Source organism: Pezoporus flaviventris, unplaced genomic scaffold (assembly GCF_033815535.1).
Source record: "Pezoporus flaviventris isolate CSIRO_AGI_PZ_B2104156 unplaced genomic scaffold, CSIRO_AGI_Pfla_v1 ptg000054l, whole genome shotgun sequence".
Taxonomy (NCBI): Eukaryota; Metazoa; Chordata; class Aves; order Psittaciformes; family Psittacidae; genus Pezoporus; species Pezoporus flaviventris.
In genome coordinates, this window is record NW_026892602.1 from 2,721,015 (window position 1) to 2,782,619 (window position 61,605).

Genomic DNA, 61,605 nt, shown 5'->3' on the forward strand with positions numbered 1-61,605 from the left:
CTGTTAGTATTAGAACAAATTCTTGATAATATAGTATGGCCTTCTTGATAATATAGTATGGCCTCCGAAGGATGTTTTCTCTATATGTCTTAGTATGAAAAATAAATAAATGCTCAAAGTCTTTTAGCAGTGCTCCGAGGCATTTAGTCAAGGTGTCAGTACAGTATTCAACTGAGTTTAAGAGCCTCAAATGATCTGACTTCCAATATATCCCTTAAATAATAAGACACGTCCATGACTCTTGAGGTTTTTTCTACAATCTGAATTTGAGTTCTCGGGCTGTCTCAGTCAGCTGAAACACCACCACGTTTATATTGTCTTTCAACAACTTAAGTGGTCTTTGGTTGCAGAAATTCAGTCTTGCTGGCCCCTTGCCCAGTCTGTGATTACCTGAGGCCTGTGGTAGGAGGGAGCTGTTGGAAAGCATGGCTACACTTAGCTGACTTATTTTGATAGTATCTTGCTTGTAACAACCTTCACAATTCACCTCCACCCTCTCCTCACCACTGATGTCTGCTGGGGTAGAGTTGTCCTTGAGCACAGCAGCAATTCTCTTGCATTACTGGCAACTGTAAAGCAAGCAGGAGCATGACTGGGCAACAGGCAGAGCTTGGAAGAGATAGATACTTTATTTTGGAGGAGAAAAGCTTTTTCTGGCTTACTCTGTTTAAGTGCAATTTGATTCTGCCTCATTCCTTTGCTAGTCACCTGGTGACTATGGCTACTTTGCTGGTTTTGATAAACTGAAAGCTGTGGGTCTTGCCACTGTCAGTTCCTCCATTGGGAGCTCCACTTTAAACACAAGCTCCTGCACAGAGATTTCCTTGGTATAGTCAGACATTTTGTCTGTTTTAGTGAAGACCAAAATTATACAACAACCCCATGTGATTGTGTCTGTTGGTTTTACCATCAGCTTTCCTACAGACAGCAGCAGAGTTCTGTTCATGAATGAGTTCCTAACTTGTTTGGCAGATGTAGCCCTGGTTCTGCTATGCGTCCCAGGGTATGAAAGTCTTAATAGGGCAAATTCAATTGTAAACATGATATGGTAATGTATAACTTATGTGTTTCCAGCTAAGGAAAACAAACCCTCCTAACCACAACTATGTGCCCTCCAAAACTCCATCCATATGTCAGAAAGATACTTGAGTCATATTTTTTGTGGTATTATTTAAAGTTTTAAGAACACCACAATAGTAAGAGAGCAAATATGCAGACAGGCTAATTCTTTTTATATATTTGTAATAATAATAATGAGTTGAGAACAGAAAAACGAGAGCAAATGATGCATTTCCAATGAACGCACTAACTGTGACCCAGCTTAATGTATCTGAGGAAGGACAGACATTGGTAGGTATAATGAAGAGGGGGGAGGAAGGCATCCAATAAGCCTCTTATCTAGTGCCTGTAGAAAGATGTCCTTCAATTTTAGATTATTTTGTTGAAGTCTATGGATTTCTCACAATGGATAGAAGAAGAAAATCATCAAGTACTTGCTTTAGCAGTAGAAAGCTGAAGATAAAGTGGTATCACTGACTGAACAAAAACGGTGGGACTCCTAGGGCGCAGCAGGGGTTGTATCAGATCATGGAGTTCATTTTATGTTGTGTGCTGATGTAAGTCTGGACATGGCCACGGATTGTCCATTCTGTAGTGTTAACAGCTGCTTTGCTCAAACAAGTTTCTGCATTCCTTTTTAAGTGCTAAACACTGAAACCATCCTAATGCCATTAAGAAGGCAGGTGTGTCTGCAAGATTGTAAGGAGAACAGCAACATCCAGATATGTGAGTGCAGTTAATGCTAATGTAACCTGCCCTGAACCACACTGTCTTTCTTGTCAGGTGCTGCAGATTTGTTGCTGATGGTGGGAATGCTATGTAATTTAAAGACTGATTGACAGTCAGGGCCCATGAACACTGCAGCAGTATCTCTTCTACATAGGTACTCACAGATAAGGTTGATATGATATAGGGTCCAGACTAGACTTTTGCTATGAAGCATATAGCAGAGGTGTATTATGAGCATTGGATTTCAGGTTAGAAGTAGTACTTTTTTTTCCTCTTTTAGAGGAAAGAGGCAGGAACATGGAACCAACGACAGTCTTACAAAAAGGAATGAAGGCTAAGGAAATGGCTTGATATAAGCTGGTGGTTTTCAGGGACCTGCTGCTAGTTGTGAGTAAAGAATAAATACTCTGCTTTTTCTGCTGACTGTAGCCAAAGTTGGTGGCAAGCCAAAAGGCAGGGGAAGCTCTGAGGAAATGCATTTATGTAACAGGGAAATTTCAGATGCTGATTACAGGTGCTTTGCCCAAGCGCTGGAATGCTTTATTTCAAAGAAGGTTTGAGTCTGCAAATGTTCTTTAGGATTAGAAACACTGCCAAAGCTTTACTCCGCTGGGTTGCAGAAGCTTTTGGACACTGATACGTGAGGCAGGCTCAACAGACGGATTGAACCTTGAACAGTAAAACATAACCTCTTTTTTCTTCTGTGGAATCAGATCACAGATGCGCATGTTAACAAAGGATTATGGAGCTGTAGCTCAGTTCTCATGAAGAGAAATGGTGATTAGTTACAGAGACTTGCGAGCTTACTTCTTCCCAGCAGCAGAGGCACATGGACCCGCAGGGGCAGAGCTTTGAAATTTCAGCCATGCTTCACTGGGCAAACGACTTTGTGCTGGTTTTCCAGTCTGTAGTATGATGTGGTTATCTTACTGAAAGGATTGGAAAGCATAATCAATTGTAAAATGCATTGAAACAGAAAGTGCTGTCTCTGTGCAAAGTGGTTTTATCTTCTACTGCACACCCAAAGGATTTAATTTTGAGGTAGAAACACATTTCTTAATACCTGTGATTTGCACCCAAAACAATTGGAAATAATAAAGCCTTGGGTTAGTGGTGTTGGAACCTTGTTCTTATTGAGGTCAGTGGCAATTCTGTCACTGATTTCAGCAGGAAGAGGATCAGGCTGCTTTATCAGGAAGCATTAGGTACATATAAAAGTTTCCAAAACTAAGGATCTGGGATTTTTGGAAGGCTAGATTATATGGTGCCAGTCCTCACTCTAATAGTCCAGTGGTTCAATATAGACTTTTTATGTCAGCTAATTACTTAAGGATTTATTAACCTGATGGAAGTGTTTAAGGCCAGGTTGGACGAGGCTTTGAGGAACCTGGTCTAATGGAATATGTTCCTGCCTGTGGCAGAGGTTGGAATTAGGTGAGCTTTAAGCTCCCAACCCAAAGAATTATGTGATTCTGTGAAACTGCTAGCTTCATTGCTGTCTACAAACAAAACATGCGGAGTGAAGAATATTTGACCAGCCTAGGGATTTTGGCAGAAAGTGAATGTAAGGTAGAATATGTTAATATAACAAAGGAAGGTAATTTGAAAGGATGTGTGACATAACAGTGGATTGTATGAGCCATGAAAGAAGTCAGAAATAAATACAGGGTATCACTGTTGTGGAAATGGAAGAGTGGCAGTAAAAATTGGAGAAATAGAAAGAACGATAGAATGAAAGAACTCCACAAAAACAAACAATAAAAGACCTTGTGGAGATTTGTGGAGATTTACCCGAACGTAAATCTAGTTTAAAATGTATTGATATTTGGGAGATGCCTCTGACAGTTATGAAGTCAAACAAGAAGCATGGCTTTTGCTCTGAAGAATTTCTAAGTGTATAGATCTGCTAAGAATTCATATATCAAAGCAGTCACCAAATGGACTGGTGAGGCAGAGAAACAAATCATTTCCAGAATTTGCCATTATCAGTATTTGAAAGTAATGTTAATCTTGGTGTTGCCACAAAAGTGAATATTAAGGTCTGTATTTTAAATAAAATCTGATTTTGATTTTGGTGTGGGGACTTAGAACTCCTTGGAATTGGTCTTGGAAACCTATGCTCTAGCCATGTCAGTCTTTCAACATATAAATGACAGGAATCCGGGAAGTTTTCTAACTATATGTACTATCTTGTTAAATCACTGTGCAGTGTTTCATCTGACCACTGAAGACCTCTACAGTAAGTAGAGCTAACAGACAGGTGCACAGGTGACTTTCTTATTAAAAATCAGAATACCCCTCATTTATTTCTGATGTATTTTCTAAAGGATTTGTGCTTCCAGATGGTATTATGCCTTTGCATTCATTTCTTATTTTGGAAAGGAAGATCTTTTAATAATGTTTAGCATCAACTTCTCCCAGCCTTGCAATTTGCTGCTCTGGTAAAAGTGCTGTACTTCTGCAAAAGCTCATAACATGCTATATGAAATTTCAAGAATGATAAAGCAAAACAAAGAACCTCTCAAGGAAAATATGCTGCCATGAATATCTGAAATCTACTGAACCATTGCTTTATTATCCTTAAATTTCAGTAAACACTCTTCTTAAGAGCTTGTGTTTCAGTAGGCAGGGAAATGTGTTTTCTATGTAAATAGCAGTGTTTGCCTTTTCTTTAAAAACAGCATTCTCACCCCAGTGGTAAATCCTACAAACAAGCTAAAACACAGTTTAGGCCGTGAGGTTTGGAATCAAATCTCTGAAACCTCACTCTGTGCTTGCTGAACTGCCTTTTGTGGCCATAGAGCAAGAATGCCTCAGAGAACTGATTTTCATAATGTCTTTAGCGTGTTAAAGTTTTGAAAGTGAGAGGAAGGAAACAGCCCAAACCTTCCAAATGGTGGTAATATGCACATTTTGTCTCTTCCTTGTTTTATTTCTTGCTCCAGATTTTATAGCTTCAGTCTTTACAGGTATGGTGTGGCACAAGATTTATTTCTAAGTGCTTATCACTCCTTAGTAGAAAGAATGTTTTTCCATAAGAATGCTTTCTGTTCACCTCTTGCTTGGTAGCGTTTTTATCCACTTTACCCTGAAGTATCACTTAGAACACAGCTTAGAGTTTGGAAAGGGTTAGTGTAACTATTAATGCGTCAAAGTTGGATGCTGGAGGTGTTAATGCTTTACTGCCAGTTGCATTTCAGAGCTAGCCGTCTCTGGTATCAAAGGGCTTCCTTTCCTAAATGCAAGGCTGGCATTACCCTGTCCTTGTCTGAAGGCTTCAGTAACTCTACTAACTCTCCAGGTCATCTGTTTTAATTTCCCAAGAAATCAGGCTGAGCCTTGAAAGTTTGAAAATGTATCTGAGATTGTTTTTACAGATATTTACAAATATAACTGCTTTTCCCTGGTGGTCAGTTCAACGTGCTTTGTTTGCAAGTCTTAAGTGCCAATTTAGGAACCAAGCAAGGAAGCAAGTAGAAAGGGTAGAGTATAACAGGCCCAGTTTGTGACTCTGTCCTTCACAGAAATATTGCTTGATATAATATTTTCAAAATGAGAGGCAGAGTCTCCACTTCAGTTTTATATTCTACTTTATGCTTTTGTTCTACTCTTGTGCATGTAACATCTGAGAGCTTTTGTGTAGTTTTTCAGGTGGCACAGCTGTTAACCTGTCATGCAGAGCTTTCTTTTTTTCCCCTCCTTCTTTCCAAAAAGGAGCATTGTAGGGGATGATGATGATAATGATAATGATGCTACCTGTATTGAGTGCTGTGGTGATTGCTTAGTTTTGCATGGACTAGAAGAAGGCAATAGTTGCAGTGTTCTTAAGTCTGCTGGTATTTTATTCAGTAAGGTTGGATAGGTTCTCAAGCTGGTTAAGGAGATTTGATTCACTGTGGCTAAAACTGAAAGTCATGACACTTATCCATGAAAGCAAAGTTGCTTGCTTTTACAGGGACATAAGGCACATCTTCCTTGGAGATAGTGTTATAGAAAGAAAGTAGTTTAATGAAGGAAGAATAGAAACATTAGAAAATTTTTTAGTTTTTTTTTCTTGAGATTTTGTCTTCTGTTCTCTATCTCGAACATTCTGTCTTCACATGAGTAAGTTGAATTGTATGTCAATATGATTGGATAGCTTAAACTGAAGATGCTCTGTCAGCATAGCTAATCATAAAGTTTGTGCCAAGTTTAAGTGCTTCTGAGGGGAGAATAAACATATTTAAGGAACTTTGAGATAAAAGGCTGTTTATTTTAGCATGTGCAGTTGTGTAACAACATTTCAGCTTGTTATACTTCACCAAAGATTAAAAACCACGCAAGGAATTACCAGTGTCCTGTGACACAGTGGTCTAATCACATGCCACTGAGCAGATCCTTAGTACAGCTGGGTTGAAGTTTTACTGAAATAAGGAAAAGCTAATTGCTATGTTGGGCCACAGTGTTGCATGCTGGGTTGATTGTCTTATCCAATTGTGTCTCCTGTAATAAGGTAGAACATAATGCTGCATGTGTGGTAGTTCCCGTCATGTTTTCTAGAGGGAAGTTCAATAAATAATTGTGCAATTTCTATCAGTAATGCTGAATGCTGAGTACTTGATCTTCTCTTTCTGAAAGAGAGACTGTATTTTCTTGTTCCCACACACTCTGCAAAGGCAGTCATGGTATCAGGAAGATTCTTTAGTGCTGCTGAACTGGGAGGCTGATGGCTTTTGGGCTAGCACTTGTAGTCTACCACTAGTTGCCCATAATTGCACCAAAATTAAGAAGCACCATAATTATGAGGAGTATGGCCATGCTTTCTTTCACTCTGCCCTGCTTGTTGCTCATCGTATGAGTCTGATGTGGATGGATTAGCAGATGCCTGTGATTGTTCTGACGTTCCTCAGAGAAGGTAGTGTTTTGGACCTGGTGCCTCTTCCTGTAGCAGCCCAGACTACTCAGTCCCCAGAGGTGCCACATAGATGAATTAGCTCGTGTTTATAATGCACCTTAATATAGAAAGTGGTGTTGTTGTTCCTTAACGCTTTTGAACTACTCCTTAGTATAGAGATGCAAGACTAATAGGTTTTATTACAAAAGTATGTGAGCTGAGAAACATGATGCTATTGTCTGAATTCCAATGAGTTTTCCCCTGTGGTTTCCTGTTGCCATCCAGCTGACTTTCAAACACATGTGACTTTTCTATTTTTTTAAATTTTTTTTTTTTTTTTTGAATGGTGGTTGCCTGATGTTAAAATATTTAGTTTTATTCTCATTTTTAATTGCATACAGAATGGCTTTGATTGAAAATATTTAGACTGATGAAACCCATGCCAGTAGGCTGTATTTGTATTTTGCTCAGCTCTTCAGGAAATTGCTTTTTTGTCTCTGTTGCTTGGCTATAGTGCACTCAATGAAAACAGCTTTCTGTTGTTGTTTTTTCCAGTAAATCTTGTGTAAAGACTTTGAAAAAAAAATATGCTTCCCAAATAATTATAAGGAGAAGAAGTGTAAATCAATTTTTTTGTAAGCTGTCTTATTTTTCATGCATTGTATTGCTTTGTGTCAGAAGCCTTGGAAGGTTAGAAGTAGGTTTTGCTCTTGGAAAATGATGTAGATGATACAATGAACATGTATTAATATGGAATAATTGACAGTGCATCTTTAAAGTTATTTTATTCCACTACTTGTTGATTGCATGCCATACTGTCAGTTGATGAAAGCAAGAGGCTCGTATGACTTCTTCCTGTAATGAGGAATCATTTCCTTTACTCTGAGTTTGCTGGAGGCTGGCAAGTCCAGACCTCATATGAGTATTTGAGTCTTTGCCTGAGAAGATGGACACAGTAATATGGTGGAAACACTTAAAAAAAAAATAGTTCCCATATTTACCTTATTCTAATTTAACCTGTAAAAATGTGTAGTTAATCTTCTTGGATGCTTAGATTCAAGGAAGACCAAGTAGTTCTAGCTTCTGCTTAAGGCACCAGTGCTAGCCTGTGTTAGTGAGCATTGTAAAACAAAGTTTCCATCAACAAATTAATGTGAAGCAGATCTTAAGAAACACATCCATAATCTTGAAGACAAAAGACTGTTATGGACAAATTTGGTGAAAGCATATTCTGTATTGGATATGAAATTCTGGTGGACATGTATGTATAAACAGCATAATTCTCAAGGCTCTGGAGGTCTGATACAGGGCTTTGGACAGACCCTCAGCTACCAGGGTTTGTGTGTTTGCACACAGTTCATAAACAGCATGATTTGGAACCCAGTCATGTCCTGTGGTTTCCTCATATCCTTAATGTTGGATGAAAAATAAGCTGCCATTCATGGCACTGTGGAAACAAAACTACTTAAAAAGACAGTCATTGGATATGGTAAATTTTCTGTTGGTTATAGCCTTAAATCAAGGTTTGTTGCCCATCTAAAAGGGGCTATGATAGATGTAATAATCAGTGGCTGAAATTTGAGGGGACATTTAAGGAGATCAGGCTAAATTATCGCAGTGTTCCTTCAAAAGTAAGAGCTACAAAAGCAATGCTGAGCATATGCACAATCGGAATTTTATGTACCACATTTATGTTGAAATTGGTATCTGCTATTCTGCAGCAGTTGTGGAGGGAGGGGGGGGCCTTTGCTTTAACTCTTCCTTCCCCGAAGTCAGCATGAAGACTGAGTTATTTTAAAGTGCCATGCAAATAGGAAGGAAGAAAAGAACATTCCTCCTTTATCCATAATGCAGTGCTGTTGTGTTTAATTCTAGGTAAATGTTTTTTGCAGTAATAAACAAGAGACCTTTGCATTTTGATAAACTAAAAGTGTGTTTGTGAATAGCCTTGAGGAGTGTGATACAGATAAAACCTGTTCATGCTAATAGTATGTACCCATCTCATCAGGGAAATGGATAGGTCTTGCAAGTATAGATTAGATTGTGATGGATATTAGACAGTAAGGGAGAACAGAATCTATATAGATGTGAAGTATTTAGTGGTATTCTTCAGCTCCAGATAATGAAATGCCATCGAGGCACAGTTAAATTTCTGTTTATTGACAAACATCTGCTGCAGTGAAGAGCCTGCCAGGACCATGGTCTATTTCTTGAATTGATTTTATATCCTGATAACTCTCCATAATTGTGTGAAACATGCCCAAGTGCTGGAATGGAATTCAGTAGTTCAGTCTATAGTAATAATTTATCTATAATTATTCCTCTTCTGGTGATTCCCCCTCCCTGCCCCTTGGAAATAATAGCAGCAGGAAGTCCTCTACTATGCCTCTCTACTGACAAGGTAGTTCATCTCCATTTTGAGCTGTCTGAATATTTATTTTATGCTGTCAATATGTTGTTAATATTTCCATGATGTGTGAAGCTTTGGTATCTGCCTAAGTGAGGTAGCATCTGTGAAAGCTGGTTGGTCAAGATTAATTTTTGTACTTGGAGAGTAGCTTTATGTTGCTGCCCCTCAGGATCTGACAGTGAGTGCTGAGTGATGCACCAGGTGGAATGACATGGGGGAGATGAGACCTGTGGTGGCATCCCAAGGGTGAAACTAAGCCATAATCTGTATGGGAATGAACAGCATGGCTACTTATATTGGTTTACTCGATTTTTCTATGATCATCCTCACTTATGGCCTCTACATATTTTGGTGAATCCTGTGAAGTTATTGGCACGTAGCTCTGCAGTTTCATTGTTAGTCTGAGACTGGGTTACACAGCCATTCTTCCTCAGGCATTCTCCAAAGACATATTAGGGGTGTCGGTGTGCAGCAGTCATCATTCCAGGATTTCTTACGGTTTCTACTTTATTCTCAAGTACAAAAAGGTATTTCAGACTATATTTTTGCTGTGATGCTGTAGTTGTGCCATACCTTTTATTCATAGAGGCTGGGCCTGCCCAATTTTCTGTTCTCCAGGCTGCGAAGTCGGCATGCTAGTCAAATGCTAAAATCTCTTAAAAATGACTTTGTGAAGGGAATTCTAGAGTTCAGTAACAGTTTCCTGTGTTGAATTTCAGTAAGGTATCAATTTAAAGAACAAAGAATTTAACAGTGTGCATTTCTGGAAAAAAATACAGATAATGGGTTGGAATACTCCTAGTGCGTGGCTGAGATCCTGCTGAGATGTGGGCCAGAGCAGAGCTTGCTTTACTGGCAGCACACTGTGCTGCTTTAAAGACTATCTTTGCTCGTCAGACTGGCAAGAATTGCTGTGGGAGACTAACCTCCTACAATGAGTAAATGCCTTGGTAAATACCTTTAACCAATCTCAATCACTCCCACCCTCTCCTGGCTGCAGGCTATGTGGCTTTGGATGAGCCTGAGGGGTGCGGGGAGGAGGCAGGCACAGACAAACTCAAAGTAAAATTTTCTAATGGCTGCAGAGTGTATATATATATATATATATATATATATATCAGGGTGTATATGAGAGTCGGGGAAGGTGGTACAACACTTCTCCCTCTCTTTAAAGAAATTACTTTGAAAATGCATTTTCACACTTATTCCCTGCAAAATATGGTTTCCTTTTGATGTTTAAATATGCTTTATCACTTTGAATAGGCTGACACAAAGAGAAGAAAATGCTGCAAGTCTCCTGCGTGGCAGACTCTTGCTCTGCGTTGAGGATTCAGAGGGATACAGATATTTTCTGGGCCTTCGGCACACAGGCTTGTTCTGGGACCATGATTTTTCTGAGGGGGAGTAATGGGTTTGGGCTTGATGAAGGAACTTCTCATTAGGTCTTGCTGAAGGAGCTCCATAAGGTGGCTTGCTGCAGTGATTCATTTTAGCCTGCAAGTGGCATTGTTTGTCTGGTTACTGGACTTGATAGTCTAGTTTATCTGAAAACCTTACATGAAGTCAAGTATTTCAGAATAACTCTTTCTTTTCAAATGTTTTTTTATGACAGCCTGTTTGCTGACTCTGGAAGTGAAGTCAAACTAGAAGCAGTGCTGTGTCAACTGCAATAACTCTCCCTCGGTTTGCTCTAAACCCATCAATTGTTTTAAAGCCTCATCTTGGCGCTGAAGAGGCTTTTCTCTCCTTGAACTTTGGGAACACTTCTGGTTTCCATCCACGTTTCATAAATGCCCTTCTGAGAAAGCTGTCTGCCTTAGGATTGTATGTCGGAGTCTAATGAGGGTGCCAGCTAATTTCCAAACTTAGGACTCTGTAAGTCTCATTGGTTATGTTAATTCCACCATATTTTCTGCAGAGGCTCATTTGGCATTTTCACAGTGTGCCATGTGATGTCTACAGCAGCTCAGCTCATGTCACAGTTATTCAGGTCATATTCTGTTATATAAATGTAATTCTTAAGAATTTTAGGATTGGCAAGCAAGGGAGCTACATCTTCTATGAAAATATAGGTATTAAAACAGCATCTTTGTTTCTAGGAGCTTCTTTACCTGCTGCTGTTCATTTTACTCATATCTCATCAATGAGAAAATGGAATAGAAACTCTGAATACTTTGCTAAGTATGGCATTCCAGACACACCTGCAAACAGCAGTGCATTTCCATTGGTCCATTTTGTGTCATTTTTCACTGTTTAAAAACTCGAATGTATTCCTACAAAGACTGAGAAGCCCAAGAGAGCCTCTTTTCTCATAAAATTTTAATTAGGAAATGTGGGAAGGTGATTCTTCTGTGGGGCTGTATCATGCTGAGGAGGTGATATGGAGCTGGGAGTCTGGATTATTTTATATCTTTGAGAGATCTTTGCAGTGCTATAACAAACAATTTAGTTAGGATTCATGGTGCACTTACAAAGTGTGAATTGTTATCTTTAATTTTTTATATAAACTAGGGCCAGTTCAGCACATGAAGAAAAACTGAAGTTAATTTCAAAAATGAGCACCTAAATGGATGTAATATGTGTGTTCTTAAGACCTTTGGGTTCCATATAGCATAGCTTTTGCCAGCAGTGATTAAAATCCTAATGAGAAGGAATGAGATATTCCAAAGAGATGAGGAAGGAGAATTCAGCTTGGTGTTTACCTGTAAAGTTTAAAAGGGTGAGAAAGAATGTTTCCTTGGCTCTAGAGCACTTCAACTTCATACAAGGAAAATTCCCCATGGATCTGAGACTTTGCTGTCTGTGTGTAACAACCTTTGAATAGACAAGAGTTTTCTCAGGAACACTATAAGTTGCCAGTATGCTCTAGAAACATAATATTTAGCAATATTTATTACGGTAGTTTTAATTTTCAGAGACCACATCCAGTTTTGCATGGTTGGAATTTATGGAGTAGAACTTTTCAAGGACTAATATTATTTAAAAAGAAATATTTTCATTTTTCAGGCACAGAGGCCCTGTGAGGCTTCAGAATCCACACAGCTTTCAGTTTAGGAGTATTCTTTCCTCTGCTTTCAGGAACATTTCACATTCCTGAATCTAGTTATGGGATTTCCCCCCCTAATTGAATCCAGGCTTAAATGCTGGAGTCATGCGTTCTGTCAATTCGTGCAAATAAGTTCTCTGAACTCATTTAATGGGTGCAAATAGTATTTATTCAGTGCTGTCTGGAGCGCTGTGTCTCTAGTGTATTTTGTCACATTTTTGTCGCCAGTGTATTTTATTACATTTGTGTCTCCAGTTTATTTTATCACATTTGTGCAAAGGATGCTGGAATGTTCATATTTTTAAGCTTTCCAAAAGGGTCACAGGAGAAAAGCTATCCTTTGAGAAAGTGATTGGCATAGTACCAGTCACCAGTGATGCTCAGCTGGCATTCAAGGTGCTTTTCTGATGGTGGTCAAGCAGCAGAATTAGCTACGCTGTGTTTCTTTCTTGGGATCACATTATGGGGATCCCTCTAGTCAATGTAGTGCTGGTGGAGGCTGTGGCTGGACCAAGGCAGTCTCAGGTACTAGGTATAACATAACTCTGGGTCTGCTTGCAGACATCTGTGTCGCTTTGAAGGGTGTTGGAGCAGAGCATTTTCTTTGGGGGGAGTTAAGTACAAGTGTATGGAGTCCTTTTCTCAAAAAATGGTGTGTTTCTTTCTTCTCTGAAAGTAGCAGAGCTACAAATCTGGAGTCCTTGCTTATGTGCAGCCTGGGGAATCCACAATGCTCAGGCTGTTGACATCACCAGCTTATGGAGGCTTCCTTGCCAAGTTTCTGGGGCACCTTTGCACCCAGTGTTGTGTTTGTTTTTTTTTTTCCTTTTTCTGTCCAGAAAACTGAACTTCAAACATGCAGTCCCAAATGCAGGGGTCTGGCTTGGTGAAAAGCTTAATCTCAGTGAGGGGAAAAAACAAGCAAGTTTCTTCTGTGTTGTGGAGGTTCGTACTGCACAACTGGGAAAAAAAAGGTCACCCAAGCTTCTTTTATTACGGCCTTTACTGAAGGCTGCCGGCTAAGGAGCTAGCAGTGAAAAAATAATGGCATACGAAGACCACAAAGGGATGTCAGATTGGCCAGGCAAGCTTTCCACTCTGTGTGGAAAAGAATTGACTGCAGCAACTCTGCAGCAGTTTTCTCCTGCTGACTAGTTGTGTTTCCTGTCATAACACCTTATGAAAACTGATGAAGTGCTTTTGCATTGGATTATTACCTCCAGCATGATGAAAGAATACAACAGGTTAAAATCCACTGTGTTAAAATCCAAGTATCTGTTTCATGGGAGACAAAAGATCTCATAGCATTATAAGCAATCCATATTTAATAGCTTTCTGGATATATTGGTGAGTGTGGCTTTCAGTAATTTAATGTGAAGAATTGCTAACACAGTGGAAAAATCAATTATGTTTATTGTACTGAAGGTAACCTGATCAGAATGCATCTGCAAGTGGCTTTCAAATTGGAGTGGTGTACGAGTGCACAGTTACAATGTCCCTGACAGGAGAGAGACAAGGTCAGCAGCTTATTAGTGTGAAATCATAGAATAGTTAGGGTTGGAAAGGACCTTAAGATCATCTAGTTCCAAGTGCCCTGCCATGGGCAGGGACACCTCACACTAAACCATGTCACCCAAGGCTTCATCCAACTTGGCCTTGAACACTTCCAGGGATGGAGCATTCACAACCTCCCTGGGCAACCCATTCCAGTGCCTCACCACCCTAACAGGAAAGAAATTCCTCCTTATATCCAATCTAAACTTCCCCTGTTTAAGTTTCAACCCGTTACCCCTTGTCCTGTCACTGCAGTCCCTAATGAAGAGTCCCTCCCCAGCATCCCTATAGGCCCCCTTCAGATACTGGAAGGCTGCTATGAGGTCCCCACACAGCCTTCTCCAGGCTGAACAGCCCCAACTTTCTCAGCCTGTCTTCATAGGGGAGGTGCTCCAGTCCCCTGATCATCCTCGTGGCCCTCCTCTGGACTTGATCCAACAGTTCCATGTCCTTTTTATGCTGAGGACACCAGAACTGTACACAATACTCCAGGTGAGATCTGTTAAAATACTGCTTTTTTGTTCATTCCCTGCCAAAATCTGCTTGTGCCTAATGTTACCTTTGTTTGGAAGTGTGCACACATTGATCTGAAATACTGGGAACAGTGAATTGGCTCTTTGCTACATTTTTACCCATAAAGGTCACTGGGGATTCCTGTCTGAAGAAGAAATACAGACTGAGATTCTGAATAGGAAATTTGAAGATCCAGAATTGTTGCTTCTTTAACAACTTCATTTGTTTGCCGTTTTCACATGAGAACTTTGTAAATTTTTAGAGTTTATCTTTTTATTTAATGCTTATTTATCTTTCAAAGCATGTTTGCAACATGGCAAGATGGGCTGTGTAGTAGACAAGGTGAAGAGTATTTGCTGAGAGCATGAGCCTATTGTGATAAGCCTCAGTTTACCCTGAAGGATAAATTAGTTTCTAAAAAGACATAAAATAACCTAGTTTTGAAGTGTTTAGATTACTGCAACCTCAGTTTGTGTGATTATGTCTAAAACGTGCCAAAACCAAGGCAAAATTATGTGGATGGACACTTGCTGGGCCACCTTAAAAACGCTGTATGAGGTTGAGCAGGAGGCAATTACCTCAGTTTAGTTCAGGCACATCTGTAATTTTTTGACTCCTAAATATTTTAGAAAATATGACCTAAATTGTGATGTGCTATTGATTTCCTTTGCCTGTGCTGGATTTTCCATGAGATTAAGATTGAATAAATATTTTACCCTATTCTAGCTCATTTCTTCAGTTTCTGCCACACTTAGGACCTTTGACATACAGACCTGTGTTGCTGCCTGTTTGCCATGCATTGCATACCAAATGTCCACCCTCAACTGTGAATTTCTGCTTAATGCAGGTATACAATATTTTATGTAAATATAAATATGCATAAATATCAACACCTATTTATTAGGATAAATATATCATAAAATAGTTGGCATTAAAATTCTTATGTGCCTTTCTAGCTTGAATGCATACAGATGAAACTCCTTTATTCTGAACTTGAAATCAAAAGTAGAAATAAAGAGTCCGTGTAGCAGATGTATAAGCAGCCAAGGGGGTGCTGAGATTTAAATAGAAAAGCTCTATTTAAGCTCATGGTTTCACTGAAAAAAAAAAAAAATTAGCACGGAACCTGCTTGCAGCTTCTGCTGTTATTTCCCAGTATTTTGTTCATAGTACAGAATTTGCATGCAAAACAGAGTGTATATAGACAAAAATACTTGAAGGTCTTGTTTCCTAGGGTAGGTTTGAACTGATCATTTACAGGTATTGGCTAACTCCTCCCTGCCAATTTCTTTTTTTGGTCCTAGTGTCTAGTTGTTTATGTAAGAAACAAAGCTGAAAGAACAAAAGAGTAAAGAGGTGATAAAAGTGGAGTGAAACCAAAATAAAATCTATACAGGTCCTGAGTGCTTTGATATATTATCCATTTCCTCAGTGGACTTGAGGCAAAAGGAAAAGCCAAACAAAACCTAAAAGTTGAAGATCAGTTAGGCAGGTACCCTACCTCTTTGGGTTGGACACTTACTCCCTTTTAGCTCAAAATTGTTCTTAGATTCAAAAATACTACATGAAAGTGAGAGGAACTGGAATTAACCTATTGGAGCATAGAATCAAGCCATAATTGTGCACACATAATCAGTGAGAATTGAGGACTGAGACAGTGCTACACAGTACTATGTAGGAAGGCATCTAAATGTAAGAATGGATGAATAGCATTATTCACAAAGAAGAGAGTCCTACAAATGAGGAAAAAGGGCATAAATAGAAGCCTCCTTGACCATGCAGGAAACAACAGAAAATGGTTTTTAAGGGTAGGTCCTCTTACTTTATTCTTTTGAGCTGTTGAACAAGAGAATTTTCAGTGGCCTTGGAAAGTACATGTTTCTTAATGGAAAAGAGAAGCATGAAAATGCAAGAATGAAATGAGCCTTGCAAGACTTCAAGTAATGAGAAATCATTCTCTTCTTTTAGAAGACTAGGTTCAGCTGGGTTCAGTTAGAGCATTGACCACATAGAGAAAGCAGACTGATCATCTTCCTTTTGCATGCAAGACTTGCCCCTCAGTGAATTGCTTCAGCTTGGTTTGCCTAATAGGATAGTCAGCTTGCCATCCCATGGCAGTGAGCTACGCTGCGGTGGGATTCCATGTAATTCAAATCAAAGGACTGGAAAAGGAGAGCAATGGAGAGAGGCAGTAGCCAGAACTCTCTATTATAAAGTGCAACCACAGAAGAAATGACGTCTCCATGGTTTAACTAACTGTATGATATGATGCTGGATGAGAGACCTGTGGCTGAATTTCCTAATTCCTTAGCTAGTGATGATTAGAAACTTTGTGCAGTAGAGGTGCTGGGTCTTCATCATTGCCTGGCTCCTAGCTGCAGAATGTGAAGCTGCTTTCTAGCTTCAGCCTTTTTGGCAGCAGTATTAGTGCTGCTGTAATAGGCAGAGGAAAGACAAACTAAATCTATGAAGCAGTCCAAGGTTAAAGCAGTGGTTTTAAAGACACAAAAAACAAGCCCACTTGGGTATTTAATATTGCCAGTTCCTAAAAGAGGAAGGGGAGACCACCTCCAAATGGGTTTGTCTAGGGACAAACTGCCAGCCTCCAGACTAATCTAAATTAAAACAATTATACTCTTACAATTTTGAGTTTATTTTGGCAATGCTAGAAAATTCTTAACAGCAAAGTGAGTTAGTCATTCGGGAGTAGTTCTGAGAAGTCCCAGAGGAAAGCACTGGGCAGTAACAGCTGAAAGCTCAACTGTTTTCTGTTTGGTCATCCTCTGGCTCACTGCGCAGAGTTTGCAGCAGGGTTAGCAAGGGCAATGCAGACCTGTACCGATGCAAGGCCTTTCATTCTTATCTCCATTTTTCCGAGTGGCTTGTTGCTTGTATAGTAGAGTCTGAGCATGCACATGATAAAGCTGGCTGAAGCTGAACTTTAGAAGCATACTGGGATTTTGGGGATTTGCAAGAGGAAGTGGAAGTGATCCAGATGTTATCTGTGGGCAGTGTGGATACAGCCCTCCAGTGCTGGTTAGGCTAACCAGCCTGGTGTTGTGGGTAGAAGCTGCTGTGGCTTGTTGAATGGTCACCCATAGTGTGGAGAAGTTGCTTATTGTTGAAGCAATAAAACTAATAAACTACTTATACTGTTATCTCCACTGGTGCTACCAAGGAAGTACACCTGTGCAGATTGAATACTGTATTGTCCTTTGATCAAAATGTGGTGTATTTTATGGAGAAGGGAAAAGTGGTGTGATGTGCTAAGCAAGGTAAGGTTGATTAGTATTCAGGCAGTTGGACTAGATGATTGTTGTAGGTCACTTCAAACTGGAATACTCTAACAGTCATATTAAATCTTTAATATTAAATAAGATACTGTAATAAAACCAGGAATTATTTCTTTGTGTGTGTGTATGCATGTACACATGCAGTCATATATTTAATACAGAATGTTAAAAAGCTATTGTACATACTTCTTAAAATTATATAAATTAATTTCATATCCTAAAGCAGTTCAAGGCTGGAAGAGGCCATTGGTTCACTTAATCTAATTCCCACTTGCTCCAGGCCAGATTATTTTTCTCAAATGTGCTGTATTAACACCACAAATAGTACGTATGACTACATATATTCTCCAAATAGGAATGGGGTCTTGATCTGAAGACATAAGAAACCCTAAAACGAACAAAACCACCAAAAGAAAAGAAACCTGCCTCTTACTTATTTTGGTAGCGTGGTACACAGGTTTATTGTTTTTACCACTAATGAAGTGTGATTTTTTTTTTTTTTTCAGCTCCTGTTATTTTCTAGGCAGTGATTTGTGCTGTGGCTTTCTCTGTTAAATTAAAGAGTTCTAAGATAGTAACAGGTTTCTTAATATTTGTCTCAATTAAGAGAAGACTAATTGGAGATCTTATTTAAAAACATTTTAAAAATAGAGGAACAGATGAATGTTGTTGAATTGTCTTGTTTGCATGGAGTATCACATACCTGGAAAATCTGAGCCCTTTTATTTCTGTGGGTAAAGACTTGCTTTGTAGTCAGGGTGGGAGAGGCCATGCACTCAGCTTCCTGGCTAGTTGTGTGTGAAATCATGGCTGTTTGTGTGCAAGTTTAAATCTTGCAACTGGACAATGTACCTGAAGATGCCGTTTTGCTCTCACTCTGTTTTAAGAGGAAATGCCAGAAGGAGATGTATTTCAAATAATAGCATGTGACTGACAGGCTTGGTATGCAGAAACCTTGATGGGAGCTTTTGAGACGCTTCCATTTCTGCCTGACAGTCTCGGAAATGTGGGTTCTGTTGTTTTGGAGGGTTTGTTCTGGTTTTGTGGTTTTGTCCTTGCTACAGTTCCTTACATTGAAATACCTTAGTACTTATGAGGATTTTACATAAGTGGTCTGGAACAAGTCTCTTTCCGCTTGCAGATGTAAATCTGTGCATTTGCAGTGCTCCCATAGAGCCCAGTTCCTCCTCATTTGTTGGCTTTATCTTTTCCAAAAGCAGCCTTTGCTGGTAAAAATGTGCATGTCTGAGTTTGTAAATAGAAATAACTTGTCCCAAATAGGCCCAAAGGACCTACTTCCTCCTGATTTAAAGAGCAGCACAGTTACAGTCAATTGTTTAAATTTATGGGTAGCTGCTGCTTTGTAAAATCATGACAGAATAGCAGGAAGAAAATGTGTTTTTAACAAACACAAACTGTTAGTGAGACACAAACTGTTAAGCATGATTCACAGTTCAGACTGCTGTGTCTATTAAGTATTTAAACCATGGCATTTCATTATAGCCTTGGCTGCCTTCTATGTATTGTGGCATAGAGGTACTAAACCCCTGCCCTTTACTCTGTTGGGTTGGAGCTGCTCTGCTGAGTGCGTACAGGCAGTCCTGCTCTGAACTGGTAGAAAATAGCCTTCTGCTCAAGGAGCAAGTGTATGAGCTCTGTCCATGTTGCAACAAGCCCTTGTGCAACTCTATCATGAACCCCAAAAGTCCCAAGTGAATCTGACTTCAATTTAATAAGACTGTAGAACAACTTAGGTAAAGACTTGACAGAGATTTATGATGGGTTTTATATGGCTTTGAAATGAAGACTTATGCTTTTGGCCTTTGTTTCTTCCTCTGTAAAGATGATAAGTCTTGATTTACTTGTGAAAATCTCTTAGGAGAAACATGTTACAAGCAGGAAAGGCAAGGGCAGCGGCCTTGCTGACCAGGTGCAGTTTCACTGTGCCCAAGAGAGGTGAAAAGAGCAGATGTGGGGAGAGTAATCTGCTTCAGCCGAGAGTCCAGGGGTCACCAGACAAGTTCACAGTGTTGAGTAAGGTTCAAAGTCAAACAGGGAAGCAAGTCAGTGGGACCAATTAGCATGGGACGTGGCCAGGTACAGGCAGAGCTGCAATGCTGCTCAGGGAAAGACCTTCCATCTTACGGTTAACTCTGCAAACAGGAAAGAAGAGGTATGAAATCATTGAGAAAGCGTACCATTTCTTCAGTTTTGCCCATAGGAAAAAGAAAGGCATCCCTAACTGCAGAAGATGCATTGAAGTAACTTTAAAACTTCTTCTCAGTTACCATGATTAGCTGATATCCTGGAGATGGAGAGGGTTGTTTCTGGGTTCCAACAGTGAGGTTTTAAGAGAGGCTATCAGCAAGTGGAATTAGAACCAAAGATCTTTTCAGACCACATTTGTGACTTCTGGCATTTCACAGGTCAAATGTGAAAGGCTACTGAGAAGGGTCAGTATTCTCCAGCTTGTCAGATATATGTAGGTAATAACCTGCAAATGTTACAGTTCATGAGCATAAACAGATGTTTACAAATGGCCTATGATAAGTTTAAGGTTGCCAGTCTGAAACTGAACCCATAAAAGAGTGAGTTGGTTTAAGGATAGAAAATTTATTTCTGTTTTTCTGCCAGTGATGTAGTCATTTGGATTTACATGGGCAAGAACAAAACAAGAACCTGAACAGAACTCCTTAAACCCACCAGATGTGCAGGTTTTGTGGGATTATGGTCTTACTATGGCAGAAAGTAAGATGGTAGATTTGCCAGTGTTGCAAAACAAATACATAAATTGTAGAAAAAAGAGACTAGTTCAGTCATTAGTAGAAATGTGATTTAGGGAGTTCAGAGCTGAAAAGGCCTATTGCAAATGTTCCTCCAGTATATCTGTTTTTGAAACCTCTTCCATATTAAATACAGATGCTAGACTGCATGGTTTGGGGCAGCATTGACTCAAGAACATAAAAAATCTTCAGGGAATGGTTATTGAGGATGCTTAAAACAGAGCTTAAATTCTCTAGGGAGAAATTACTGCAAAACTCAAAAGGAACTCCTGACAGTCATTAAAGCTAGAGAGTATTTTCAACACTAGCATAGGAAGATGTTTATGGTCAGAACAGATCATACGTCCTTACAGTGGCTCACTAGATCCTGGAATCCTGAGAAGGTTGCCAGTTTTATGTAGAAATTGCAGCAGTGATTTTACAGCATTTTACAATTACAGCTACTTTGTTTTGTGCCTTGTTTTGTTGACGCTGGTGCAGGACTAAGTGGGAAGGTGGTTAATGGTTTCTGTAGAGAATGAGCATGCTGAGAAGGAGGTGAGCCACCTTTTCTTTTGGCATAGGTGAAAATAGGACTGTTCATCTAGGTGAGAATTGTGTGTAGTAATCAGTAGCTTCCCAAAGTGGGCGCTGTGTCTGGATAATGTGCAATGGAAAAATGTTTTGGCCACGCAGCCACTTTAGAAGTGGTATCATTTCAGATACCATAGTAAAAACCACTGCTTAGAACAAGAAGGCACTTCATGTCAGCATGAAGAGGACATGAGAAGAAACCAACTGATCACTGACTCAGGTATTAGTGGGTTACTAGCCAGTTCTGTGAGTCATGGACTCATTGTAAGAGGTGTGTTAAGGAGGATCTGGTTTGACCATTTGCGTGATGTAGTGCAGTGTCTCACAAAGCATTTCATGTGCATGGAGCTGGATAAGATCCTTGGCCAAATGGTGTCTGATCTCTTGGGCAGGGGTGAGGTTTTACATCTGTTTTTCTCAAGCTTACAATCCATGTAGGATACATATACCATGTCTATGTTGATGCTTCCTGACTGGGTTGTGGTGAAGTAGCTGCTGGTAAGGAAAAAGAGCATGGATAAGAAACAGGTGTGTAAACTGGTGTGAGAAGGCAGCGGGCTTTGTGGAGCATGGGACCATATCATCTGTTTAATGTAAATTGCTACAGTTACATCTTAGAAAGAACAGAGAAGATAGAGTAAAATAAATCCAGTAAGCAGTTATATACTGGAGTAATATTGTCTTTCCTTTGACAGGTCTTTCACTGTTACATGCTACTGAATTTCTAATTTGAAGTGATACAAGAAAGCCTGGCCATTAGAAGTGTTGACAGTGTAATTTGATTTTATTTGTGTCATTGGCACTTCATATGGACATTCTTTTCTGGTTTATATTTTAATGAGAAACATTGCATTACATTGTGAAAAGAATATTTTCTGTTGCCCAATGCATAAGCAAAAAACCTAACCAAACAAACCCCAATATTATAAACAGAAAAATAAAACAAGTTAAACAATAATACATGACTTCTATGTATAACGCATTGACTTAAAAAATCTGAGTCATTCCATCCATATAAACAAGTTATATAGTAGTAACAAAGTGCATGAAGCAAATTGCTAAATTCAACTAAGATATTAAAATAAAAAGTACTTTAAAACAATACTTTACAGTTTCTTGCCATGATTCCATCATGCATCATCAACACAAATCAAATCCTAAGGCAACCTGTGCCTTTGACAGTCTTTCTGTATTATTATGTAAGTAAAATGGAAGTAATGATCAGACTCGCAAGAGGGTGAAAAACATCAAGACAAACCATCTATTTATAAAAGAGTTGTATTAAAAAAAAAATCAAAGTGCACTGCTGGTACATCTCATTTGAGCCTATATTGGGATATGTATAATGCAGGGGCGTGATCCAGTCTCCAATGGCTTCAATGCTTTGTTTAAGCACCCAGGAAATAAAGAATGATGGATATTCTGTTACTAGCATTACTATGAATGAAAAATTGTACCAGAATATATACGTAAACATCTTTTGTATACTGAGGAGGCAAACACTTAAATTATCTGATGTGTACAGTACTGGTACTTAACGTTTAGGTGCCAGTACCAGACTGGTCCAGTATTTAGCATTCAGATCTATTTCTAATTACAGATAAGGCATATAACAAAAAAAGTAAATAAAATGGTTATTAATAGCTCATACAGTTCAGCAACCCAACCAGTCAGAATTTATCTTGCCAATTTTAACAATCTTCAAACTCTTGTCTTCCATTTGTAGATAGTACTGATCTTTGAAAAAGTAGGTGTATCCTGTGAAGGTAAATGAAAAAGGATACTCAGATTATAGAGCACATAATTCTTGATCAAAACCTTTTGTCTATTTGACTTCATGAAGCTCAATGTACTGGAAAACTTATTTTCCAAAATATTGGTACACAATAAAAAAGATTTATTTTAAAAACAAATGAAAGTTCCCACTCCAGAGAAGACAGGTCTTGTTCAATTGGAGCCTGAAGCCAGGTCACCATTTTGTGAGCCAGAATTTTCTGGGAAGAAGTGTTTGCTGGCAAAATAAATGTTGAAAATGTAATTGAGTTGAGACTCGTGATATCAGTGGTGCTTCCAGACATTTATGCATATCTGTGCAACATAGAAGGCCACTTAAAACCATGGGCCAGGCTCTCAGCTGCAGCTGATAGAAGGTTAAAAAAAAAAAAGGAACAAAATACAACCCATTTATGATAATCAAGGAGATTATCATACTTGAGTTCTGGTTGTCCTAGAGCAGGAAGATCCTGAAATAGTGCTATGAGTGCACGCTGGTACTGAGGAAACTATGGAGCTGTCAGGAAGTCAGGAAATTTCCAAGCTGTACGGACTGGTCTGATCATGCCTTCTGGTGTTAGGACATCCTGGGCGGCAGGAGTCACTTTACTCTCTGTTTCAAACTACATTAGAGAGTTCTCCACAGAGCTAGTTTTCCCCATGCCCAGATTGGAAAGTCAGCATGAATCCAGGTCTGAGCCTTGGGAACATGTTGACAAAAAAGTGACTGCATCAGGTTTCACTTTTCTGCATCTCCAGTCTACATTTATGCAGCAGATTTCTAGACCTGCACAGCATAGCAGTGGAAAACAGTAAGATGCTTCAAAACACATAAGACATACCTTTATTTTTTTTTTTTTTAAGACTAAGTGAGTAAATTATAAAGAACAGTAGCAGATTGAAATTAAATGGCCTTCCCTTAAATGAAAAGGAAATTATCATATTTGCTTGATAAAAACGTTCAAAAAAGGTCATATTCTCTTGTTGTGGTTTAACCCCAGCCAGAAGCTAAGTACCTTGCAGCTGCTTGGTTACTGGTACTTACACACGCACCCTCCCTAATGAGGTGGGGAGGAGAATTGGAAAAGGGTAAAAACCCCCAAGGGTTGAGAGAAGAACAGTTTGACAATTGACATAAAGTGTAATAATAACAATAGGTAAAAGGGGAGATGAATAAACCCCATGAAACCCAAGTGATGCACAGTACAACTGCTCACCACTCACTGATTGATGCCCAGCCAGTCCTGGAGCAGTGATTGATCCCTTCCAGCCAATGCCCCCCACTTTCTATACTAGGCATGATGTGCTGTGGTGTGGAATACTGCTTTGGCTAGTTTTGCCAGGCATCATGTCTCTGCTTTGTCATAGCTTCTCATGCCCTTCCTCACTGGCAGAACGTGACAGACTAAGAGGTCCTTGATTAGGGTAGACACTACTGAGCAACATCTAGAACATCAGTGTCTTATCAGCATTATTCTCATACTCAATCCAAAGCACAGCACTGTAGCAGCTTCTACTACGAAAAAACCACAAAACTCTATTCTAGCTGAACCAAAGACATCCCATAATGTTTCCCTTTAAAAAGTCTAAACTGTGATTAGTAGGGTATTTATCAACTGGTGTTTAATAGAAAATAGAGACAATAAAAGTTTACTTGAACCAATAGTTTGAAAAGCTGAATGGGAATTTGGCTCCATTTGGCTTCTGCTCAGTAAGAAGTTAAATTCTCCAATAAGTTTCACAGCAGATGAATAACAGCTTGTTAGTGACTTGAATCAGAATTACAGCTTACCACTGTCACCAAGACCCAGGACAGCATCGAGGTTATCTGGAATGCCATTCCAAGAGTCTGCAATGAATTTAGGGGATGCAAGCTCCATTTTCTTCTTTTCTTCATTGTACCTTAAGAAAATCATATCACTGCATTATGAGTCTGTAATTAATGTTAAATTTTAACATAATTTTTCAGGGAGTCCTCAGCAAATGTGACTATATATAACAATCGAACAGAAATATAATAACTAAGATTGTAACATTTTCTATTTCATTATAATTGCATTATAATTATTCCTAACACCTTTAAAACACCCTCAGATTTTAAGTTTTTCCTTTTGGAAATGCAATTCTTGCTGAATAGAAAACACATTTTCTAAGCAAAACCCTTTTCAGAAATGTAGCTTTAAAATTCCAGATATAATTCTAGGAAAGGTAACTTTTTTCTGGCAGCTGCCAGCGTCTGAAGATAGCAGATTTTAATGTGAAATGGTTATCTTTTCAAAATTGTGTTTGAAATATTCTTGTAGTCCATGTAATTGATGGAATGCTATTAAATTACTAATTGCTTTCCCTAACATTTCATTAAAAACCTGTATGATTTTCACACAGTCTCTGTCTCCGATGATGAACAGATAAATGCCAAGTTAAAAATAGATGTTTTTCTGTTTGAGGAGGAACCAAAACCACAATGGCTTTCACAATCTATGCTTTCAAGAGGAAAACTCAGCTGATATAAATACACCTAACATGGAAGTTGGATCTAGTCTGCAGTGCCATTCAGGAGTGAGTGAATCTACTGGTGTCCACACCCGCAGATCATGAGTTGTTTCATTTGCTCATTTACTCCAGTGTGATTTCCACTGTACAATGCAAACATAGATTTCTGCAAAGCCAGTTTTGCACTCCCACATCCAAGTAATCTGGGATCTCCCTTTCCATGTATAGGAAATAAATGTCCCAGACATGCAAGGTGCTTGAAAGGAAAGAAGGTGGAAAACTGTGGCCTGTTTTCCCCATTTATTTGATCCATAGATGGGAGTCAGTGCTGAACAGAAGCAGAGATGTCCTGTGGAGCAGTGACATGCGATATAGTTTGAAACAGGCTTCCAATGAATGTGAGGCCTCAGTCACCCTCGCAGTACCTCTTCAGGAGCAATGGGCTTCAAAGAGGTCATCTTTCACTAGTACTGGAGGGAGGGTTTATGTTCTTTATTTCTATTTATCCATATCTGTATGTATCTCGGGTTACCCTTCCCTCATTACTGTATAGACCTGGATTCTATCCAAAGTTACCTCAATACTAATGAACAGTAAGTTGGCCAAAATAAATTCAAATGATTAATTTAAATTACTTGCTATTTTTCCTAGGATATTTAAAGAAAATCTAATACCTTAGAATCATAGAATCATAGAATAGTTAGGGTTGGAAAGGACCTTAAGATCATCTAGTTCCACCCCCCCTGCATGGGCAGGGACATGTGACACTAAACCATCTCACCGTAGGCTCTGTCCAACCTGGCCTTGACCACTGCCAGGGATGGAGCATTCACAATCTCCCTGGGCAACCCATTCCAGTGCCTCACCACCCTAACAGGAAAGAATTTCCTCCTTATATCCAATCTAAACTTCCCCTGTTTAAGTTTTAACCTGTTACCCCTTGTCCTGTCACTACAGTCCCTAATGAAGAGTCCCTCCCCAGCATCCCTACAGCCTCCCTTCAGATACTGGAAGGCTGCTATGAAGCCTCCATGCAGCCTTCCCTTCTCCAAGCTGAAGAGCCCCAACTTTCTCAGCCTGTCTTCATAGGGGAGGTGCTCCAGTCCCCTGATCATCCTCATAGCCCTCCTCTGGACTTGTTCTAACAGTTCCATGTCCTTTTTATGCTGAGGACACCATACCTGTACCTTGTTGGGTAGCTTTAAAACTTCAGCTGTGGAATCTGAGCCAGCTTCTCTTCCTCTCTCTCACAAAACTTTGCTTAACAGTCTAGTTATAATGACACTAAAATAGCTTGCAGCTGGAAGAAGAGAGAGAAGAAAGCTTCCAAAAAATCCATTTAAAGCAAGTGTGATAATGGCACAGGAAGGACTATTGTATATAACTGTTTTGCTCCCATGTGGCAGAGTCCTTGTATAAAACAAAACATACTTTAGGGTAACAGCATCTGTGTTAAACAGAGATGCATTTTTTTCTGAAGTATTTGTCAACTGATTTTTTCTTTACGCAGATAGGAATCATTTAAGCTTATTTTGGTTCCTTAAAAATAAATTATGCTTTCTGCAGTGACTGCAGTTGACAAGGTACTTTGATAGAATTACTGTCTGTGATTAGACTGATGAATTAGTTAGAGGCCCTGGAGTACAGTTAATCAAAACAGTAGTTGGTACAGAGGAGACCTGCAGCTTTGCTGACTCACAGTCTGTAGGTTTTGATAGGAATATGGAGTATTACAAATGGCTGTGTTAGAACTACTTGCAAATGTGTAAAATGATCTCTACATTATGACATTAAAAAATGAATAATACCCTAGTTTTTAAAGTTTAGCCTTTGGGTTTTTTTCTCTTTAAATAATGGAGAAGTGTACTGTCATCAAAGTAATTGGAAGTTAGGAGCAAGTGGCAATTGTGAAAGGGTATTTACTTACAGGAATCCACAGCCATTAGGATACAATAAAGACACTTATCCAGTTTGATCATAATGTGAAATTAATGTTCACATAAAATGGACTCAGTATAACTGAGACTGCCTTTGATATTTTATAGAGCATCTCTCAGGAGGAATCTTTATAGCTTGGCGAATTTTTTAGATTTCTGGTGGGTGTTTCTGATGCTATAATAATGAAATTCTATTAAATACAATTAGTAGACTTTTCATCAGGTGTAGGGTAGGATATTTATTTCTTCCACAGTAATGGCCTTACACATTTTAAGGACATCCCTTCCTAATCTAAAAGCCCAAGATCTTTTCTGGATAGAGCATGGTAGCAGGTCACCTGAGTTTGATTCCTTATGTTGTGTCATATTTTATTTGTCATACAGTCTTTCAAACAGAAACCTTAATGCAAGTACAGTTACATGCATTTGTGGAATACCACATTTGTGGTGTTTTTTTCAACAAAAACGTCCCTGAGCATGTACTGTAAACACAAAAAAGATTGTAGAGACTCTCAAAATGAATAAAAGCTAAGATTAGATTGAGCTAAGGATGGATTGGGAGCAGCTTTGAGGAGAAAGACTTGGGGCTGTTGGTTGACTAGAAGCTCAATGTGACCCGACAGTCTACGCTTGCAGCCCAGAAAGCCAACCATGTCCTGGGCTGCATCAAAAGGAGCATGACCAGCAAGTCAAGGGAGGTGATTCTCCTCCTTCACTCCACTATGAAGATGGTGAGACACTGGAACAGGTTTCCTGGAGAAGTTGTAGATGCCCCATCCCTGGCAGTGTTCAAGGCCAGGTTGGATGAGGTTTGAAACAACCTGGTCTAGTGGGAGGCCTGTAGCAGAGGGGGGTTGGAACAAGATGGTCTTTAAGGTCTCTTCCAACCCAAACTATTCTGTGATTTTCCCAGAGTACTAACATTCACTTCTTGTGGTTTGTTGAGATCTCCTCAGTGCCAACTCTATTAGTACAGCAGATGTGTTAATGACTGGTATATCAGGTGCTGGAGGCTTTTCAGTCATCCCCAGCATGCTCTGCTAGTCACACTGCTGTTTCTTTTACATCCAGTGCCTCCAAAGCTGATGGCTTACTGAAAGAATTTCTAAGGTAATTTGGTCAGTCTTTGGCTTGAAGTGATGTGGGGTCAGCCCAATTTTAATGGATTCCTGTCAGGCTTTTCTCCCAGCAGCTGTAATCTGACAGTAGGTAAGCTTGCCCCTCTTAAGAGCCTGGCACTCATGAGGGGCAGTTTGTTGGTGCATACGGCTTGAGGCGTAGGTTGTTAGTGGGGAGCAGCCTGACAGGGACTCCCAGATATCCTATTCCATTGCAAGCTGTTTTCTCAAACACATGCTTGTTCTCTGCTGCTGTATTAATGTTCTTTCCTAGCCATGCTCTGTGGTTAAGCATCCTCACTTGCCACTGCTCAGTTCTGTCCTGGCAGTCCTCATTTTGTATTCTTCAAGGATGCCCTCCCTGTGTTTGGTTCCTGTTTACTGAACCTCAGTGTGCACTTAGCCCTAGATGAGGCTTGGCTGACAGTGTACCACCACCATCACCACTTCAATGGGTCTTACTTCCAGTATCTGTCTCCAGCAAAAATGTATGTCCTCTTGTTTCTGCCCCAGTTGAAAGCTGCATCAACACGTTGCACATCCGGGGGTAGTCCCAGGTTGGTGAGTTTCTTTGGATAACCCCTATCCAAGTTACTGGCTGAATAAACCCAGTACTCATTTCCTAAGTAGGAGAGAAAACAAACCAAACACTGTTAAGTAGTTGGATACAGAGGAGCATTTCTTTTTTTACGCTTTGCTATGCAACTTTTCATTTCACTAACTGTACTAGCAGCCTTTCTAGTATTTTACCACCTATGAAGCACTAGATTACAGATGTACTGAGACTACAGTTTCTGCTTTTGCCTCTGAAGTGTTGCTTGCCTCTCAGAAAAAGACATCACCTCAGTGTGCTCTTGCTTTCTCCCTTCTTAGCTTCCTTATATTTGAGGCAGACACTGTCTTAATATGGCTGGGGTTATGTTAATACAGGGTTATGTTAATATTAGTATTTTTTGTATAATGAAGATGGTCTGAAACGAGGCATGGGCACCTGAAGGTCGAATGCAGATGTTCATATTCATCCTCCGTTTGTTTCATTGATTGTTTTTATTGAGCAATTAACCTGTAGTTTTTGCCCAGAATTCCTATTTCCATTATCTCTTGTCATACAACATTTCTCATGTCTGCCCAAATATGTATTAATGGAAGAGGTACTAGTATTCTGTTCTTTACATGGAATTACAGTTTACTTAATAAATACCTGTACTAGATTCACTGAAAACCACGGAAAGATTCATTAATGAAAGAACATTTCTTTGATTCTGTGCTAGTGGGAAAGTAAGTAAACTGTTAATATGAGAAAAGTGTAACATGTAGGATTTGAGTTCCTGAGAAGTTACTACCTCACCATTCAGGAACAAAGGGTGGGTCTCAGTAGTCAGTGTTTTAAGTTAGTTGGGCTACATGTAACTTTCAAACCAGTCTTTGATAGTTCTTATTTTTTAAAAACAGGTTAGTTACATTTTCCTGGAAATTATAAAGAGAGGAAGAGAGGTTTAGATGCAGCAGGATTATATATAACCTATGCAATATTTCAAGTGTTATGTATGGCTCGCCTGAAATAAAACTTTAAGCTTCCTCTCCCCCCATGTAACCAAAGCAAATGGCCTTTGAGACATGTGGAATAGATTATCATTACTTTTTTCCGTCCTGTACAGAAAATGTACAGCAGCATCAGCCATATGGTTTTTACATGATTGGAGGTGTTTAGTCATGTTTTTAGTAGATACTAGAGCCCAGTTTTTGCTGGCTCAGTTCTTCAAGTTGAAAACAGTTTCCTAGCTCTGCTAATTTGGCCAGTACAGGGGAACCATGTGTGGCTTAGGATAGACAGAGCAATGCTTCCTGTTATCCTCCTCTCCCATGGAGGCAGCTGGCTTGACTGCATGTATCCTCTGCATGATGAGACACCAAGGAAGACACTTGGAAGCCAGAGTGGAAGTTAGTCTTTGGCAAAAGAGAAGGATAGAAGGAAAGGCATGGGGGGAAGAGGGAGATCTAATCTTCTCAAGCAGCATGTACAGAGACAATAGCTCGAACTTAGAGGAACCAGAAGGAAAACAGAGCAGTGAGTAATGAAACAGAACTCTGCTGTGGTTGCTTTTTGGTTTAAACAATTACTCTTGTTTAGTCTTGCTTATTTTTTGAATGTATCTTTTTTGATGCTTATAGGTTCCCTTTGTTGTAATGGAGGCTGAACACTCTTCGATCTTTCAGATGCAGCCCTTGTCCTAATATCCTCTGCATGGGATGTTTGACATCTGTCACCCATACCCGCTGACTATACTTGCTCTTGGGCAGGCCATTTCCTGGCCCAGTTACAGCTGGGAGGAAACTGAGCTTGAATGCAACATTTATGCAAACGCATGCTTACATTTTAAAACTTAAAACCAGTACCTGAAAAAAATACAGCCTTTTCATCCTGAGGGGCCTCGTAGACAGCATCGATTTTCTCTGGCAGATCAGGCCAGAATGTAGCAACAAGAAGAGGACCTGTGGGTTTTCCTCGGGGGTTTACAGTCCTCCACATGAATCTGAGCAGAACAGAACATTGTATGAGATTTACAACGAACTAATTCACCAACACGTCTGGTTTTCATCATTTCTGGCAAAGGCTGCATAAGTGTGCATATACACACACACACATGCACACACACACATTAGCAGCAACACACATTTGTAACTGTTTTCCTACAGTGACTGAAAAGCAAATCATTCATTTGGAAGCCTGTTGTTAAAACAGCTGCACAATAAGCTGCATGCTGGACTGCGGGTGATATTGCTTGCACTGATTGCACTGGTTGCTTTGGAGCTCCTGTTGCTTTTTGCAACAGGGCAGAGTTTATTCTGTGCTTTGAGTTTAGTAAAACTAAACTCCTTTACAAGGCATTTAAACTGTTAGAGCTCTCATGGTGTTGTGTACGGAGCAGATGGATAAGTGAGAAAAGCAGAGATTTCTATTCCATTAATTGCTCTTGCAATTACTATTGTAGTGACTAAAAGTTCAAATTTAATGACAGTATATCAAATTGCTTGGAAGTGAGCTTGGCTGTAAAGGAAACTGCTAGCACTAAAAATTTTCATTAGAGAAAAGCATAGGGTAATTTATTAGCTATTTTATGTGTAAGTAGAATCATCATTTGATTTAAGCTTTAAAAAGCTGTAATTATCTTTAAATGGCAGAGCTTTGTGCTGAGGGCTTTTGGTTAAAAATAGTTCTGCTATTTCCTCCTCTGCAGAAGGAACAACTTTTTTCCTCAGCAGTATGAAATTTTTGCCATGGTGATAAAATGAAAAATCAGCAGCTCTTGCTATAGCTATTACATTTTCAGGTCAAACTGCTTTTACCATTACTGTGTTACAGAAGCTCAAGGTGTTACTGGCATCTTACTTTTTGCAAAATATAAATAGCCATTACCCATTCCCACCTAGAATAATTATACCTTGAGAAACACAGCATCTGAAACCAAATCTTGGTTTTGCCTAAAACTTGAAGGAGAGATTCTAAATTCATTTATTAAATTGCTGCATTTTTATCAGTGAAGTTTGATTGCAAACAGAGCTAGATAGAGCAAATAAAACATCTTGAAACACATTTTTGTCTCTTAATTAAAAATATGTATTTATTATGACTTATGATACTAATAATTAAGATAGTAATATGTTAACTTACTCTCATTTTGCATACATAGATCTATTTTTAACATACAAAAATATCTAACTCATCATAATTTTAATTTTAAAAAAGAGGCAAGGAATAAGGCATTTAATTACTCTTGCTCTTGACAGTATTTAGACACTGTAAAAGGTAATAACATTTTTTTTTCATGCATCTTTCTTTAGACAGAAAAGCAGATCCTGTATGGTATGAAATGGAAACCCCTGTAAATCTTTCTAACACTGCATTTATGAAAGTATCTCCTTTGAAAGTCCAAGTTACAGAATTTCAGTCAGATTTGGACTTGATTTATGGCTGAGTCAGCACTAATAATTACTATCCGCACGAATTCCAAACTCTCCAGAGCCAATGGATACTTAAACATCAGGCTTTTGTTAAAGCACACATTTCAAGGGACTTATTAAAATGGTGAGGTTTTCTTGTGGAAAAGGAAGCTTGGTCAAAGCTGAATTTTCTTTTGCTTTTGAACTGGGCAGGAGGTATTTTTATTGCTACTCATCTTATTGAGGAATGGTGAAATAAATTATTTGGCTTTCTCATTTCACTTTGAGCTTGTTGAAATGTTTTAAGTCATTCAGGTTAAATTTTAATATTATCTTTATAGACAGATTTAATACCTTTTTATAGTAAGTATTTTATATTTTAACATAATCAAGATTTGCCATTATTAGTATAATTATTATTAGCAGATCTCTAAAGGGACTGAATCAGTGAGTCTTTTTTAATATCTTGGTAAGCTTCAGAAGTTTGACTTTTGTTCACTTTCAGAACAAAGCTATCTGTGTAAATGCTATAGTTGGGCACTCTGGTTGCTTGGAGGATTCTGTGCCCAGTGGAAAAGCTCTGTAAATGGCCAACAGCAGCTCCAGTAATTCCCATTTATTTCCTTGCGTTGAAGAGGAAAGGAAAATTATTATTATTTTTTTTAATCTTATCTAACTTCTTTTTTGTTAATTGTTCCTTTTGCGTGTGTAATATGGCAGATGCTGCGGTCGTTTGCATGAATCATAAAAGTCATACAACACATGATACACATTTGTTTTCAGAATTCCAAAAGTGAGTCATAATGCTGCATGCCTGATGTTTGAAAAGCTGCAAGACTGACAGGCAAAGCCATTCCAGAGCAAAACAATTCAACAATTGTCTGCTTTTGCTGCGTGTTAGATAAACCATGAATGGATTGGAACAGACTGTTTTGGTATTTGCATAGTTTTTTGACCAGCTGTATCCGAATGTGAAATACTTCTGTTGGGATTATATAGAATACTGAATCACTTTGACACTATGGATACTATGAAACTTGGAATCATTTCTACTGCTGTGAGGATATGTTTTACCTTTTGTTTTTACGCAATGAGCTGAGGTTGATACTTCAGCTTTCTGATGACTATGTTAGCAAAAGTGGGTACCAGTTTTGGCAAACTTGTTAGACCAAAGTGGTGAGGCCAGCTCTGTGCAGCTTGTTGGTGGAGGAGTCCAGTGCTGGCATTCTGTAGTGCTGGTCTTTTGGTACTGTGGGACCATTTTGTGGCCAAGAAAGAGCTGTTTCTTGCCACTAGGGATTACTAGATTGTGAGGAATTTTATCCTGCCATTGACAGGGGCGAAGAGGAATAGTACAAAAGGTATCACAGACAGGTTGAGTGAACCTTTTGTGCCCCTTGCAGCTGTAATGGAATTATGTTCTTACAACTGGAAGTTTTAAATCCCATTTCTGCATCGCTAAAGCACGAAGCCTGTGATAAAGGTTAAGTCAAACTTCAAACCCAAAGCACACATGTCTGATTGGGTATCACATAGATGGGAATTAGAAGGAAATGGACTGAAGAAATTGCAGTGTACCATGGCCTGTAAAATTACCCAAAGGCCATGACTTTTTGTTACGAAAAGCTGGTAAGTAGAGTTAAACCATGCAGCATAGTAATAATTATTCATAGCTTCTAGCTGAAAACATAAATCTGGAAAAGATGGCTGGACTTTCACAGCACCAGGAGATACAAATAACTGGTGTTTCGTGAGGAGGACTTTGTGTATTGGTTCCTGCTCCCTTTTAAATTTCACCTGACATCTGGGAAGAAGCAATGAACAGGTTGGCTGTAATATTTCCATCAGCTTCACATGTTTGTATGTGTTTCTATATGATAGGAGACAGTGTTTGATTTACGCACACAGAGTGCATGCATGGGCTCAGATCTTTAGTGGCTTTGGGAAAATGTTCAGGGTAACTGAGGAAAAATGATTTCAAATTGGGCATTGATTTAAGGCAGAAGAAAAAGAGGATTTAGTGTGTCTCACCATGGTGCTGCCAAGTTCTGTACTTCTTAGGAGATGCTCTTCATTGCTGAGCAGCTGGGTAATACAGACCCTGGCAAAGGCAGCAGGAGCTGCAGCTGTGCAGCTACCTCATTTTATCAGGAATATCTCTGCTCTTGCATCAAAACTGCCTTTTGTGTCTTCTGCCTAGGAGGCCTTGCACATGTGGAGACTATCCCAATCACCGGAATCCTTACAGTACCATGAGTCACATAATTCTGTTACTTAACCTGGATTAAACCATTCAGGCACAAGACTTTTCTCATTCCATGTTTGTATCTTTATGAACATGGGGACCAGTCTATTATAATGAAAATTATACTAGCACTGGAGATTTGCTAGAACAGTGTCTCCATGGTGGAAGACACTTTTGAGATTATTGCTACTAGATTTGGATGAACTGCTTTTTTTTTGTTCCTAGAAGTTAAGAAAGGGAGTTTTCCTACAATCAGGTTTGAAGCTTTCCCCAGAGTGCAGACTATCTGAAGTGAAATCAGGAATGAGAGTGGTCCCAGAGCTCTACTCCACTGAAAGTAATGGGATTTCCATTGCTGAATTACAATCCTTGTAGGTTTTGCTACAGAAAGCATCCGGAAATGCTTTATAGGGAATGAATCTTTATTTGGCATGCAGTAGACTGGCTAATGCATCTCTTCCATTGCTAATTTTGTTATTAACATTACAGATATGTAAATCTCTAAGGATCTGGCGGGTCATATCTGGGTTGCATAAACATTTAGAGGTTTGGATCTGTCTCCCAGCTACTTCATCCTTTTAAGCAACCCTTGTGGGACTCCACAGAAGCCAGCAGGGGCAACATCAGGGTTAATTTTTGCTCTCCAAAATGTGAAGCTGGGTAGAAAATATCACGAGAACAGGCTTTTATTTGAGGTTTGTGGCATTTCCTTGTCCTGATTTTAGCTAGAACTACCACCAGCCTGGTCGTTGTAACATCTTGGCATGTGTAATCCCAGTGTAGTGCAGAAACCAGAAATCACAAAATACCACAAAACTGTCTAAAATCATCACTGAAGTTGAAAATTCCACATTCTCTAAGAAGTTTGAGGGTAGCTCTAAGAAAAGGTGAATTTAGGCATAATCAACTCACGTACATCTGATTACAGACAATCTTTTGGACATGAATGTGGTTGGGAGCAGTCAGCATGGATTCTCAAATGGGAAGTCATGCTTGACCAACCTGATGACGTTCTATGGTGAAATGACTGGCTTGGTAGATAAGGGGAGAGCAGCTCGGAAAGGTTTTTGATCTCCTTTCCAATGAGATTCACTTAGAGATGCTATTGAAGTACGGGTGAGGTAAGCAGACAGTGAGGTGCACTGAAAACTGGTTGACTGTCTAGGTTTAGAGAGCACAGTCAGAGGTATGAAGTCTAGCTGGAGGCCAGTAAGCAGTGGTGTAACTATCCCAGGCATCAGTACTGGATAGAAGACTGTTTAATGTCTTCAGTAATGATCTATCTATATGGTGGGGCAGAGTGCACCTTCAGCAAGTTTGCTGTTGACCCAGTAGTAGGAGTGGCTGATACACCAAGGGTTTGTGCTGCCATCCAGACAGACCTTGATCCCTGGAGAAATGGGATTTCAGGAGCCTTACACAGTCCAACAAGTGGCAATGCAAAGACCTGGGGAGGAACAGTCCCAAACACCAGTACAGCCTGGGGCCAACAGGCTGGAAAGCAGCTTTGTGAAAAAGAAACTAGGGGAACTGGTGGAAACCAAGTTGACCATGAACCAGCTGTGTACCCTTGTGGCACAGACGGCCATATTATTTAACCATGAAATCAGAGTTCACCATCCCTTTCCCTTAGGAGTTGACAGGACACTTTGCTGTCTCTGAACACACAAAAGAAACACACAAAAGAGATTGTGCCTGGTCATAAATGTCTAGGTTTTGATGAATAAGTCTGACAGATTCCTCCATGTGTGAAGCCCCACTGATAAGCAGTTTATCTCACTTACCTATCTTTGAAGAAAAATGTTTCTCCTCTAATTTGTGCGACTCCATCAAATACAATGTCATGCTTGCAGAGCTCTGGAGTGACAGGTCCGAGGGTTGGACGTGGGCCGGGTCCTGGTCCTGGCCCAGGTTCTACATCAGTCGACACTTCTGTAATGGTGAACAGAGAAGTTCTGTTACACTGAAATACAGTGTGCCACAGGTTCCACATAGCACATGAGCTGCCATCATTCCTAGAAGTGTAATAATTTGGAGGCAGTGCTTGAAGGAGCAAAAACTTACAACCTTTTCAGAGGAAGGGTGGTCGAGTAGCTGAGAAGGCCATAGCTTTAAGTCCTGCATTAATCTACTCTGTGGCCTTATTCACATTGCCTGTGAATGTCTGTCCATGCTGAGCTGTCTGTTTAACTTGAAAGAGACTCAGAGGTGACTCTACTGGGTAAAAATGTTAACATTACAGGTTTATTTCACTGATTTCTAAAAAGATGAGAAATGCATTTCAAAGTCCTCAGAATTATCTGCAACTCCGCTGAGAGGGACATCAAAGTGAATTTCTGTTCTACAGAGAAGTGCCAATATTTTCCAAGTTGCGAAGATGCATTTTGAGCCATTTATATGATCTTTTTGCCCTCATCAGCAATCCAAATGTGCTCTTAAGAATATGCACTTTGCCATTTGGTTTGGTTTAGTTTGGTTTGGTTTGTTATTTGGCTGTGGCTGTATTGCCTTATGAAGCATTTGCCTTTTTTCTTAAATAGCAGGCTAATTTACTGTATGAAACAAAGTAGAGTGTAGCTGACGGAGATACTAATGGAAGAAAACAAAGGTTTTTTTTAATACTTGTTTTATATATAAAGCAGTTTGTAAAGGGTTCTATCAGTTATAAAGAGGCAAGAAAATAGTTTTGTCTCAAATTTTGAAGTGTGCCTTGAGACAACCGAGTTAAATTCTGAGCTCTATCAAAGATATGTTGTGTAAGCTTAGAAAATTCATGGAGCCTTGCCCATGTCTCAATTCCCAGTCTTAATTAAAGCAGCTAAGAACAAGGGGAAAATTGAAGATTCAAATCAGATTTTTAATAAAAAGGTGTCTCATGTGGTAATCATTTTGGTATATTCCTATTATAATTTCTAAGGTTTTGAATACTGTAGAATATAATGACTTACAATTAGGAAGATATCTCAGCAGAAAAGTGAAAAGCACAGAAAAATAAATGTTATAGATTTTCTCTGCTTAATTGACTGTAGCAGTTTTGTGTCTCTACAAGGTAGAAAACATACGTGGAAGGAATTTAATCATAATAATACTTGTGAATTTTACTAAGTATATCTGTGGAGAAAATAATAAATTTTAAAGATGTACCAACACAAAAATGCTTAAATCCACTTTTGCTCCAGGAGCTTGCAAAATACGTTTATGTCAAGAAATCAGCTCCTGTACACTCTGCAAATGTTATTGTGATAGTACAGTTTGGATTGTGAGCAGACAATGTGAACTGTTTCCAAGCTGGGACAGGAAATAAGATCCTTCCCCTCCCTTTACAGGGAGTTGCAATCTGGGAAGCTCAGAGTGTTGTAGACAGTAACACCCAAACCCACCCACATGAGGTATTCCAAGCTAGAGAAAAGCATGGCATTTCATTGTCCCAGTAAAGGCATTAGAAATTTTCATCTAAAGATCTGGCCAGGGGGAGTTTTGGGGCTTCTGTTAGTTTAGTAAATTTAGTGACCCCTCATCTTCAAAATGTGATTTTTTAAGTAGGAGCCTCTTAATAACATAAAGCAGGGAGAAGGGCATAGAGGGTGTTTCTGGCGTTGCTGGTATTGTGCACTATGCCATTTACTGCAAGTTCTGAGTCTCATATTTCCACCTGTGCTGCATGCTTTTCTGCTGCCAGGGGAGGACTTTACCATATAGCTCCTGTATCCCTTTAATGTCATCCTGAGAAAGTCGAAAGTTCTTGGTGTAGGTGTAGATAGGGGCCATCAGAGCTCCTGGATCCTCAGAGTGCTCTAATCCCATGGCATGGCCAAATTCATGGGCAGCAACCAAGAAGAGACTGTATCCTAAATAACACAGCAAGATAGTATTAGGTGCTTGCATCTAAATAGAAGTGTACCACACAGGTTATTCATAGTCTAACAATTTTATTTTCCTTGCTACCCATAAAAAATCTCCCAACAGTAAATATCATCATTATTTACAGATGCCAATAGTGAGTGTTACATATATATTGCCAGAAATGACATTTCAATAGAGAGATTCTGAGGTTTTAGAGGCTGATATTTGCTCTTGTCTCAAATGAAAGTGACTTTGACTGCAGTCTTCATACTTCTGTAAAAAAAAAAGGAAGTGTAGCAGATAAAATCAGACAGTTTTTTTAAGCACAGAGAAGTAAATTTGCACTCTAGACCTCAAATCCTACTTTTCGTCATGAAGTGGCATGAAAGTGATAAACAGGTCTGTATACCTGTCTGTCCATGAACAGAGCCTGGATCACCAGTGTTATACCAAATATTGCCAGATTAAAAAAAGTCTTTTATCATAGGATGACATTTTATCAATTATGCCCAAACAGTCTTTGAAATTTGGCAGTTATTTCCCTCTTAAAGGAAAAACCCAAACCTTGCATTTGTTTGTCCATGTGTAAAAAGCCTTTTGGTACATTTAATTTTATCCATGTTAAAAATGAGAAATATTAACCAAATATTTTTAAATATTCACCATATAAAAATCATACGTCTCTCTCACTTTTAAACATGTTTTTCATCTTCAGCAGTATCAGTCACAAATGTTTTTTACATTTAGCATTTGTTCCTAATTTGACCAATATCAGAGTATAATTATTATATATGTAATGTATTTGTGGCTTTTAGCCTTGGAAAGAAAAACTGGTGATGAGAAAACCATTTATTTCTTTATTTTTAATTTTTTTTTTGTTTTTGTGATTTCAAAAGACACTTCATGGTTATAAATTACAGAAAAATGTGAATGTTTCAGGCAGATGATCTCTGGGATTGACTCTTGAAAGAGTTTCCGATTCAGATACAGAGATTTTGCTCAGATATCAGGCTGGGGAGATTGTAAATTGTAACAATACACAAGTACTAAGTTATGAGGATGAAATCATCCTGAGTGTGATGTCGTCAGTGAGGTCAGTATACTGGTACCAGTGTATTGCTGTGACAATCTATTACCTTGATCAGGACAAAAGCCCCACTTGCGGTCATCATCATAGCTACTAGTAGAAGCGCACCACAGCTTGCCATCATTGCGACCTGCACTTGTACAGGACTCGTATTTATTCCCAAGGAAGATGAAGGGGAATACACAAGGGGCTCCCTCTGAATTTCCACCAACTGTTGACATGGCTATGGAAAATGACAGGAAAATGCAGTGAGATTAAGCTGATGCACCTTCTCCTAAAACACATGCTAAAATCAGAAAGCAAGCAGAAGAATTTGTAATCCTTTTAAGAACATGAGGAGTCAGATTGAAAGTAATATTTGAAAACAAGATTGCCTGGCACAGAGAAAAAGGAAAAAGACTAGGCATCACCACTGCAATTAACTTGCCAATAGTTTTGGTGAGAGTAAGAATGTGTTCACAGCTCTGAGAAAACAACAGTTAATAATGTTCTGTGGAAGATGATCATGGAGCAAGTATGTTTTGATAGTCCCTCCTGCTGATTGCTTAAAATGCATATTGAATAGGCTGAAGGTGTAGAGTGTCAGTGTTTAGTGTCAGAAAGGTATAAAGGGCTATTGAGTATCCACCTGGTTAGTAGGTGCCCCACTGAAATACAGGATTTGGAGTTGTCCTGTGCTCAGCAGTAGCAGTCATTTTTCTCCTTCTTAGTAGCTGGTGCAGTGCGGTATTTTGACTTTCAGCCTGAGAACAGCACTGATAACACCGATGTTTTTAGTTGGTGCTCAGTAATGTTTACTCCACCCAAGGACTTTCTGAGTCTCATGCTCTGCCAGGGAGGAGGAGAAGCCAGGAGGAAGCAGAGACAGGACACCTGACCCAAACTAGCAGAAGGGAAGTTGACCACACCGCAGCACGTCATGCCTAGTATATAAACTGGGGGAGTTATCTGGAAAGCCAGATTGCTGCTGGGTTCTGGCTGGGTGTTGATCGGCATGTGGTGACCAATTGTATTCTCTTCCTTTGTTATTTCCCTTATCATTATTATTATTGGTTGTAGCAGCAGTGGTTTGTGTTATACCGTAGCTGCTGGACTGTTCTTATCTCAACCCATGGGACTTACATTCTTTCAATTCTCCTCACCATTTCTCTGGGAGCTGGGGGGAGGAGTAAGTTGGGGGGGAGTGAGCAAGCGGCTGCATGGTTCTGAGTTACTGGCTGGGCGTAAACCACAACAGGAGTGAAAAAAGTATGATTTAAACATCTTCTGCAGAAAATGATATAAAATGTGGGTTACTTTTTTTTTTTACCACTATTTTTTGCAAAAACTTGTAATTATTTCGTCTAACTATGTTCTTGTCTATGTAGTGTATGGTGGTAGTATATTAGAAATAACATTTGTATATGAATATGCAAGTATTTTCTGGAAGAAAGAGGGTATAAATATATTTAAAATTACAGTTTAAAGTAGGTATCATAAACAGAATATGGAAAGAATATAAAACTAATTTAAATAAATTTACACTGCTGTCTGGCAATTACAGTTCCTTTAAACTATGGTTTATCTTCTGGGACGGTACAGGAGGCAAAGCCGATTGTGTCCCTTATTATTTACAAATATTTATTTCTCATTCAATATTATTAATTAATAAAACAGATTAAAAAGAAATCACAGCTTCCTCAAGCAATAATTTATTATGCTGAAAAAAGCATGAAGTATTTCTTGTTTCCAGTGACAGAGACTGTGTTACTTAGGACTTCGGATATATCAACTCTAGATATATTGGTTCTTATGTTTGTTGAACTATCCTTTACATGTTTCTCTTCCTATATATTAAAACTCAAGTTAAAAAGTATAAAAAATTGTGAAGAAAGCAGAAATCTATTTTTCCTGGCTAAACCATTTCCCTTAGTTCTTCTGAATTGCTGAAAATATCTGATGACACAAGCTTAACATACTAAACAGGATATATTTTTTTAAGTATAAATGGTAAGTATTAAGCTAAAATATTGTTCATGCTTTCTTCTGTCACATGAGACTTCTCTTTCAGGGCCATTAGCAAATTGTAATCTACATGTAGTTATCCTGCAGTGGTAGACATTTAGTCCTGTGGTTCAATCACGTATGTGTGTCTTTCATAAACTTGGTGTGCTATGGCATAGCATATCCTTCACATAGACCTGTTCTTGTTACTTCCTTGGCCACCTACGCTGAAATGGTACCTACTTCATCAACTTCTGTGTGCTCTGATGGAGATGTAAAAAAGGAGACTTTTGTTAGTTAAAACAATGAAAAATTAGATTGTTATGCAAGTAATGTTCCTCATACCAGTCTCTGGACAGAATCCATATTTCTTATCTCTGTCGTAGTCTTCAGTGGTTCCACACCATCGGTATCCGTCTGTCCTGCCTTCGGTTGTGCACTGGTCATATGACTGTCCTTGAAATTTAAAAGGGAATTTGCATGGCTGCCCCTCACCATTGCCACCCATTGTGAAAAGTGCTGTAGGGAGAATGAGAGAAAGAAATGTCACAGGCAATGCTCAATATAAACAAGGGTCACTATGTGACAATAGTTTTGACAGAGATTAGACAGCTATTGTGTGTGGAGCAGTTCACATTTAGAACCTCTATTTTACACCAACAGTGAAATGCTTTGGCAAGATAGACAAGGGATGTTCCAATCTCACAATTGTATAGAAAAGAATGAGTGGTTGATCTTTATAAATGAATTGGGAATGAAGAAAATTCTACCAAGCTCTTTGAATGTGGTTTGAATTGTGTATATCCTTTATAGCCTGCTCAGAAATGAAATTAATATCTCTTCTTGAAACAACATTTAGAGGATTCTGGGAAAGTCACTCATGTTTCTTAGTGCTCTGCTGATTTACCTTGCATCAAAAGTGTTAGGTAAAATGGCAAACTGCACAAAGCCATGGACAGGCCAGACTGATTTTTCCTGACAGCCATCTGTGTATGTTTTCAGTTTCTTTAAGATGCTGACATACAGTAGAGTTAGAGTCAGATAATAACCTGTAGGCTTTTCCTGTAGGTGTTGCTTCTCATTTCTGAGAATCTTCACGGCTGGACTCAGGCACTTCAACAGATAAGCAAGAGATGACAAATATGTTTCCTCCAGCAAAGCTAGGCACTGGAGGCCTCTCCTGTCTTTTGCTTCATTAAATGTTCCTGGAGGTAGTGTATCTTCCAGGGGTTGTTTATTGTCCAGCATACACAAACAAGGCCCCATGGCTCAACCCTGAAAACCAGAAATCTCTCTTGTGAATGAAGAAGTACAGATTGAACTGAATTAAGAGTTCTGGGACCTGTTTTAGGATTTTAGTAAACTTTCTGGAGTATCTAGAGGAAGACAGAAAAAATATCTCATGCTGCTAGTTAAAAAAAATATGTCCAAATTGAATTATATGAAAATGCAGATGATTTGGAGGATCTGACATCTTGTTAATCTGCATGTGTCTTCTCTTGGCTGCTGTGGGAATCCTTCATGGTAGAATAGTGTCTGGGAGTGCCATGTGCTGGTGCGAGGAAATTATGAGGGCAACAAACTGGTCCAGGCCTTGCACTGAAGCAGAGACAAATCTTTCACGCAGCCATCCACTAAATCTCCTTGTATTTAAGAATAGCACCTCAGAATGAAACATGTCTGTTTGAATTCCCAGTGCAAAGTACACACGATTTGGCCTTTTTTAAGGTGACATGGGGGACACCTTTCTCCCTCTTCTTCCTCAGTTTAAAGCTAAAACCCAAACGTGTATGTGGGAAGGCTTGGCAGGTTATTTTGAAGTTTGCTATTGTCATTTTTGCTGACCAAAAGGCCACGATAGCCTCAGCGTCTTTATGTAGGACTTGAAGGGTTTTGTCTTTGCTTGGTCTAACATATCCATGGGAAGAGATATTGTGAGTATGCTTGACTTTTTAGAGTAGTAATAAATAAAAAGCCAAGGCCTTTTCCGGCTGAAGGATGACTGGGAAGGGTTCTAATGATGGGAGTTATTGTGACACAGATGATTCATTTTGCCTTTTCCACTTAAATCAGTAATTGGCCACAGTATCAGGGTCATGAGCCGTTAAGTTACTGGACTAAGTTCCAATCCACCAAGGAGAAGACTTAAAACTTTGCAATCTGGCTCACACACACAAGTTTACTGAACTTCTGATCTAGCCAACGTCTCATCTCTATCCTTCTGCATCCTGGACATGGAAGCAGTCACACAGAGGTCCTATCTCTAGGCAAAAGTAACACACACTGTGCCTCCCCAGAAGAGCAAGTTGCAACTGTTTGGTTTTGTCTCACATGCTGTGGTAAATTAGGAAACATGCATTAACTGGGGCTGGAGCTATCATGATTGGAGAGAGACTTTATTTTTTATAAAGAAATGATAGATTTGGAAGGCAAAATTAAACTGAGTTGCTTAGATGACTCATTTACCACATGAGCAGCTTCCAGTTCTAGATCTGGCAAACTATTAGTTTGTTTTTTTTTCTTTTCTTTTTTTTTTTAAATTGTTTTAAATGTGGCTAAGTTGCAAAAACCTAATAGAAAGTCAATCTCTTACTGCTTTGCGTGAAGTCTTTCTGAGTCATTGTCAAATGCACTTTTTCATTTTGCTTGAAATAACATCATGTGATGGTGACAACGGTTTATTAACTTTTCAGATCCTTCCCTCCGGCTTAACTAGAAACTTCTTTGCTTTAATGTAAATGAAAGTTAAAGACAAACTAGTTCAGTTTCCCCCAAAACAAACCAAAAGCTTTATTTACTTGCAAGGGATCTTAAAGGGCCTGCATCATGGTAAGCTCAGCAATTTAAAAATACGATCATCAGATATCCTGATGTGAGAGCAGATTCAGGCTGGACATTACTAACCTGTGAGCCACTCAGCATGATTAGCTCTTCCCGGAAGATCAGCCAGTTGTGATGTAAGGAAACCCATGGCTGGAAGGCTGCTGAAAGCCCTGCAGCACAGACCCAGGGTGGAGGTAGCTGCAGTTTCAGGAGGGCTCTGCCTTGGAGAACATTAGAGCAGCAGCCTACAACAGCTGAGACCAGTGTGAGGGAGGTACAGGCAAAGTACAGATCTCAGTAACATTAGACATCAGAGGGCAAAAGTTAGGAGCCTAAACTCCCTGTAGTGTCAGTGGAGTCTGGTAAAAAAGAAAGAGATTCGAGATCCCTTGATCCTATATGGCAAAGTAGAGTTTCAGCACACCTTTGTAAATTTGTGTAGTAGGTAGATAACTTTTTGGTTCCCATTCTTTTGCTTTGCCAGATGATATTTGAAACCTACAAAACGAGGGTACAGACCTGGGATTGACTTTAGAAAAGCCTGGTGCAGTATTAGAGCTTTAAAAATATTTCCAAACTTGCAGCATCGCTCTATAATGAAAAGAATTGAAACTAACTTCAGTGAATTAAACGTGAGAGAAGCAAACACAACTCAGAATGCTGCCCCCAGTACAGCCTCTGTGATGTAAATCCTCTCCTGTCTGAATTGATTAGCTGGGTTTTAGCAAATGGTGTCTTGGAATAATGACTGAATAGCACCACTCTGCATTTAATAAGAAACATGTGTGCGTAACTATGTCAAGGGCCTTGCAAAACAATTGCATCAGAAACAAAAGGCTGAAACCCTTCTGTTTGGTTTCAGAGACCCTGAAGGAAGCATTTCAGGAACATCAACTTACAGAACCAGTTCTCCCTGAGAATGCTTCACTGCTCACATTTTCAGTCTTGTATGACTTTGGGATTTCACAAAGGTATCTGTTAGGGAATGTGGATCTCAGTTTGTCCACTAGCTGTAATCTGACCTTTGTTCTGACTATATCTGAGCATTTGGACTATTTTAAAGAAATAAATCCAGTTTTGCTCTTTTCCAGCTGGAAGGATTAACCTGAGGGAGATGAGGACAGGAGATCTGGGGAAAGGTGCAGAATAAAGGAGATGGCAGAGGCTTAGAAAAAAATATGTGATGGGCACACATACGATCCCCTGAAGTAAATGTCAGGCTAAAGAAGCGAGTTCTGAAAGCCATGTGACTAACTGTAACTCCTGGGTTTTTGTTAGCTCACGTCTGTTAGAAGTTCATGTTCCTGCTCCTTCATCCCTCATAGTCGTATAAATAGCTGTCACCATGGTAGGTCCCAGCTCTAGATGTGACTGATAATGGGCAATTAGGGTTTTGGAAATTAAAGAATATTTTTTATTACATCAGGGCTAGAAGACTAATATGTTCCACAGCAGATTATCTTTGCAAACCACAAGTGCCCTGATGCAAAAATATTATAATCATATATTGGAAACCATACAGTCTTGCAAATGAACTTGAGAGATCCAGAAAAGGTGTTAAGCAGGAATCCATTTAGTGTTTGTCTACAATAGGATACCAGAGAAGATATGAAGACAGGGTGTCTGAACTTTTCCTATGTGCATGTATTTGTGATCTGTTAAAAAATTATGTACTTAACTGACAATACATATTAACAGACATACATGTGTTTTTGCAGTTCTCACGAGACTGAATCTGGGGCTGTGGGGCTGCACTTGTGTATTCTTGTTTTGGCAGACCCCTGAACATGTCTCGTTTTGTTAGCTGTGCATCTCAGGCTTCACTAATTTTCTTTCAGCAATCTGCATTCTCTTACCTTGTACTGACTGCATGTAGCCGTGATATTTAAGTAAGTTTAGTACTATTGTTCCAAGCAGGATTATCATGAGTCTGACAAAAGCTCTGCTGTTTTCTGTTTCATTCTTTTTCTTAACTCTTTTATCATTTGTTATGACATGGCAGTTAACAGGCAGGAGTTTTAGTAACCCTGTGGATCCATTGCTCAGGAGGTAAGGTAACAAGAGTGATGACACACTCCCTGCTGCCAAAAGCTTATAGCAATCAGTTATGTACGAAGGGAAAAGAGAGGATGTGGGAAATTTCAACACTGGGAATGTCTGTGAATACAGGTGCCAGCACTGCAACTGGCAAACAGGAGATGGAACAAGTGGCTGAAAGCCCTTTGCCTTTTCAACTTTACTTCCTGCTGATAAATTAGCACAGTAGGGTATAGCCAGTTATACTTAATTGCTTCTTTAAAGATTTCCTGCTGTGTGATAAACAGGAGATCAAATTAACACTGATATAATAATAAATTGTCTGAAATTTTATATCTAGTATACTCATCAAGGTTTTCAAGTGTATAAATAAGTTTCCTGATGTTTAAAAGGAAATATAGTGTCATAATTTCATTTGAAAGACAATAAACATGTTGTGTATATTTTTTAAGAGTTGTGGCTACATAGAAACATACACATTGTCTAATCAGAACATGAGCGTTTCCAAATATGAAATAAATTGCTTGTGAAACAGAAGATTATGTTCACATTCCAAAAAGTTAGAGATTAAGTAGGATCTCAGCTTTCCTAGACCCTCTAACAGTTTTGTACAGATACCATTTCTGAAATGCAGTGTCATTCTGGTACCTAAAGTGAGCTGTTGGCACTGCTTCATGAGGAAGAATTGTAAGATGTGGTTAAAAATAAAAACCTAATTTCTAAAAAAGAGTCATTTCTCTCCTGGCTAGCAATTTACAATGCACCAACATATAAATAACTTTGCTCCAGCATAGATACTCACTTCAAATGCAGCCATTATTATTTTGAAAAGCAGTATGAGGTCATTTAAAGGGTGATTTGTGACAACAATAGCGTTACATTGCAGTAGAAGGGTTGCTAGATTCGGAGGACCTGGACTACAGGTTGGTAAAATTGGTGTGCAAAGTTGCAGAGGTTTAGCTTAATGGGTTTTATCCTTAACTGCTCATTTTTGTCACTCACTTTTCTTGATTTAGACACAACTTTAGTTGTTTGAGGAATGTGTTTAGGGAGAGATTTCTGTCATTTAGTGTGCTCCATCTCTGAATTTAGCTCTGTCCTTACTCTAAAAGGTAGTTGCCTTCCTGGTTTGCGAAACTCAACATGTAATATCTTTGATGCATATATGGGGCCAACATTGCTTCAGATCTATCTTCAGTATGTCCTCGTTTTTAGAGAAAGCCTTGGGCTGGGTCATCATCAGTGTCCTGGGTTCAGCAGTAGCAGTCATTTTTCTTCTTAGTAGCTGGTGCAGTGCTGAGAACAATGCTGGTAACACCGATATTTTTAGTTGTTGCTAAAGTAATATTTACTCCGACCAAGGACTTTCTGAGTCTCATGCTCTGCCAGGGAGGAGGGGCATGGGAAGCCAAGAGGAAGCAGAGACAGGACACCTGACCCAAACTAACTAAAGGGGTATTGCATACCATAGTACATCATGCCCAGTATATAAACTGGGGGCAGTTACCTGGAAGAGATAGATTGCTGCTGCAGTCGGGCTGGGTATTGGTCGGCGGGTGGTGAGTGGTTGTATTCTCTTCCCTTGTTATTTCCCTTATCATTATTATTATTGGTGGTAGCAGCAGTGGTTTGTGTTATACCTTAGTTACTGGACTGTTCTTATCTCAGCCCGTGGGAGTTACATTCTTTTGATTCTCCTCACCATCCCTCTGGGAGTGGGGAAGGGAGAGGAAGAAGGGGGGGAGTGAGCAAGTGGCTGCGTGTTTCTGGGTTACTGGCTGGGCTTAAACCTTGACAATACGTTACCCCAAGGGAGTGTTTAGGGAGCTTTGCCTGCTTAGATACTGAGGAGATATTAAAGAACAGTAAATCTAAATCTACCAGGCAGGCAGTAGAAAAAGTAGAGAAGTGGATGGGCAAATAGGTAGGAACAGTCTACCGTAAACAGCCTACCACGAAATGAGTCAAAACAGTGATCTACTTACACTCATGGGGACAAAAGCCGTATTTGCCATCTGTGTCAAAGTCTTTGGTTGTGGAACACCAGAGGAATCCATCATTACGTCCTGCATCTGTGCAGCTGTTGTATTCCTTGCCATTGAACCAGAAGGGAAATTTGCAGTATTCACCATCTGCATTTCCATACTTCACTCTAACCACTGTGAAGAGAACAAATGCAGAAGTGAAATCAGCCACCAACTGGTATAAAAGATATAATTTCTGTAAACCTTCTTTTCCTGGAGGGCACTTGTATAGAAATGCCATCTGAATTTGAAATTCAGTGTGGTTCTGATCTCTCTATTGGCAAGATGATCATAACTGAAATGATAACTGGTGGTTTTGAAAGAATTAAATGTATATTACTCATGGGAAAGTGTTACAATGAACAATCCTTAAAAGCAATCAAAAAAAAAAAAAAGGCAACAAACATATGTTGCTGATACTATGCCAAGGCAAACTTATAAACATGCTGTTAACACGTTTAGTAATTTAGTTTCTTTGCTAATATGGTCTAAAATGTTGAGTATAGTTTGAAAGGTTCCAGGCAGCAGCTGAGCATGAGCTGAACATGCCTTTTGCTTCTTAAACCACTTTGTTATTTCCAATTTGCCTTTAATGAGATGTGCACTGGGGGATAGGGTGGTACTGCAGGCACACCCAAGCCAGGGGTGTATTTCAGTTTGTCACATGTGGTATTGAGGCTACAGTACTGGTGTTGTAATGTCTGTTGATGTACAGATAATTCATGTAATCATAGCATTTCTTTTAATGGCAGTAACTAACTGGATGCTTGTGCAGTATTTCCACTAACACGGAAAACAGCTTTCTCCTGTTTGTTGCTAGTCTGAGCCAGCGATACAGTCCAGATAGTGCAGCTACTGGTCAGTGCTTCTGCTAAAGTTAAAAGAAAGCCAAACAGAAGGACATTAACTGTTTTGGTAATAAAGTTCAGTTATTTTTTTCAGTGCAAGGACAGCTGAGGAAACCAGAATTTGAAATGAAAGGCAAACATGAGCTTTGCATTCATCTAATGGAAAGTGGCCCTGCCTATGGCAGGGGGTTGGAACTAGATGATATTTTAGGTCCCTTCCAACCCAAACCATTCTGTGATTCTGAGTTTTCCAAATTATTTTACAGAAGAATTCTAATCAAAACAATATGATTGTGGCAAAGTATAAGCAGAAAAAAAGAGGCTCCAAACTACTATTACTTAGTCTTTTTTGTCTAGTTCAGGTGATATTATTTGTCCCTCAGTTTTTTTCTTCTAAAGGATATGGCAAACTGCCTATTAAGATTCTTGGAGATGTTCGTAATCCACTGTTTGATGTCAGTTTTGTTTCAATCATCACCATGAGGGACTTACATTTTGTTTGGTTTTGAGTGTATAAAAAGTTATTCAGGTGGATAGTTCAGTTTTGAAAAATTGGAGCCACAGCTTGAGTTGTCTTAAAAAGGGTATGTCAGCAGAAGAACCCTGGCCAGTCTGCCTCTTACACATGAACTTAAAGATGTTGTAGTTGGAGTCCTGAGAACTGAAGAATCCAAAATTGCAGTTGAGGCTTTGTACTTTTCCTACAATTCATGAAGGTTATGCCACATCAGGGTCATTATTAATTCAGTTTTTCAGGGGGCAACAGAAGAGGAACAGAAAGGGAAATCCTAGGTAACGTTTATATAGGAAGTATATAAATATCTTGTAGAGAACAACTTAAACTGTATAAATTAATTTTCATGTACCTAGCATTTATTGACATGCCAATGAAAGCATTTAGTGTGGTGCCTAAAATAGCATTGAAACAGCAGCCAGCAAGCCATATGTCTGGAAATATTAGAAAGTCTGCTACCTTGCCCCTCTCCAAGAGTCCACAGTTCATCATCATCAAAATGGGAGTCTCCTCCGATTCCTGGCCCTGGTGCAAAGGCATGAGCCAGGAGACCATCTTTGCCATCAAATGGATAGCCATCACCATGTTCTGCAGGAGGAAGCAGGCAAAAAATGACCTCAGCTTTGTCAGAGTCTATATATGAATGATAATCATCATCCCACCCAAGACAGCAGCAGAATAGTCTAGTAAGTTTGTTGGTGTGGGTTGTGCTGGCAAGACTGAACCAGAAGGGAAGAAGCAAGTTCTTACAAAGAACATTAAGTGTCAGTACTGCAGCATGTTATTTTGTATCTTACAAGTATTATGGAAAGGAATCAAAGAGAGTGAAGAATAGTGGAATATTGTCCATTAGATGTATGGTTGCATACACACTGCTGTTTCTTAATGAGACTGGTAGGCAGCTGTAAAATAAACATTTCAGATAATTTGTATTGGTCTCTAATAGAGATATTTGGAAAGTAAAGGCAGATTTCTTTTTGCAGGCTACTCTTTTTCTGCTGCACCTCAGACTGCTGTGGTTTTTGTGCAGGAAAGCAAATCACCTGAGTGTTTCAGCAGTGGAGGTCTGGAAAGCTAGCTTTGAGTCCTGTGAATGAGCCTATTCCTCCTCCACATCAGCCACTCCAAGACTCTGGCAGCTCTCAGGGCAGCAGCAGGTTAAGTAGTGCCCCTGTTATTACACTGTAGGCTTTTCTTGGAATTACACCGCGTGTGGGTAAGGCAAGCTGGCAAGGGCATAACTCTGGTATTCATGGCTTTCCCACCACACTGACCTGTGCATCAGAGCTGGCTGCCAGCATTTCCAGTTGCATCATTTCAGGCCTTTTGGTCTGATGTCTTGCCATTTAACAGAAGCCTTAAATACACAGGCCTGATTCTTTGCTCTGTTACACTGATTTCATCCTGGTGATACTCTCTTAATACTGGTTCAGTTGACTAGTATCAGCAGTCTAGTGTGTCAGTTGTGAAGGACAACATTCTGACATGTATTAAATGCTGTACTCCCATTTATGTCCAAGAAGATCCTTGCTTAAGAGAAAGCTTAAAAATGGAAAAACCCTGTGGACATCCCACTTCCTGTGAATCTGACATGCAGTAAAGTGATAAGAATGAATGAATGTGGAAGAAGGTCTTCTGAGATGACTGGAACTAAACCCAGCAGAAACACTTCTGCTCCTGTAAGACTTCTGTTTTGCGAACCAGGCCAGCCTGGATGAGGATCTGAAGTTTTGAGTTCTGTACAGAATCTCTGAAGCTTTTGAGGTCAACTCATCGGTAGCTAAAGCACAGAAAACCAGCTGGAAATAGAAGCCTTTACAAAGAGCTTACTTATTCTTTGAAGTGTTCACTTCCAAAGTCCACCCCCACGTGACTGGCTGCACAAGTATCTTCATTGGTATTAAAAATTCCATGACTATGCATAAGAAGTTAAAATGCCCCACGTTTGCCTTGAAAAGCTATAAACCTTCTTTCAGGGGAAAACAAAATTAATTGAGAAGTCATGCACAACAAAATGAATCAAGTCACCTACCATCACTTGGACTCAAACCATGATTCAGCTTATGATCCATATTTTTTAAGTTCCTCAGGACCAAAGAAGACATTGAAAGCCTGTTGTGCTAAAGAACTGAGGCTAGCTAAAGAGTCAAAATCTGAAGGCACAAATCCAGTTTTAAGCTCCAGTATGTTAGGACCTCCACCATTATCACTGGAAAACTGAGTGTGTAGCTATAAGCAGTATAATGGCATTCCATTCTTTTCCATGGCAGGAAGCCAGCTCACATCATCTGAAGATTTGTAGCAGTATTTCCCAGTTCTATTTCTGATTTGTAAATTTAAAAATAAAATGTTGCCCTTAGCTATTCTTTTTTGGAAAGATAAATATAGTATAAGCATATTGTATAAATACGTCTCTCTCTCCCTCTCTCTCTCTTGTATAAGAAAGAAAAAAAATCTTAGTGAAATTAGACAGCCTGAATAAGCCAAGTGCAAAGTAGGACAAGGCTTGCCAGAAAGTCTCACAGGTACTACTTACTGAGAGTAGATCATTCCAGTACTTAGGATTAATCAAAGGAACAAAACCAAAAACATATGTAAAAACAGAAAAATATACCCCATCGGCCAAAATTAATCATTATGTCTGCTTCTCCATCATTTATTCGGTTAAATCTCAGGGGTGTGACATCACTCCAGACTTGAAAGGCTCGAGCAAAGGCATCATCTACTGTCTCAGGATCCAAATCTGGCGTATAGCCTATAATCCTTAGAGGTAAAAGGAAGAGTTAAATAACACATAAAACCCCTCTCAGTATTTGTTGATTACTGATAAAAATGCTGAGTAAGCTCAGTAGTGAAACTACGAAGAGGTAATACTGCTGCACGGGAGATGTGTGTTTAGATGTGGTGCTTAATATTTATTTTCCTTTGGAACTGATGCGGTAGGATGAAAATTATTCAGCCAGGGACTGTAAGGCCTGCATGGCAGTGGGCCCTGCACAAAATATCCAAGGCTTTGCATCAGTGCTGAGGTGCTGGCAAGTCATACTGTCACCTTGGACATGAACATACAAGGACGTCTTGATATGTAAGATTTACTTGCCAGAAAAAGAATTAAATAATGTTGTGAAAGTTTCAAATGTGGATTGTTTTGCTCTTTATTACTAGCCAGCCCTTCTCCCTCACCTTTATAGTTAACTGTATATCCCTGTTTCATCTGGGATGAAAGCTGTTAACTGTTTCATCCCAGCTGAATGCTAATCCTTTCCCAGTGTGCTGCTTACATTAGCAAGAGTATATGTGGAGAAATAGTAGGTAAAGCATGTAAGATAGAGCCATAGGCCCAACATGGGAAAGGGCAAACTCTTAAGTGCATTGCCTTCTTCATAGTTTTTAATTGGACTTCTTAGTACCTTATATTATAACCTCCACATAAAAGAAGTTTCCAATTGGCTGCTGGGGCTGTGCATAGTGAGGGAAACTACTGTGTGCCTAAGGAACATGAGGAAGAACCAGAGGATGCACATCAGCAAACGGGCTGTGAGACCTGCCACAGTTTTTTAGTATTTATTAGGCTAGTCACAGCATGATGGATGCTTTAAGCCCTAACTTGTGAGGGAGCAGCAGGTCAAGCAGATCAAGCAGCAGGTCAAGCAGACAAATCTGCTGGTTTGCTCTCATTGGTGCAGAAGGCTTGTTCCTGGACTACCTAGGATAACGAGAGGGTAACAATTTTTATTATGGACTTAAGTGAGAGCTATATTGGTCCCTAACTCTTCAGAGTAAGAGTAAGAAATTAAAATGTGCCAAACCCTATTGCAATAGGTTTGCTTTAAATCATGTCTGTATTTATGCAAAATATGATTATTTAATTTTAAAATTTATTTGATGGCCTTCATTTTTATGACTGCTGAATACAGAGGAGTTAGTCCTCCTGCATGGCCTCTGCAGTTCATAAGTGGTTCCTGCTGAGGTTGTGGGAAGGTGAGATACTGCTACTGCAGTTCTTTTTGGATGCTTGCAGCAAAACAAAGAATAAAACCAAAATCTCTTTAGTCCCAACTAGAACAATGAAGTTGATCTTTAGATGATTATTGCTGAAATTTTACAATGTGAAGTTTCAGAGGTGCTTGCTAAAGCATCTGGTAGTTATCCGAACACAGAGATATCCTAACTCAAGTAATCCTGTCTAGCCCTCTGAGCAGCTACTCCACTTCCAAGTGTCTGGTTTGATGGCTTCTTGCAAGTGCCATAGTTACAGGTGAGGAAAACCTGACACCATCAGTCAGTACCTGTATGTTATCTGATTCTTCTCCCATTTTGGCTTTCTTGGAAAGAAGTTGTAATTGGCTACATCAGGGTTACCACAGCGAGGTTTCTTCATTGTCTCAATAGTATTTTGATCCAAATCTCCTGTTTCAGGCAGGCCAAAAAATTTCTGCATTTTCTTCAAAGTGTCTTTAAGGACAAACAAGTTGCAATTGTCTTTTGGGCACCCATAGTATTTATTCAGGTATTGCTTGGGAAAAAAAGTACAGAACAAAGACTTTAAAAATCATAAAAGAAATAATCATTGCAAATAAACACTGTAATTCCATGTTAGCTTTCCATCTGTAACTTGCAATTTTTCTTTTCAAAATTACTGTTGTTAGTAACTGAGGGACCAGCAGAATCCCTTTAATTGACACAAACCAACCTTGATCACACATCATTGCTAATTAAGCAGTCATTTCTCCTATTAGCTATCAGCTTTACTTAATGAATTGCTTTATTAGTAAGTAGAGCATAGAGCTTTAATGTAGAACTACAAAGTAAAAATGGGTTTATCTTTCTGTGTTTCTTTATGATGTATAAATCTGCTTACAGTTTTAGATTTTGTGTATTTTTTTGTATTTTTGTATATATTCTTGAAAGGCTCTGGAATACTGAGAAACTTGTCAAGGTATCAAAGCAACCACACAAGTGAGACCACAAATCGCAAAGAAAAAAATCCACCATTGTTTAGTCAAACTGCACACAGGTATTTGAATCATCTGTGTGTTTGCTTTTCAGTCAAACATTGCAAAGACCTGAGGAAGAAGGTTGTTGGTAACAATTCAGTTGCCTGGACATTGCTGCCAATCAACACCTGCATACTTAAAACTCCATTGAATACTCCAGCAGATTGTGGCCAAGCTGATCTTTGTGATACAGCCATTGTGGTGATTACAAAATTATCTCTCCTCAGAAAACAGAGGTCATAATTATCAAACGGGCAGCACAAATCCCATTACCTTAATGTCTTATCTAAAATGATACCCACTCAGGTCTCCTTCACTTTCCACTTTGATCAGTGTGACCTAATCAGCAGGTGTAGGGCTGTGAAAAAAAGGAAAGTCTGTCTGTCTGTCGACTGCTGCCTCTAATCCTGGAGGAGCAATGGGTTAGTCTGTTCCCTGGTGATTCTTCCACGTAAGCAGCCATTCCTTTAGATGCGTGTTGATAAGTTGTGTATTTATGTTAAATTGAATTGTAGATAAGCAGCTCTGGTCCTGGTTAACCATACATGATCCCCAACTTTTGTGCAATGCACATGTGAGATCACACAAGCAATTTAGTAATTTGTACTTTTTACCTCAAGTTCAGTGTTGATGGGAAGAATAACTGTGAAATCTTGGGGTAGGGACCAGCCCAGAGAAAATGCTTGCAGTCTCTAGCATGTGGTGAATCACAGAATCATAGAACAGTTAGGGTTGGAAAGGACCTTAAGATCATCAAGTTCCAACCCTCCTGCCATGGGTAGTGGCACTTCACCCTAGACCATGTCACCAAAGCTTCCGTCCAACCTGGCCTTGAACACTGCCAGGGATGGAGCATTTGCCACTTCTTTGCGCAGCCTGTTCCAGTGCCTCACCGCCCTCACAGTAAAGAACTTCTTCCTTCTGTCTAACCTGAACTTCCCCTGCTTAAGTTTAAACCTATCACCCCTTGTGCTGTCGCTACAGTCCCTGGTGAAGAGTCCCTCTCTGGCATATCTTCAGCAACTGCATAAAACTGTTTATCAACTCTGTTCCTAACTGGAGACTAGCGAGCACAGCCACACAACAGGCTGCTGGCTAGCAAGAGATTCAGTTTTTGGAGTCAGATTGAATCTGAGAAAAACTGTAGCTCAAGCTGTAGCTTGGAGTGTAGCACAGGTAGGCTCAGTCACAAAGCTTAGGCTACATGCAGATTTAGAATATTGAATTTATCGCCTTACTGAGTAGATAAATGGATTATGATTATTATGATTATGATGATGATGATGTTAATTTTGGTACTTCTATAGTGATAATAACATATCATTACCTGATTATTTTTATTCACAGGTTCTAAACAGCTTGACTAAATTATCTGGAGTTGTAGGGTTTATCCAGTTAAGTGGATCTTATGCTTCTCTTGCTCACAGATTTCAGGAGCTCCATACTCCAGTGGGTTTGCAGTATTTTTATGACTGGATCTGAAAAAAGCTACAGCCATGCCAAATGATTCTATGAAATGGCAGGTGCTTCCAAACCAACGCTTAGCATGGCACAGGGCTAATGGTGCTGTTAGACAGGAAGGTTGCAAGTTACTGATCTCTTCAGTAAACCTATCTGTAGCAGATGCAAAAGCATCCTTTGGGTATTGTATCCAAAATATTAACTACAAATTCAAGGTAAGAAAGCATCCTAAATAAGGTAAAGGTATATTTGCCCAAAACATATCAGAAATATCAGGGAGAATTATTTCTGAGGGTCACAAGAAGCTTGACAAAATGACTGCACAAAGTTCTTGTGCAAGGAAGTATTTCTGATGAAAACCTTACTTTATGTATCTAATTAATTGACTGAAGGTCACCAAGGAGACGGGGGATGAGACTGCTACATAAGCAAAATATAGCACAGGACATTTGATGACTGCAGTTGGTCAAGCCTGGATTTCACCACCCTTTTCATTAAGTCCTGGCATACCTCATCTGCCTTGCATAGGAAATGCTTCAGAGCTTACTCAGAAGGATTTAATCAAGATGTTACACTATTTACTTCAGAGGGTCTTCCATCCATCTACTGACTAAGCACAAACTACGCCTAGTTTTTTTATGATTTTTATAACTTCTAATGTGGCATTTCTGCAGTGGACTGGCACTGGCAAGTAACAGACACAGAATGGTTTCACCTTCCCTACCAATAAGCTTCTGTCTACTGTGTTACTATGGCCTGGTGGAAATAATATGAAATGCATTAAGAATATAATCAAACAAGCCAGTCTGGATGATCTGTTCTTATCCCAATTTTTATTGTAATGTATTTTGATAGATAAAGCTTCTATGTGCATCTCCCAGTGAGCTACCGCGATATAATACAGGCTGTACATCAGAACTGAAGTTTAGTGAAGAAGCATGATGCTGCTGTTGCCATTTTAGGTTTGGGAGTAAGATACACAACCAAAAATATAAAATAAGGCATGGTAAAGAATCTTACTTGGTAGGATTCTAAATAAAAGCTACCGCCTCTCAATTTTTCCTAAAATGGAGTTTTTACTGAAAATGAGAAATGAACATAACCAGCTGTTCTATGAGAAGAGAATCCTGAAGAAAATGTAGTGTCTGTGTAAACCACATCTGGGCCTAGGCTGCCAATTCAGTTTCCCCAGAGTCAGCAGGGAGCTGTGGTGAGCTGGAATTCTGATCCAGCCCATTAATGAAACAGGGTCCAGCTGCAACACAGCAATTTGTGTTCTGATGCTGAGTGTTGGGGCTGTTCTGATGGAGAGTGTGAGGGAAAGGCAGCCAATCAGCATTACCCTAGAATACTACAAGGAAGACAAAGAAGAGCTGCAGTTTTAAACCAGCTTGTAGTTTTCTTTTGAGTACACATAATATATAGGTTGTTCAAAAGAAGCGGAGATGAGGGGAGATGTGGATTGCTGTTACTGAATAAAAGCCTTCCCACATCTAAGAAAACAGATTATTTAAGAGTGGTTAAACTACTTTTCAACATATGGGACCCCGTTTTCCTGTCCCACATGCATTGGCCTCCCACCCCCTGGCTGCTGTGCTCCCAAGGCAAAAACTTGGGTGAATTTGTTAAAGGCAGAGGAGTGCCCTTTTGGGTTCAGTTTCTCTGTGTTTTTCCAACCTTTCCCCCACAGCTCCCATCTGGATATTCTCTTTCTACCCTACCCCAGACCTTCTTTAACCTGGCAAGCTTTCCCAAGATGCACACCAATTTCCAAAGAAAAATGATCAGTTTTCAAACCTCTTTGTCCTGAAATAAGAATAGTTTAGCTCAATCTTCCTTAAAACAGGCTTACTGCTGAAGAAGAGAAATGTCTATAATTTACATGCTAAAATAAGGATAATCCATCTCAATCTCCCTTTAAATGGACTTCTCCACAATGTCATTTTTCTGAAGGTCCACAGGGCTAACTAAGGTTAGAATAAAATGTTGTAGAGTTATAGCTATGATTTGCTAATGTCATAGAAATCCAAACTCTTTTTTTTTTTCCCAGATTGAATTTGGAAAAAAATATTTCTTTAAGCCTCTGATGTGATTTTTTTCTTTTTCTTTTGTCAAAGTCAGAACTAGTCACAATGGCTCCTGTGGCTCCTGAGCCTCCAGCCAAGCCTTCAAGTGCAATTGTCCCTTAAAGCTATGTTTGTTCAGCGCATGGTAAACAATCTGGAAAACAAACTGCCAAGAGCTGCAATACATGTGTTAAATAAGTAAAATATTATATGGCTTTTAATTCTCCTTCTTCCCTTTTGCTGTTTCGATCTTCTGATTATAATCGCGGTGATTTAATGAAATCATTTTTATGTTCAGTCAGGAACAAGAAGAAAAAAGACACTTTCTTTGCCGACTTTAAGAAATTTAAGAGAGGAAACATTACTTGGCACTAGTTTTTAACTTCTGAAAGCTGATACCTTTGCTAGCTAGCTAGCACTTCCAGAGACTCTGGGGAGAGAGTGCTAAAGTCATTCCTTCTCAGCTGAAACAAGAAAGAAACATCTGCTTATGAAACAACAGAAATCTGAAGCAAAGATGAAACCAACACTTACCACTGCTAGTTCTTTGTCTGTTTTGGGAGTGCTGTCTCCAGGAAACTTAATAATTGGTGATGGTGCAGCTAAAGTTTTGTTAAAAAGATACACTTGGATTAACAGTACTTCAAAAAGGAAGCCGCAAACACTGTGAGTCTTCATTCTGCCTAAACTTGTGCTCTTCTCTTTGGAAGAAAGCTTTTCCCCTACCGCCTGTCCCTTCCTTTAGCTGCACAGTACACCAGTTGCTTATCCGCACATCTTAACTCTCTGCAGTTTTCTCTTTTGCTTGCTCTAGCGATTCCCTTGTATGTTTAAAACTTCCAGATGCACAGTCTCAAGCTACCACAAGAGGAAGTCTGAAAACTAGTGGAAACATGAGAAAAGGGCAGTCACCAGATGTGATTGCTGTGATTTTAAGGTAGCAACAGGCAGATACTTATTACTGCTGAAAGAGGCCACCTTTTCTCCTCATTTGCATATGTGAAAGTGTTTAGTTAAGCCAGGGAGCAGGAAAAGGCAAACTATGATCTTGAAGGTGAAGTTTCCAACATATATTTTAAATTAAAAATAAATTCATAAACATTATTTTCCTGTCTAAGTATTGGTTTTGTGCGACAGACATAATAATCTGCTTTAAGCACATGTGGTTGCACTCCTTCACAGTTCCTTACAGTAGACATTTTGATAAGCGATTCTGAGGCAGAGCCTGTGCAGCCCAGGGAAGCTTCTTGTCCCGCTTCTGCTAAGGCTGCGCAAACTGTAAGTCTGTGTACACAGTGCTCACCAGTGCTTGGTGCCAGCGTCCTCCCTCCCTGCTCTGTGCAGAGCTCTGAATAAGATTCTTGTGGCTTGTTTGGGTTCAGAACCAGCTTGAGGCTTTGCCACCATCAGCCACCATGTATCACCTTGGGTGAGAGATAATCGGGCAGATTCAGCAACAGAAATTATCCTCAGTGATTGACGTCATGGGAATTGTACAAAAATCAGGGTTTCCTCATGCTGGGATTTGGTCTGCTGATGCAGCTGCATTAGTCTGAAATTTTGATGTAAACACAGCCATTGTCATGGACAATCTTTTATTGTGTCATTTATAGTATTGCCAGCTTTGAGATGTTTTTGCCAGTGGAATATTTTTGTAGCTGGAAATCCCTAATCTAGGCACTTGGCTCATGACTTTTTAAGACAGGAGGCTGGCAATTCTGCATGAATGCAAACTGTGTTCTGGCCAGCCAAGTGTCTACAGTTTATAATAAGCGTGAGTCCAGCCATCCCTGTTTCTCTGAGCTGTGTGTCAGTGTAAAGGTTGTCACAGTCTTTCACTGACTATTAAATGAAAGTTTTTCAGATATGCCTCTTGTGGTAATGAATAGGAAATTCTTTGCTGGTGTTTGGTATTCGTATTATTTTGACATTTAACTGTAAATAGTGAATATTGACAGTTTTTTGATTTATGCTAATATGAAGCTATTTCACTAAGTGCACCCCACCACCCATGAACTGACTAGTCTCATACAAAGGGAAGGATTTCAAAGGGTGTGCTGAGTGGTTTAGGAAGGAAGCATTAAGCAGGAGGTTTTGCTGCCCATACAGTTTCACTGGCAACCCAGCATGGCAGCTGTATGCATGGCCACTGCGTGAATCAGCCATGGTAAGCAGCACTAAATGCTTAACAGAGAAAGAGAGTTTCAGGGACTTTGTACATGAATGGAGCTTTCTTTATAAGATTTGTATTCATGCCGTCTTATCCTTTCTTGATTCCAATGGCACTTAAGTTACAGTGAAGAACTTTCCCCTATTGGTTTGGCTTTGAAATGACATCTTTTTTAGCTTTTCCCCATCAGCAAAACTCCAGTTATTCCTAAGAGTTGCCTTGATAAAGAGCAGTTCTGAAAATGTGATCCATATTTTTCACAGCCCTGCACTTGATTGTGGGAAGTGACTCTCCTGCTTTGTTTGTGATGGCAGCTTATATTTGTGTCTGGCTGTGTGAAACTGTAAGAGAAGAAAGTCTAAGAAAGCCTTCAGTAGATGTGCCAAGTTACTCTTAGCTTCTCCTTTATTAAGCAAGTGAAAATACTATGTGTTTTGTCACAATATTCTGCAGTTATCTCTCTGCTCTGCATTAGGTCAAGAGCTGCTGTAAATCTTAAAGCATAAAAATCATGTTATTTTCATAAGAATTTAAATGTAATTTATGATGGCTTAGTAGCTTTCATTTAGCAGGGTACTGCAGTGAAACCATTTAAAGCCGAATGTGTCCTGGCACATTCCTGTTGCACTCATAAGGCTCACTGAAATCTAATGAATGCTCAGTTTTCATTGTGTCCAAATGAATATTGAAATGGATGAGGGAAATTTTGGATTCTGATGTCTGTGCAGTTTGAAAGTCTCCTATAGTTTATTTCTTATCTTTGCTGGCAGTGAGTAGATTGAGGTCACCTAAATACATTTCCTCAAAGAAAACATCAAAACAACAGAAATCATACAGACCTGCAGTAGGCCATTGTTTCTTACCTTTGATTGCAGTTTTGCTGGTAAACTTCAGTTAGTGAGCAGTTAAACAAATTATGTTCAATTAGAAAACATAATACATAATGGAATATTGGATTTATGGGTTCTGGCTGAACCAGTCTGTTGAGTTTCTGACCATTCAGTGGAAGATGTTCTCTTGCATTAGCATGGGAGATCAGCAGCAGTTTATCAGATCCTGGCTGAGGTGCCCTCTTTCAGATAAACCAAGCAAAATAAACACTGGTGACACTTTGTGAGAGTGGAAGTCCTATCGTATTACAACTAATTATACTATCTTATTACTGTTTTCTGTTCTCAGACTAGATAAGCTAAAATAAGGGAGACTCTGAAGTTTGAACTGATGAGTTTTGACATTGATGGTTTAACTGCTATTAACTTTTAGTGCATAAGCATTCCTTGACATTCCATACTTTGGAGAGGCAATCTCTAAATTAATTAGTGACTTCTAAATAAATTAATTCAAGTTAAAAATTAAGGAAAGAAGCAATACAAAACAAAGAGAAAAAGAAGCCCTCCCTGGGAAGGGAACT

At 39.3% G+C, this 61,605-nt stretch overlaps 1 protein-coding gene across 1 annotated transcript; it reads right to left on the minus strand.

The window, feature by feature from the left end:
• Window positions 1–21,596: 21,596 nt before the first annotated feature.
• Window positions 21,597–58,903, minus strand: MMP2 (matrix metallopeptidase 2). Its single transcript, XM_061469032.1, has 13 exons — window positions 58,559–58,903; window positions 53,790–54,016; window positions 52,115–52,263; window positions 49,960–50,088; window positions 48,100–48,273; window positions 41,600–41,773; window positions 39,321–39,494; window positions 38,034–38,189; window positions 36,126–36,273; window positions 30,552–30,688; window positions 28,617–28,776; window positions 24,399–24,508; window positions 21,597–22,591 (listed from the first exon to the last, which is right to left on the minus strand). The coding sequence occupies exons 1-13, from the start codon at window positions 58,700–58,702 to the stop codon at window positions 22,488–22,490; spliced, it is 1,986 nt and encodes a 661-aa protein (XP_061325016.1). The 5' UTR covers window positions 58,703–58,903; the 3' UTR covers window positions 21,597–22,487.
• Between the last annotated feature and the right edge of the window lie 2,702 nt (window positions 58,904–61,605).

Bases quoted from the DNA above. Each gene is read 5' to 3' on its own strand.
- MMP2 (XM_061469032.1), bottom strand. From the start codon at position 58,702: ATGAAGACTCACAGTGTTTGCGGCTTCCTTTTTGAAGTACTGTTAATC. The intron at 52,264-53,789 runs GTACTGACTGAT...TTTACCTCTAAG, and splicing joins AAGAATCAGATAACATACAG to GATTATAGGCTATACGCCAG. The intron at 38,190-39,320 runs GTAATAGATTGT...TGTGTTATTTAG, and splicing joins GGGCTTTTGTCCTGATCAAG to GATACAGTCTCTTCTTGGTT.